The sequence below is a fragment of the Triticum aestivum genome, chromosome 5B (genome assembly GCF_018294505.1).
Source record: "Triticum aestivum cultivar Chinese Spring chromosome 5B, IWGSC CS RefSeq v2.1, whole genome shotgun sequence".
Taxonomy (NCBI): domain Eukaryota; kingdom Viridiplantae; phylum Streptophyta; class Magnoliopsida; order Poales; family Poaceae; genus Triticum; species Triticum aestivum.
In genome coordinates, this window is record NC_057807.1 from 504,890,384 (window position 1) to 504,962,472 (window position 72,089).

The 72,089-nt window shown below is 46.0% G+C and overlaps 2 protein-coding genes across 2 annotated transcripts; one reads left to right on the top strand and one right to left on the bottom strand.

The window, feature by feature from the left end:
- The first annotated feature begins 34,200 nt into the window (after nt 1-34,200).
- On the top strand, nt 34,201-38,233 carry LOC123112797 (B-box zinc finger protein 18). Its single transcript, XM_044533891.1, has 5 exons — nt 34,201-34,534; nt 37,154-37,250; nt 37,335-37,450; nt 37,536-37,775; nt 37,880-38,233. Exons 1-5 carry the CDS (start codon nt 34,442-34,444, stop codon nt 37,967-37,969), a joined length of 636 nt encoding a protein of 211 aa, XP_044389826.1. The 5' UTR covers nt 34,201-34,441; the 3' UTR covers nt 37,970-38,233.
- Nucleotides 38,234-40,675: 2,442 nt separating this feature from the next.
- Nucleotides 40,676-41,954, bottom strand: LOC123116630 (auxin-responsive protein IAA26). The gene is made up of 4 exons (XM_044537570.1): nt 41,636-41,954; nt 41,442-41,532; nt 41,251-41,350; nt 40,676-41,094 (listed from the first exon to the last, which is right to left on the bottom strand). The coding sequence occupies exons 1-3, from the start codon at nt 41,868-41,870 to the stop codon at nt 41,275-41,277; spliced, it is 402 nt and encodes a 133-aa protein (XP_044393505.1). The 5' UTR covers nt 41,871-41,954; the 3' UTR covers nt 40,676-41,094; nt 41,251-41,274.
- Between the last annotated feature and the right edge of the window lie 30,135 nt (nt 41,955-72,089).

Here is a 72,089-nt window from a genome sequence, read left to right on the forward strand (position 1 = left end):
TTGGGTTGGTCGCTGAAGCAGTTGAGGCAGAGGTGGCTGTCGAAGGTGTGGAGGAAGATCTGAGGAATCTGTAGACCGCGTCCAGGGCACTGCTCTGTTGTGATGGATCGTTCTGGTGTTAGAGCAGCTCCGGTGAGCCGTAAGACGTCAAGGCTGAAGCAGCACAAGACAGACATCGTCAATCTCAAGTGGGATTCTAATAGCATCTCCAATAGATGATGTAAAATAGATGTAAAATTTACATCACCAAAAACCACCTGACTACAACATATGAGGGAAAAATTGTTGACTCTGAACTTAACTGTCGAAACTGAAATTTACTATGGAATCTGAATGCTACTGTCGAAATTGAACGCGATGGTAGCAGAGAGGCACTTCACATGTAGTTTAGGGAGGGCCTGCCGTTCATCTTCAACCTGCACCCCCCTGAGCCGCCAGCCACCACCGACCGAACCGCCGGCCCCAGCGCCGCCTCGCCGCCCCGAAACAACTCACCACCGCCGCCCTGGCCAGCCCTCTAGGCCCCCGCCCCCACCCCCCACCCTGAACCCTAAGATAGATAGTGGGGTACCTCTCAGGCGAGCCCCCGTCCCCGCTGCAGGTGGTTCTTCCATAACTCCGGCGAGCCCCCCAATCCCTAAAAACCGACTGACCCAAAAGTCGATTCAGTTGACTGGAGTGTGGCTAAATTGGAGCAAAGTAGCAACACGAGCGAGGGGGAGAGCAGCAGCAGCTGCTGGGCAAGCGAGTGATCGAGCGAGAGCCGGAGCAGCAGCAGCAGCAGCAGCGCAAGCGAGCGAGCGAGAGCCGGAGCAGCAGCAGCAGCATATCCGGCTGGTATGGACATCGTTGCCAAAGGGGCCTCGCACTCGGGGAGAGCCACCGTGGAGATGTCGCCCGTGGCGCCGACTTCAAGGTAGCCGCTCCATGGGGGTGCGGGATGGAGCACCGTCGACGCTGGGAGGTCGAGTTAAGGAGAAGGTGCGATGCGATGAGTGTACAACCTCTTTGGTGGCACCGAGTAGGCCTCATCTTCGTTTGAGGAGTCGGTGAGGATGTTGCGGTTCCGGTGGAGCAGGTTAAGGCGGCGCTGTGGGGATGGAGCATTCGTGATAGACGAGGCGATCGTCAGATAGCTCCTTGGAGGTGGAGGATGGGGCGGCTGAACCGGCGGGACGACGAGATGGACGACGGATCCTCATCCGGGGAGGTGGACGAAGGATGTCGAGCTGTTGCGGTGGACGACGTCATCGGGGAAGAGGCTCCGGCTGGGCAGCTGTGAGGTGGCGGACGGAGGACGGTGGGGTTTCGCGGCTGGAGCGGAGAGGTTATGGCGGCCTGGGATTTCAAATGGCGAAAAGGGGGCGATGGGAGGGGGTGAAGCATGACTTAGGGACGCGCTTGTCCAAAATGTAGGGTGTGTTACAAAAGTACCCCCCACCAATTTGAACTAGCGGCCCTTTCGGCTCAGGGTTAGAAGGGGGATTTCACGTGTCGGGATTTGGCAGCTGGAGGGAGTTTTCGTGCGCATTGTAATTTCGGGATAGCAAGGCGCGGGTTGTGAAGGCGCCAGTTTTGGGAGCACGATATCTGAATTTTTGGGATATAACAAGTCGTGGATTGAATTTTAGGGACAAGCCTAACGTGTAGTAATATTGTACTTGTACGTACCAAATCAATTCGCACTTCCCTCAACCAAAAATAAAACTATTCACACCACACAAAGAGAGAGTCTTGCCCCGTTTTACTATACAAATGCTATTCAAAGCTACTCCTCCTTCCATCTATATAGGGCCTAATGCGTTTTTCGATGCTAACTTTGACCAAATATTAGAGCAATAATATATGACATGCAACTTACACAAAGCACACCATTAAATTCGTCTGTGAAAGGTTCTTTCAATGATATAATTTTCACATTGTGCATGTCATGTACTATTAATCTTGTCAATAGTCAAAGGCGGTCTTAAAAATCTCATTACGCCCTATATAGATGGAAGGAGGGAGTACAAATCCATGTTATGTCCAATTAAATTTTTTCGCTTGCTGTATAATGCATGTAACCTACTCATACCAACATTTTAGTGCATTCCAAATGTCTATACTACCGCTGCAATTCGAACCAAATTTGAATTCGTTTCTCTATTTCAATAAGAATCTACAATCATGATTGTTGCCAACTTCAACCATCATTCGTGTATTACCTTAATAACACACCACATGATTACTATAGAGATAGATATGAACTATGTGTACTACATGAACTCGAATTCTATTTTTTGAATACACTTGATGTTGATTCCAAATAAAAGTACATTTGATGTACTAACTATATATTCATAATCTAAACCATGTTCCATACGTACACCGTGTTTATCACACAAAGTATAGTGCCCCGCCCCCTACATTATGACAAGTATTTAGACCTGAGTTGCAAAAGCCACACATTAGCCCAAATTATAATCAATGTTCTACATTATGATATCTTCTTCAAGTATCCGTATCCACTTTTTTATAATGAATTATGATCTTTGTTCGTCTTTTACACCTTCAAGATCCTCTTCTATTTGTAGCTAGCTAGCGCTAACTTTCTATCGTGCATGCACACGCCCGCCCCCCTCTCACCCACCCTTAGCGTCCCCTCCATCGCGCACGTTCATTATTTCTCTTTAGGTCGTCCACCCGTGGTGTGTGTAGGCCCCCGGCTCCTTCTTTCCGGCACACACCGGTCGATATACCTCTCTAGCCAAGTGTGCCTACAACAAACACATATATACTTCCCCTCTTCTCTTCTCACCGTCCATGCCCCCCTATGTCCAATACGACTCCACGCAGGTGCACACTCCCGCCCCTCTTTTCATTGATCACATACTCGCACACTCCTCCCCCCTCGACATGGTAGGCCTCTCGCACCACCTCCTAGCCGCACCCTCTCCCCCTGTCTCTCTCTCCGGACCTTATTTGCTTCTAACACATGCAGGTGTGTATATGAACTGATCTCCCTACGTATAGCTAGGTCGACTATAATTCGTTTTCACCAAGCATCAATACACTTACCTCGCTAGTTATGTCTCTCCCTTTCTCAGACACACGACGGTTGATCTTCCTATGTAGTTACGTATGCTTACCACAACCATATCTTCTCCCCTCATCATACTTGAATACCTCCCGACCCGTCTCTCACACGCACGTGCATAGACAGGCAGAAATCCCCCGCCCTCTCTTATTTATATTGAAATCATACCCTCCGTTTGTCTAGCAGGCCTCTCCCACCATTTGTGAGACGCCACTCCACCACCAACCCTCCGATGATCTACCTTTGTCTTTTTCCCAACCTTATTCCTCTGCTACACATATCCATGGATGTCGATCGATCTCCCTCAATACATAGCTAGGTCTCTCTCCTTCCCCACACATATACTAGTCGATCGGTCTCTGCCCCTCCCCCCCCCCCCACACACACACACGCCGATAGTCGAACGTTGTAGGTAGGTATCCATGCCACGGAGAAAAGCTACACCTTGGCCCTCTCAAATTCCAGTATGTCAGCCGCCCTGTATCTTTGATGTGGGCAAACACAAATTCGATGGCACTCTTTATCGATCGCGCAGCCACATACTTCATCCCTATTTTCAATTCTATCGATATCTCACGTCCATGACTCTGTTTCACACACATTGCATATGTACGTTTTTCTGTTTGAGATATCATCAACACATTGCCTCTGTTTCGCACAAACCATCTCTCCCACCCACGTACGTACCTGCACCTAAAGAAGAAGTGCACGCAGGACGCACGTACTCACGTCTCGTTCCTGGCCACACCCGCGCGGGTACATGGTGGAGTTCGTTTATGCACGAAAAGGCAGCCCACGTGATAATTTGACGCGTGTAGCGGTTGTTTACTCGAAGGAGGGTCGGGTACCACGCCAAGACGGAACAAAGTTTGACTTGACGCGTTAGCATTAAATAAAGTTATATATTCCTCAATGGCACGTATAGAATATAAAACAATTGCCGTGGGGAAAATTGGAAAATGGGTTTGCCTCTCATCACACCATCTCACACAAGGAGGTCGTGGCCTCTCTCTCTCAGCGTTGGTCAGTGATCTGGCCGCATCCCGTCCGCCGGTGGAAAGGGAGGATGTGCATCGTCTCTCCATTCGACGGTGTTGAGGCAGCATGTCCCGATCGGCGGTACCCGTCATTCTCTTTGACCAAGCTTCGGTGCAGTAGGGCCTTCGCCACTTGCTCGTTGCTGCAGTATGGGAAGATCCTGGCCACCGGCGCCCTCCTAGTAACATCCCGACGACCCTCAGGTACAGCTTCCTCCGGCCTTGCTCCACTACCCATCTTCCCACGTTGCTGCATGTGGATCTTCTTTAGTTGTTTGCTTAAATCGTATCTCGGCCGACGTACTTTCCATCTTGCAATCTCGTCCTCAAACCATTTTTGATAAACCACCATGTGCTATCTTTCCCTTATTACATGGAAGATGCTTCTTTTTTGTCGGCGTATGTGTCTTCAACTCGTGTTATTGGGCAGTAATTGTTTCCTTTCGACCTCCTTTTGCAAACAAGGATATCCATTTTCACCTCGTTGCTATTGCGACCTTTTGGTGAACTGCACAAATCACTTTTTCTAAAGAGTGTTTTGTGCAGTTCCGCCAAAATGTCACACGGGCAACATTTTTACATTTCTGTGGGACTGCAGAAAGGGAGATTGGTTTTGCTATCCTCCTCATCCAACTCCGTGCCTAATCTTCTCCAACAAGAAGTTAGTCCTAAAGAGAGATCGTAGAGGTGATCGGCTTCTATTTATGTGTGTTATGTTTCATCATCTAGTTCCACTATTATTGTAATCACCCTGACTGGATATCTTTGCAAACAGGGATGGTCCGCTCGATTTTAGTGGAGCTGCACAAAATGATCGGATTGTGGTGTCCTTCATACACCTCTTTTTTGGCTACAGAGCTGGGTGAAACTAACTGCCAAGCAATGAACACTGTGCCAAGGAAATGGAGCCATGCCTACGAACAGCATCGATCAATTATATTTTTTTTCTTTATTTGTACACCTTCTCACAACTTTGTCTTCAGTTGTGATGTGAATATTGGCGCTGATCTGCGAACCATTGAGATGCATTAGCCATGGTAGTTTCATTTGTATTTGATGGAATGTTGTAATGAGATAATCTCGAGGCAAGACACATGAATCCTAAGTTGAAACCTTTTTTTCAGCGGGAACCAAAGTTGAAACCTTCATAGCATCACAGTACAAATTCATTAAAATTATGCATACATATAAACAAATCCTGAAGGATTGATAGCAATGCCAGAAACAATTCAACTTCGTTTCGCCGACATGTTGGACATCCTCCATCCGGCTCCACCTGCCATGCAGCAATATTGAGTGCACAACACAACTTCAGGGAAAGATTCACCCCAATCATTGCGCCGCAGTAGTAATGACTAGTGAGCAGTCAAATCATAGAGCCCCACCTTCGCCACAGTAAGTTGCTCGGACGAAGCAACCATCATTTCTCTGTTCCTTGAATCCGTTGGTACTCCCATATTCCCACAGTAATAAGTTGCTCGGGCGAATCAACCATCACTATAACCGCTCATGTGTGATGACCACAGGAGCTATCCATTCAAATTGCATGTTAAAAAAATAAAGGCCGATAACTAATGCGGCAAACTTTCAAAAAAAACTAATGCGGCACCTCAGGCCAATGCGGCCAGATCGCATTTTGCACGAGAAATTACACACCATGTTTCGTTGACATGTGGTCCCATTCCAACATATCAGTGAGACAACGGCGAGTCCTTTTCTACTAGTATTTCCGAACGGACGTGTAGGCCGGGGCGCCTCTTCATGTACCATGGCAAACTGGCAACCGTCCACCGACTCTTCACCTTTCCCTCTCGATTTGGAACTGCTATCGCACGCTCTTCCTCTCGCTCCTCCATTTTCCTTCATCCCTTCACCCTTCCTTCTGCCATTGTTCGATCATATTCTCCATGGAGGGAGCAGGCCAGAAATGACCCCATTATTCTTGCCCCGATCTGAAAGATGACGTGGTGGAGGAACTCATTGATCGGTGCGACATCATCACCTCGGCTAGCATGGCAGGTTCATTCAAGACCATTCTCGACTCAACTAATAACATCATTACAAGGAACCCAAGGGTCAAGGAGCGGTTTGATCTCCCCTATCTTCTTCGCCGTGACCCTGATGACTACTGGCGCGGGGACGACGGAGGCCTGTGCAAGTTGATGCCTCTTGATAATGATACGTTGGAGATTGGGTTGTTTATATTGGGTACAACTGCGAGTGGGAACTTGTGAATGTGTACACTCGTCATCGGGTTCCACTTCGAAAAATCTTAGCAGACTGCCCAGAGGTTGAGCACACCGGTATTCTACGCATGTTCAAATACGATCATGGTGACTGTCTTCTATGGAAGATAGAAATTTGTCAACTTCCCAACCGCTCTTGGAATTACAAGAACTATGAAGTTGTTGCTATCTTCGACAAGCTTGTTGCTGTCCTTTGTGGTTCAACTCGATGGATATTGCTCAAAAATCAGTTTCTATACACGGATGTGTACTATGATGCAATTCAATGCGAGGGTCTTGTGTTTGCTTCCACTGCTCATGGCACTGTTTTTGCATGGGATCCTCATAGTTTCGGTACATTTGTCTTCCACCGTAATTATAATTGTTTCATCCACATGCATGCGGGTTAGCAAGTTTCCCTTTACTAATTAACCTTCTTCTTGTGTTTCCAAGGTCCTATGAACATTCCACCACCTATACTTGAAAATTTTTATAACCAAGGGGGGGATGACGATGGTGATGATCACGAGCATGAGGACGAGCAGAATGTATATACTCAGTGGTGCCTGGCAACTAATTCTGATGGATCACCTCTTCTTGTCTGTATACAGCGCACTGAGTTTGTTACTACTGAGGGAGCATGTGTTGTCTCCCATGGTCGCACTCTCCGGACCTATTCCAACACCCGTTGCATGGTATTCGGGATGGATACTAGTGTGCTAGAGCCAACACCTTCTCCCTGGTACAGAATTGATAGTCTTGGAGAAAACTCGCTCTTCCTTGGACAAAACTATCCAATGATGGTGAAAGGTGATCCAACTGCTGTTGACACAATGTTACTAGTACCATTTATGAGAAGCAACTGTGTCTATACCTTGGACATTTGGGTGGTTCCCTACCCTGGTACTGATATAGTAGGCCGCTTCAGCCTGGATGATCAGTCCTGCGTTGGTTTCGAGATTGACAGTAGATGGCCCGTCCCAGAGTATCACTTGTGGTTCAAAGCAAGCGTTTCCAACGCCGAGGATTGGTTGAGTTGAAGTTCATTTCATTGCTTGTTATTTGTTGTGTGATGAAAACTTTAGTATTTATAATGTATCCTCGTTGTCGATGTGGGTTGATGACCTGTTGTATATAATAAAATAATATGCCTATGATAAACTTACTAAATTTATGAATGGCTTTCGAGTCGCTTCTTTGAGTGAGTGGTGCGACGAGGCAAAAAAATATTTTCCGAATACATAATTGTACGTGCATTGCAACAGGTTATCGGATGAGGCCAATCAACAATAGTAGTACACTATTTGTACTAGCTTCACATGCTTCGCTCGTCGGGCGGGTGTTTTTACTGTAGCCATATGTTAATGTGTTCGCTGTACGTAATCAGCACCTCGAATCCTCAATACTAGTACTATATAAGTAGTAGGAGTAGTAGGGTGGCATGGGCCAGAACAAGCATTCACGTCCAGGAGTACGGCACACGCCACCACCACGACATCCATCTGACACCATATTTCTTGGAGTCCATGCTAGAGCAATCTCTTCGGCCTCGTCGTTTCTCTAAACTTTAGCCATCGCGCGGCGGGTGAGGTGGGGGTTTGTCGATAGTCGGTTTCCTCAACCTCGGTCCCACTTGTAAGGCCAACTCCAATGCATGACCCCAAACGAACCTCCGTTTTGCATGAACTCCAACGATAATTTTGACTAGAAAAGCAAGACCAAAGAAAACAAGAACCACAAGAATACATTTTACTAGAAGATATCCAACTTCCATAACTGCTCCTATAAGTTGGATTAGTGCCTTCTAGATGCATTCGTTGTTGATCTGTGGAGGCGCGATCTTGCGTGCTTCTTTCTTCTTCGAGTGTAAATAAGTAGACGTTGCTTCCTCGCATCTAGTCTCATGTCTAGCCTCTATTCTAGTAAGAGTATCAACAAGTGCGCTAGTCTCATCTCTAGCCTCTATGCTAGCTAAAAGTGCTAGAACATCTACCAAATTGCACTCTATCAATATATCTATGTACTCTTCTTCCCAATACCAAAACTTGCATCCATTCTACTCCCTCCGTTCCACAATACATGCCTTCTATTTTTCAAAATATAGATGTATCTAGACATGTTTTAGTATATAGGTACATCCATTTTTGGACAAATGGAAGTCAAGTATTTTGGAACGAAGGGAGTACACAATAAAAATTTCAAGTTAGCACAACTAGTCTAATTCGAGAGCACAAACGAAGATTTGGTCGGGTTCTTTCTCCTTTTGCCGCAAGTGGGACATCCAGCATCCAGGTCGTGTCATGCAAGAAAATAGAGTGGTAGTTGAATCCCCGTGATGTGCATCTTGGGTTAAACTATAAATAGAATCTTACTACTCTTGAGTAACTCCAAAAGCGACCATCAAAGATCTTTATTGGATTTGTTTTTCATCACCAGCATGTCAAGGTGAAAGATGTGCAGGTTCAGTGGGTCCTCTTGCGTTTTCACTGACATGTGGGACCGCATATGAGCAAACAGACGATGGGCTCCGCGTCTGCTGGCTGGCTGAGAAGAGAGATAGAGGAGGGCTAAGCACGGACTCCAGGAAATTTGTTCTACGTAACCAGCACCTCGATATTCACATGTGGTTGTTTCTAGAATAAAAAAAGGAGGTACCCCTACTTATGTTACTCCCACTACGCCTAGCCTAAGGTTAGTAGGTGACCTTGAGCTTGGCTCTTCGCCTCTTCCAGAATCGATGGTTCTACAGTAGTACTTCTGGCAATCTGACACCAAATGAACTGCTGCACATCCACCGCTTGTAAGCAAAAGTTTCTCCTCGTGCTGCGAGCCATCGCGCATGCGTTGGCGAGGGAGAAGGCGTAATCAAGCTTCTCGTCGTTCTGCGAGTTGACGGGACACATCAAAGTTATTTAGTACGTACTCCCTCCAAAAAAGGGCTGACCATGTCATTGCTACCATCCCATGCTCCGTCATTGAGTACATGCACTATTCACGTGCCATCGAGGAGAAAAAATATTGCACAGGTGCCATCGAAGTGCACGACTCACTTACACACTGCTTATCTGATTATCTCCATTTTCTTGCATGACATGTGCACCTTGATGCTAGATGTCTCGCGTGTTGGGAAAAGGATGAACAAAGCTCACGTAAAAGAAAAGAGTTGAAGAGCATAGATTCCCGACGACCGAGAAGGAGCAAGGAACCTCGCGGTGGAGCGTCTGCAAGGAACCTTGCGCGTTTTCCCCTGTTTTTTGCCGCCTGCCCACCTATAAACAAATAAAGGAACATGAACTTTTCGCTAACCACTAGAAACGGTACATCAGGATGCTAAGTTGAAGATGTTTTATACTCCCTCCATTCCCAAATATAAGTCTTTTTAGAGATTTCAATAAGGGACTACATACGAAACAAAATGAGTGAATCTACACTCTAAAATATGTCAACATACATCTGTATGTTGTAGTCTATTTGAAATGGATAGAAAGACTTATATTTAGGAACGGAGGGAGTAGTTTATATTGAATTATTGATAACCACGCAACAAGCCATGCATGTAAAGGACGCATGCAGCCACGCATGCACACAAGACAACGCACTAACTCCATCCGATCCAACTCATGCACATACGCGCACAGCATGGAGCACACAACACATGTACACAACACGTGCATGTACACACGCTCGACCGCAGAATGCACGTGCATAACACATGCATGCGCACACACTCGGTTGCATGGAGGCGTGCGCCATCCGCGGCGACGTCCGGTTCGTTGTGCTACGGCGAAGCTCGCACGCAACAACACATACGCATCTCTTGCAGCACCTCTTTACCGTCGTTGCTCAACTCCTAGTCGGAGACGAAGAGGACCGCAGCCTCGGCCTTAGAGCTAGCACCGATGAAAAAACACGCACGTTGCACGCACACGAGCATGTACGGAGTTCCCACGACGTGGTGGTGGTGCGTCCCCAGTCGCCTCTACTCCTTCTGTGCACGTTGTCTATCAAGGTGGTTGCATGCTAATGATGATGTGGGTGAGATCTTGTAGGACTCAGATGATGACGAGGAAAATTATGAGACACAAGGTGACGTACACCGCCAAGGTCCACGGTCAAGGGGGTGCTAGTAAGTGCTTAGATGTGCTTATAGCAAGTACAATAGAGTTGAGTCAGCGGGCTATAAGGAATAAACTAGTATATTTTTGCTTAGTTGGAGGAAAGAGAAGAGGAGAGAGAAGGTAAGCGGGCTCTTCGTGAAGAGCCAGCTCTAACACGTGCTCCTATGCACTTTGTGAGAATGAAAGGTGGGCCACATAATAAAATATTAGTACACTCTTTTGATCTAGTATTGTACATGTTAACTATAAGATGGGCTGTAGATGACATCGCACTGGCTTATAGCCAGCAGCTGGCTATACTATTAACCATGCTCTTAGATGAGGTGCTAAGTGCATTAAATGGCTTAGTAACTCAAGTCTTCAATGCATAGGTACTTAGTTTATTGGTGCCACATCATATTTTATGCCTATGTGGCAGGCTTAGCAGCTATACATGGTGGAGCACTGGGAGGGGCCAAAGGCTAGTCATAGTGGGGAGTAACTTATACTGTAACATATTACCATGTTACTCTAAACATCTCTATAAACCGGAAAGGAGGGAGTAGTAACATAGACTAGTGTCATATGTAGAGTATGGGAGCACATGATATTTCCCCGTCCAGACTGATCCCAAGTTGGCTTCTCACCTTCTTGGTCCAACAAAAACCCCTCCCCCCCTCCCACGCGCGCTTCCCGCCCGGCACGAGCTGAGCCCACCGCTCCACATTGATGGCAAGTCAGGGCGCCACGACCTCTCACTACTTCCGCCGTTGAAGCGGCACGCCGACCGAGGGCACCGCCCGCTGCACGCCTGGCATTTCAGAGTACACAGTGGAGAGTAACTTTAGAGCAAGTACTACAATTAGATGACATAAGCAGGCTATAAGGATTTAAATATAGTACATGTGCTTAGTTGAAGGAGAGAGAAGAGAAGCAGATTGTAAACATGTAGCCGGTTGTACTCCAACATACTTTGTGAGACAAAAGGTGGGGCCATTATTAATGATATAGTATTTGTACTAAAGGGACTAACGGATGCCTTAATTACTCCGTTTTTTTTGAGACAAACCTTGGTGGGGCTATTATTGAATTTTTTTGAGCTATTATTGACTTGGACGTGGGGTTTGGGGGCCAAAGGCCTACTATTATACTCGCACGACCGACCTGACATGCTCCACCCTAGCCGCCGTTGTATCATATGGTTTCGCACTGTTCCAGATCTTAGCACCGCCACGCAATTCTTCTCCAGCCCTCCTTCCGGCATGCACCACGAGAAGGGACAGCAGTCCTCCGAACCCCGCCTTTCGAGATCCTGTACGGGAGAGGGCGATCAGGTTTTTGGGGAGCACACTCCTGTGACTGCTGCCAGCGACGACTTCCTCAACAACAGCCTTCTTCCCTGACCTCGGTAACCTCTTCATCAATGACATGAGTGACAACATCAACCACATCGGTTTTGCTCCCGCTGTACAGTATGTGAGTCTGTCCTCCTGGTTTAGTCCGCATCATTACTTTGATGTTTGCAATTATCATCATGATCTATTTACTGCTGATTCGGATTACATACTAAATTGCTCATATATTCAACAATCCAATCCAAAAACCTGATTACAGACAATTTACTCTGAGTGGTATTGCTGCGCTTTTGAAGGGGGTGCAATATAAAAGGTGGCGCACAAGAGCAGTATATTCGTTTCAGATCATGTACTGCTATGACGCCACTAAGGGTAAGCCTGAGGGCGATCTTAATCCTACACAGCAGGAAGCTTTTCAGAACATGGATACCCTCTTCAAGGATGCCCTGCTGAGTGTTCTTGACGATTCCATTGTGGATTCATATATGTCGTTTGACAGCGGCAAAGACATGTGGGCTGCGCTCGAGGCCACGTTTGGGCCCTCGGGCGCTGGCAACGAGTTATACGTCATGGAGCAATTCTGTGACTACAAGATGACTGATGAGTGCTCTGTTGTTCAGCAGACTCATGAGATACAGTCACTCTCTAAGGAACTTGAGTACTTTAAGTGTGTGTTGCCGGGCAAATTTGTTGCTCGGACCATCATTTCCAAGCTTCCACCTTCATGGAACGATTTTGCCACTTCTCTGAAAAACAAGAGACATGAGTTTTTACCAGCCCCAAAAGAACAAGAACAAGCCGTCACATTCCATCAACTTCAAGAAGAATTCTCATAATGGGAAGGGATACAAACCTCAATTTTGGTAGCACCGCACAAAATTTATATGGCTGCATCTACCTGTTGTCAGCTAACCTCATGGTGCTCCAGGTATTCCTACATTCGTAACTAGGTACAATGACCACCGCAAGATGAAATTAGCTTATTCGTACGTTGACTTGCTGAATGCAGTGCAGAACGATCCTGTCATGTGTGGAGGAGCAAACAAGCAGTGCAGCCGAAGGTGGAAATCAACCAAGGACTTATGAAATTATATATAATCTTCCTCAGGCAGGTCAGTATCCCCTTCGTCCACATGATCGTGTTTTGTCATGCCGAGCTATTGATATGTGCTACTGTTTTGCAACACCGTTTAAGTATAGCTACTGTTTTCCTATCTTTTCAGATTCAGGACAATGAATATGATTTCAGGGGAACTGCACAATATGGACTCATGTTGAGTCATCTCTATTGCCTCATGTGTTTGCTGCAAATGTGTCAGCATCAATTGCAAGATGAGGCAGCTAGCTAGCTATGGAGTTGCCAACATGCTCAAAGTGCTCGCAACATTGAGAAGAAACAAGCATGCCCAGGAAATTAATGCATGTGCAGGGAGACCCTTTGCTCAGAGAAGCATCGACCGATTTTCTTTATTTCCACACCTTCTCATAGCTTTGTATTGGTTATAGTATGGTGAATCATTGAGATGCATAGACATGTTGAACTTTTGTTCTTCTGAATGTTAGTATGCATACCGTATCTTCTGAAGCTTAGTTTAATGTGAGTGTCTGCATCTAGTACCGCATCCTCTAATTTGGTGGATGCACACAGATAAAATAAATCTCCTTAATTTAATCCATAACCATCCTATTAAATAGGCCTAGTAACAAACCAGGCGCATGCAGTGGCCGGCGGGCACATGCATCATGCATGCATGGCCAGTCAGCCAAGTCCATGCGCCAGCTCCAATGCAGCAACGCAAAAGAAGAGAGCAGTTCTTGGGAAAAAGCGAGTAGTTAGTGCAGCGGGCCTTATAAACACGAACAGCTTGCTCTCTCGCTTTCGTCTCTCCCCCCCCCCCAATTCCCCCCACTCCCCAATCTTCCTCACTCATCCAGAAAACCCCGCTCACCTTCTTCCTCACTCGTACAGAAAATGCCTGCTCCTCTTCTTCCACTCCTACAGAAATCCCCAGCCCTCCTTCTTCCCCACTCGCACTGCCACTAGGCTCGTCTCTGGCTACTCTGCTCAAACCCGTGAGCTCGGCGCGACGCCCATAAGGAAAATGGAGTCGGCTGGCCCCAGCACCAAGAAGATGAGGTTGCCACCAGCAGCGACGTCAGTTGTAGATCACGCACCCGGTAGCGCGGGGAGAAGCGGTGAGCCCCCCCCCCCCACCTGGATCTAAGGAACCGGTGGAATCTCTAGTGGACCGCATCAGCGATCTCCTGGATGTCATCCTTGAGGAGATCATCTCGCTTCTCCCCACCAAGGATTGATGCCGCACACAAGTCCTCTCAACTCGGTGGCGCCCTCTATGGCGCACCGCGCCCCTCAATCTCGACTGTCGTCGGATATCTGTCCTTCCTGAATTTGATCTCCTCAGAGCCATCGTCTCTTCTCACTAGCAGGGCCCCGTTCAATGCCTCTGCATCCCGACATGCTACCTGTTCTCCATACCCGGCAAGGTGGACGCTTGGCTGACATCCCCTGAATTCGAAAAACTCCAGCAGTTTGAGTTGTACCATTACCACAAAAGTTTCATACCACGAACACACCAAGAATTCGTGCCCACACCACCATTGTCCATCTCGCGGTTTTCCTCCTCTCTCCACACTGCCACCTTCGCCCGGTGCCATCTACCATACTATCTGGTACAAATGCTTCGACTCCCACTACTAAAAAAACTTTCGCTTGTGGTGGTTTATCTGTCGGAGGCCTCACTGCACAGCATCATCCACTCTAGATTCCCTGCCCTGGAGCGCTTGCTGATTGTTTTGGGAACAGAAATCGGTATCAGTTGTCTCCAAATAAAGTCGCCTCACCTTAAAAGCATTGGAATTTGTTTTAAAGGATAGCAGCTCATCATCGAAGATGCCCCTTCACTTGAAAGGTTGCTCCTTCATAATTGTTATACACCTTCACAAATAACTGTCGTCTCTGCTCCCAAACTGGAGACCTTGGGTGTAATTCGTGACCCGTTTAATAATCACAAGGAGTTGGTGTTTGGCTCCTCACTTTTTTAGGTACCGTGTATTATCATCTACACATTTGAATTCACATGCTGCATTTTTCATTTGTGCGCATAAGTTTTATATCATCTTGGAGTACACTTTGGGTACTAATATTATGTTATATGCTCAATGAAGAGTTCATCCATTGACCTATCAATGTTGTTGGATTCTGTCAAGATCATATATATCAGAATGTATAGTTTTGATCTGGACATAATTATTGGCTTGCGGTGATTCTTTCGATCTCTGGAGAATTTATACATAGAGGTGATGATTTCATGCACATTGAAAGCCCGTATATATTGTACTAGAATTAACTGTTCAGCTGGCGTTCTTTCGACATACTCTTCTTTTAGACCTTAACTGTTTTCAATCTTCATGTCTACTTAGGCAGAACCACATGGAGAAAAACATATAACCAATCGGTGGCGTAATAAGCACAAGGATTTTCTCAGTTCTCATGACATTTGAGGACAATAATGGTGGGATGATATGCATCCAACCAGGCAAATAGAAGCTTTGTCACATTCTTCTTGTTGAATGCGAGGTTACTATTGTCCATGAGGCTTAATTTTTACACCAAGAGATTTCTCACGGACGGACATGTTGAACAGCAAAAAAGAAGTTTCAGGTGGACAAATGGGCTTCTAAACGTGCTCGGCTTCTATTTACAACAAGTTGTAGTCATCCTGGAATAATTTTTTTTGCACAGGATGTTGATTTTATGGACCAGACCGATCCATTTGTTTGTGACTGCAAAAAAGAGTGGTTGGGTTAGATGTTACTGTCATGTTCAATCTGGATTTTGTCTAAACATTTGATGAACAATTAATCCTTGTGCTTTTTGTACCATTTGTATGCTTGAGTTGCATGTTGTTGCCCTCGTACTCCCCTCCACCTGCCCCTACACTACTGCATCTTCCACGGCTGCTGTTCGTTCCCGTCCGAGGCCTCGCCGTCGTTCTCCGCCTTGGTTTGCTCGCTGTGCCCACCGCCATCTGGCATTGTCAACATGGTCAACAACCAAGAGGAATAAGGAGATGACTGTACGTGGAGAGGCTGACAGTAGGGACCCACCAGGGTCATTGCATTTCACAAGCAGGTGCCTCGTTATTACAAGCCAAAAAAAATACTTCCTCCTAATTGTTTGACAACTAGGTCCCATGCCATTGTCAATGTAGTCAATAAACGAGAAAATTACACAACGAGCGGATAACACCAGGGATCCAGCAGCTCGCCCAGTTGTTTTTTAGTTTCAGAGATGGAGCTCAACTGCACGTTGTGCGGGGGCTGTGGCCCGTCTAGCCCACGCTTACGCTTTTATTAAGCACATGACGAGCCCAGTTGATATATTTTTTTCTTTCAAGACGAGGAGGGATGTAAGTTGTAAGAAATGGGCTTCCCCAGAAAATGGGCTATAAGTTCTAAGAAATGGGCTGTAAATTTTTAAACCAAAGCCAACCAGCAATTGCATTAAAATATCATTTTTTTCAAGATTTCTCTACTCTCTACTCTTATAAAAACCAAAGCCAACTGGCAATTACATTAAAATATCATATTTTCTCCCACAAGATAAACTACTCATACAAAATGCATCTTCATGTTTCGTGCAACGAACGGGCATCTTGCTAGTTAAGATTCTAAATTTCATTCATTTTTTACGGAGAATTGTTTTTTGAATTTTGTTTTGATATAATTTTTTGAAAATTATTTTTAACGTGACTCAAAATTTCGTGATTAAAAGAGTTCGGACCCCACCGAAATATGCAAAATTTCGTTCAATTTTTTAGCAGTGCCCAGAATATATGGTCTGTAATGCTAATAAAAAGAATATGGGCTTCAAATATCCTTAAGAATTAGCAAATGGGTTGTAAATTATTGAAAATAATGGCTAATGGGTTGTATGTTGTTTTCCACAGATTTGGAGGCTGACTTCTGGGCCTACTAGGTTGACAATGACGCTGTCCTAATTGTACGCAAGGCTTTGTCAACTTAGTCAACACACAGCAGTGACTGTTGGATGTCCATCCAACGGCCGTCGTGCTTCTTCAATCTCTGATCTTCCTGCTCCAGCCGCCCAAACCAGCACCGGCGGGACTGCTTGCTCCCTCCTCCCATGGCTGGTTGTGCTGCCGCCAGGCCATCCCTCTAACCACCCACACATCCTGTTATTTTCTGGCGATGTCAGCCTCACCCCGCAGCCGACCAGTCAGCGCTCGTACTCCCCTCAGCGTGGGCATCTGCTGCGGTGGGTTCGCCGGCTCCAGGCAGTGCTCTTCCTGGGCCTCGCCCTCGTCCACCACGTTTGTGCTCTCGGCGCGGCGAGGTCAACATGGTCAACAAACAATAACCATCGGAAGAGGCTGACAGTAGGGTCCCACACAGGGAAATGCCTCCTTATTACGCGCAAAATAATGATTCCTCCACCTGATAGCTGGGACCCACCGGAAGGGCCTCTGTATTTCGCGAAAAAACGTTCCCCCTGCTGTCAGCTCGGACCCACCGGAAATGCCTCCTTATTACGCACAAAAAAATGAATACTCCCCCTACTAGCTGGGACTCACCTTGGTGGGAGGCTGACTTGTGGGCCTACTAAGTTGAAGGGGACGGAGGGCTTTGTCAACTTAGTCAATATGAACGATTCTAGCTCCAGTGACCGTACGATGTCCATCCAATGGTCGTAGTGCTTCTTCAACTCTGGTCTTCGTGTTCCAGCCGCCCAAAGCAGCGCCGGTCGTGCCGCATGCTCCTGCCTCCCGTGGTTGGCTGTGATGCCGCGGAGGCCTCACTGCCCCCTACTACTCCCACCGCTGGCCAGGCCATCCCTTTACTCACACCCACCCCCTGTTATTCTACGGTGATGTGACGCCCAGATAATTAAGCTACAGTGATCCCATGCTAATGGTGCCACGTCACCATGGTTACTGCTGCTAATCTATTGTTAGATCAAAACCGGTCCAAAATTCAAATTCAAAGTTTGGTAAATAATAAAAGTTTTCAAACATTAAAATAAAAATGTTCGGGTTGTACTAAATATTACATAGATAAATATGGTGTAGTAAACACATTTTTAGAAAATGTCTAAATAATTTAAACTGATTTAAAACAGAAAAGTAAATAAAAAAAAGGAAGTCCCCCCCTACTGGACCGCGGCCCAGCTGGCCATCGGGCCAACCAGGCCGGCCCAGGTCGGCCCCCACTCCTCTCCCTTATCACTCCTCCCCCCACTCCCCACCGACAGCCCCCCCACTCCCCCCGAAATATCCCCCCTCTCCCCGATCTGGATCGGGAGGAGACCACCGTCGCCGCCAGCCCCGTCGCCGCCGAACGCCTCCTCGTCCTCCTCCTCGCCGGTCTTCCCGACCGCCCCGAGCCCGCTGCCTGTTGCCCTACTCCCCGCCGTGAGCGCCCCCCTTCCTTCCCCTTTCCTCGCGGTCACCACCCGCGCTCCGGCGCCACCGCCGCCCGCGCCTTGCCGCGCCGGGCCGTCCCGCCCCCGGCCCATCCCCGCTTCCCCGTGCGGCTCCCCTGCCGTGGCCGCCGCGCCCTTCCCCCCTGGTCGCCTCGGCCACGTGCACCGGCCCCGCACGGCCGCGCCTCCCCCCTCACGCACGGGCCTCGTCCCGCCTCCCGAGCCCGTGCGCTGTCCCCTGCACGTCGTCGCCGGCCCTCCACCGAATCGCCTCCCCCCCGGCCTCTTCTTCCTCCGGCGACGCCGGCCCCTGAACCCTCCCCACCTCTCTGTCCCTGGCCGCCGGTGCCCGCGCCCAGCTCTCCCTCGCCGCCTGGGCGGGCTACACCCGCACCCACCGTCGCGCCCTGGCACCCTGTTGCTTCCTCCTCGGCGTTTCCCCTCCGATGGCCGCCCGGCCATGCCCCGGTCCTCCTCGCCCGCCGATTTGGGTGAACGCCCAGTCGGGCACCGCAGCGCCCGACCCGCTATGGCCCTCTGTGCCACTGACTACAGGGGCCCGCCCCTAGAACGGTTTAAAAAAAAGAGAATTAAATATAAAATTATTAAATAAAAATAAAAATGATTAATAAAATTAATTATTAATTAATTAATTAACTAATGAATTAATTAAGTTAATTAATCCGGTTTAATTAATTTAATTAACTAGTTAAGTTTAATTAAACTGTAATTAGATTAACCTAAACCCTAATTAACCTAATTAGAGGATGACAGGTGGGTCCCCCCTGGACCCACATGTCAGGTTGACCAAGTCAACTCTGTTGACTGCTGACGTCAGCATGACATCATGCTGACGTCATAAATCCATTTTTTCGAATTAATTAATTAATTAATTAAATTCCAGAAATTAATAAAATCTTTAGAAAATCATATCTTTTAATCCGTAACTCGGATTAAAATATTTTCAACATGAAAGTTGCTCAGAACGACGAGACGAATCCGGATACGCAGTCCGTTCGTCCGCCACACACCCCTAACCTATCGAACCCGCAACTTTCCCCCTCCGGCTCCTCTGCCCGAAAACACGAAACACCGGGGATATTTTCCCGGATGTTTCCCCCCTTAACCGGTACCACCTCATACCACGCTAGGGCACGCCTAGCATCGTTACTTGTCTTGTCATGCATCGATATGCATCTGTTTACATGGTATTCATTGTTTCTTCCCCCTCTTCTCTCCGGTAGACTACGAGACCGACGCTGCTGCTGCCCAGTTCGACTACGGAGTTGACGACCCCTCTCTCTTGCCAGAGCAACCAGGCAAGCCCCCCCCCTTGATCACCAGATATCGCCTATTCTACTCTATACTGCTTGCATTAGAGTAGTGTAGCATGTTACTGCTTTCTGTTATACCTATTCTGATGCATAGCCTGGCCTTGTTACTACTGTTGTTACCTTTACCTGTAATCCTATATGCTTAGTATAGGATGCTAGTATATTCATCTGTGGCCCTACATTCTTGTCCGTCTGCCGTGCTATACTATCGGGCCGTGATCACTCGGGAGGTGATCACGGGTATATACTATATACTTTATACATGATACATGTGGAGACTAAAGTCGGGTCGGCTGGTGGAGCACCCGCGAGTGGATCTTTGTGGCGGAGCGACAGGGCAGGTTGAGACCGCCTAGGAGAGAGGTGGGCCTGGCCCTGTTCGGCGTTCGCGGATACTTAACACGCTTAACGAGATCTTGGTATTTGATCTGAGTTGGCTACGAGCCTATACGCACTAACCAACTACGTGGGAAAGATATGGGCACTCCGGCGTCGTGGTATCAGCCGAAGCACTTCGTGACGTCAGCGACTGAGCGGCACGCGCCGAATTGGACTGGAACGCCACTAGTCTAGGTCTGCTTTCGGCCGCCCACGCAACGTGCAGGTGTGCTCAGGGCGATGGGCCCAGACCCCTGCGCGCTTAGGTTTAGACCGGCGTGCTGGCCTCTCTGTTGTGCCTAGGTGGGGCTGCGACGTGTTGATCTTCCGCGGCCGGGCATGACCCAGGAAAGTGTGTCCGGCCAAATGGGATCAAGCGTGTTGGGTAAGTTGGTGCACCCCTGCAGGGAAGTTTAATCTATTCGAATAGCCGTGATCTTCGGTAACAGGACGACTTGGAGTTGTACCTTGACCTTATGACAACTAGAACCGGATACTTAATAAAACACACCCTTCCAAGTTCCACAGACAACCCGGTGATCGCTTTTCCACAGGGCGACGAGGGGAGGATCGCCGGGTAGGATTATGCTATGCGATGCTACTGGAGATGCTACTTGGAGATGCTACTTGGAGGACTTCAATCTACTCTCTTCTACATGCTGCAAGACGGAGGCTGCCAGAAGCGTAGTCTTCGACAGGATTAGCTATCCCCCCTCTTATTCTGGCATTCTGCAGTTCAGTCCACTGATATGGCCCTTTACACATATACCCATGCATATGTAGTGTAGCTCCTTGCTTGCGAGTACTTTGGATGAGTACTCACGGTTGCTTTTCTCCCTCTTTTCCCCTTTCCCTTCTACCTGGTTGTCGCAACCAGATGCTGGAGCCCTGGAGCCAGACGCCACCGTCGACGACGACTACTACACTGGAGGTGCCTACTACTACGTGCAGGCCGCTGACGACGACCAAGAGTAGTTAGGAGGATCCCAGGCAGGAGGCCTGCGCCTCTTTCGATCTGTATCCCAGTTTGTGCTAGCCATCTTATGGCAACTTGTTTAACTTATGTCTGTACTCAGATATTGTTGCTTCCGCTGACTCGTCTATGATCGAGCACTTGTATTCGAGCCCTCGAGGCCCCTGGCTTGTATTATGATGCTTGTATGACTTATTTACGTTTTAGAGTTGTGTTGTGATATCTTCCCGTGAGTCCCTGATCTTGATCGTACACATTTGCGTGCATGATTAGTGTACGATTGAATCGGGGGCGTCACAAGTTGGTATCAGAGCCGACTGCCTGTAGGAATCCCCCTTCCAACTCCTTGGCCGAAGTCGAGTCTAGACTTTACAAAACTTTTACTGGCATGGCTGTGCAGCCCATGGGCCCACGTCGCCATTGGGTGGTATTAGGATCTTTTACTCCTTGTCTATACTCTGGGACTCTGATCTCTCTTCTATTCGGGTTAAATGGATTTTGCTAAATCTAACATTAGGATCTCGTTATCACTTTCACCCGGAGAGCCCCTTATTATTGATGATCGTCTGCTGCACGTGAAGACCCTGAAGATACTCTTCGCTGTAACCCGAGAATTTGTGTCCGTTGCTTTTGCAATTCCCTACCACCAAAATATCCCTATGGATAAATACATACATCTGTCGTTCTTACTTTTGTTCCCAGTTGATCTTGTCATTGGAAGATACCCTGAAATTCTCTCTATTGATCCGAGAATACTTTGTGCCTACTGCCTTGCAGTTCCTTTCCACCTGAATACCCCTACGGATAATTTCTCGCCCTTATCGAGTATCCACTCATCCCCAGTTGTTCATGTGTTTCACAATGGTCTTTGAAATACTATTCGATCCTCCAAAATTCCTCAGTAGCTTATTGCTCTGCAATACTTGTCTGCTTGCATTATGGATGCTTTCCATATGTCTGGCAATATTCGTTAGTATCCTTAGACACCGTCATTTTAATCCTATTGATTCAACATGTGTGCGAATGCACACAATCATCAATCGACCCTTCTAAATTATCTTTCCGGCTCAGACGTCATTCTGAACATGAGCTGGTTCTGGACCAAACTATTTGTCGTCAATTGTGCCTCTGGTCTATCCAACTTATCCATCCTTGATCAGAGTGTCTGCTTCTGATCCCTTGTTTTGGAAATCATAATTCCTTTGTTATCTAAGCATCGAATTATTCAGATGTTCTATAATCTGATGCCCGTGCAATCTTTCTTCCTCTGATTGAGTACAGATACTCACATCAGCTCCATTGTGGATCGCCCGATCCATTGTTGGATTTCATCCGACATCGTCCTTCATATTCAATAACCTTGTGAGCCTTTCCACGGGTGTATATTGCCTTTGGTAAATTGTATCCTCTGCTTGGCCAACCATGCTCTGCTTTCGAGCTTGTGTATTTACTTTTGAAACTTGTGGTATATGTTCTAAGATGCCCCGATGGGTTGAACCTATGCCTTCCTTAATATGTGTGAACTCGAAAGTTTTCACGAGTCATACTCTTCTGGTATTTTGCCAGATAAAATTTCAACACTACAGCTTCATCGAACGTGAGAAGTGAATGAAAGATTATACATTGAAGAAGTGGGAGTCGACCTTGAACCTTGTGTTCATGCCCATGGACACGATGTAGATCTTATCATTAAAAGCTTCTCTTAAATTAATTATTCCCTTGGTATAAGTTCAACTTATATCTGGGATCTGGCCTTTTGCAATCGTGGTTCCGGCCATGTTCTCCTTTTAAATACCATTTCTTGGACAAGTTGAAGTACTTGTCTTCTGCAGATCATTGCACCTGTCCAACCTTTACTTTGCTCTACCGTTGAGTATTAAACTCTGGTATCTCAAGAATATCATGGAACTGCATAACTTATTATGAGTTCTTCAAGTATTATATCTCACTGATTCCAATTTTCCCCGGGTTCTGAGTTGTTAGACACTCAAGGACATTGATAAGTGAATCAATTCCGCACTCCGATTCAATAAAGTAATCTCCGTTGATTATGAGTTTAATAATCCTTCAAGTCATTCCTAGCCTGATCGGCTATATCATTACCATGTTAAATTTTAACTGTGCTACCCGGTCCTTCTTCCCGTAGCACAATTATTTGGCGATGAGCTAAGCTTACGTTGATCTTCCTCCTCATATAACTTCGCCTTAAAAACAATGAGCTTGATTTCGAGTTTGTGTCGTATCTGTGGCTCCAATAATCTTTTGTTGCATCAGTCCTTTTGCTTGATGCAGTCGTTGTTCAATTGCTTCTTCGTGGATTCTCTCGACAACAAATTGTCGTGATCATCATCAACATTTTGACTCCTTCCAGGATATCAATGGAATTCTTGATGATAAGTGCCATCCTCGTTCCTTGGTAATTTCAGTTACCATCAACAACATCCTTACCTTCCTTTCATCACAAACTTGTTCATGTTATGGATGCAACTTACTATCCAGCCCGTATTATGATCTACCTTGAAGTATTACTGCCTTTTGTCAAGGATGTTGTGAGAATTTCACCACCTCTTAAGAATTCTTGTTATTGTGATGCTTCTCGCCATCACCATTCTTTTCTTGGTCCCCGTGTTGAGTGAACTCTGTTGTGCGAATTCAAAACTTCTAGCAACCATATTGCTTTGAAGATTATGGTCGACATTTCATTCTTAGACCATTGGATATCGGATCACCATTCTAAACATTGATCATGTACCTATGCCCATATTTCGGGTGCACCTTTCAAACAATGTTTACTCGTGGATGTTCTCCTCGAGCATACATCATTATATCATTTGATCTGACAAGTGTTATCTCCTTGCTCAGATAATTATGGAAATCCATCTTTTGGGAATCTCAATGACTTGTCGCTGAGTCCCTCAGCCACCTCCTAACCCTCTCCTTGATTTAATGATGAACTCTTGTTTCGGAACTTGCTTCCTTGGTTCATTTCCCGAGAATCTTACAATGACAAACCGTCAATTTGTGTCGCACCCTCTCTTCTCAGGCATCATGAGTCAGAGGTATCCTAACACCGACCAGATCTTAATCTCAGTCAGATATGGTGGTTGGGACAACTCTCCATGAGCTATGATGTTGGTCCTTTGATGACCCGGTAATATGATGTCATGCCTAACACCCCTGGCTGGAGGACCTATCATTATAATTTCTTCTGCAAGGATAACCATTCTTCCTGGAGGAAATTGTAAGACTTATTTTATAAGTTGTTCCTGATGGATCTTTTGTGTATCCAAAGTCCGGCCTTTGCTTGAAGACCCTGCCAATGCTATCTCGAAGCATGTCTGTGGTACTCCGATTTTCAATAACAACATTTGAAGCACAATGCAAAACTCTCTTTATCAATTATCCAAACACTGTTGTATGGGTAATGTCATTAAATTTCTTCCCCCCTTTCCTAAAGGGTTTTCTATGTTATATCCTGTCATGGATATCATGCTCTGGTTGTCCTTGGGAAGGATATACCCTTGAAATATGTGTTTAAACACATTTTCCTTTCCATCGTTCTGTTTAATCTGATAATCATATTTTCCTTTCCGTTGGTCGGTTTAACGTTGCTTGTGATCTATATGAGCTAAGCCGTAATATTCTCTTGCTTATGTAAACACCCCCAGTGTACAATTCTGTCAGCAAGACCCTGTTGCATTTGTCGATAACATTCCGGTAGCCACCGATGGACGAGAACTTTGCCTATTGGTCCGCCTCGTTTCGACGAGCAGGAAAATGGTTCTCTTCGTCCCTCGCCCTTGGTACCGATGTTGTTGCCGACATAAATGACAGGCTATCCTCTAACATGCCTTGCTTACATGATCACGCAAGATGTCACCACTCCTTCTACTTTTAACCCACATGGTGGGCCCATAACCCACAGTTCCACAGGATCGAAACCTGATTCTTCTACACACCCCCATTTCCAAAGTTATTCCACCCGCTTGGCTTCATAGGTAATTCACGGGCCACCTTCATAGTGACCTATTCTGGTACCAGACGCAATACTTTCCCATTGCTCTGAACCCCTGTCACATTTTGTTTCAGGCCACAAACGGTTGCCTATCCACTTGAAACTCCTTATTTCACCTTCTTAATTTACTCTCGATGACTTTCTTGAATTTCAACTCGAGAGGTGACTCTATACCTCGTTCACTAAGATAGCCCCTAGGTACTTAACATGTATTGAACTTCGTACTTCACGAGTTTTCCCCCTTATCTTTTTTGTAAGTACGACGGAGACCCCGAAGGAAGAATGACGACTTCATCATGATGCTCGTATGCATTTAATGGAAGACATCAATGCTATGGATCAACCTCTTTGAGCAGAGCAACCAGGGCCGAGAAGATCCGTTAGAATTTCGTAAGCAATTCCCTTCCCCCTTACTCCCGCTCCTAAATCTCGGGACGAGATTTCTTGTAGTGGAGGAGAATTGTGACGCACAGATAATTAAGCTACAGTGATCCCACGCTAATGGTGCCACGTCACCATGGTTAGTGCTGCTAATCTATTGTTAGATCAAAACCGGTCCAAAATTCAAATTCAAAGTTTGGTAAATAATAAAAGTTTTCAAACATTAAAATAAAAATGTTCGGGTTGTACTAAATATTACATAGATAAATATGGTGTAGTAAACACATTTTTAGAAAATGTCTAAATAATTTAAACTGATTTAAAACAGAAAAGTAAATAAATAAAAAAAGAAAGAAAGGAAGTCCCCCCCCCTGCTGGACCGCGGCCCAGCTGGCCATCGGGCCAACCAGGCCGGCCCAGGTCGGCCCCCACTCCTCTCCCTTATCCACTCCTCCCCCCACTCCCCACCGACAGCCCCCACTCCCCCCGAAATATCCCCCCTCTCCCCCGATCTGGATCGGGAGGAGACCACCGCCGCCGCCAGGCCCCGTCGCCGCCGAACGCCTCCTTGTCCTCTTCCTCGCCGGTCTTCCCCGACCGCCCCCGAGCCCGCTACCTGTTGCCCTACTCCCCGCCGTGAGCGCCCCCCTTCCTTCCCCTTTCCCCGCGGTCACCGCCCGCGCTCCGGCGCCACCGTCGCCCGCGCCCTGCCGCGCCGGGCCGTCCCGCCCCCGGCCCCTCCCCGCTTCCCCGTGCGGCTCCCCTGCCGTGGCCGCCGCGCCCTTCCCCCCTGGTCGCCTCGGCCACGTGCATCGGCCCCGCACGGCCGCGCCTCCCCCCTCACGCACGGGCCTCGTCCCGCCTCCCGAGCCCGTGCGCCGTCCCCTGCACGTCGTTGCCGGCCCTCCACCGAATCGCCTTCCCCCCGGCCTCTTCTTCCTCCAGCGACGCCGGCCCCTGAACCCTCCCCTCCTCTCTGTCCCTGGCCGCCGGCGCCCGCGCCCAGCTCTCGCTCGCCGCCTGGGCAGGCTACACCCGCACCCACCGTCGCGCCCTGGCGCCCTGCTGCTTCCCCCTCGGCGTTTCCCCTCCGGTGGCCGCCCGGCCATGCCCCGGTCCTCCTCGCCCGCCGATTTGGGCGAACGCCCAGTCGGGTGCCGCAGCGCCCGACCCGCTATGGCCCTCTGTGCCACTGACTACAGGGGCCCGCCCCCAGAACGATTTAAAAAAAAGAGAATTAAAAATAAAATTATTAAATAAAAATAAAAATGATTAATAAAATTAATTATTAATTAATTAACTAACTAATGAATTAATTAAGTTAATTAATCTGGTTTAATTAATTTAATTAACTAGTTAAGTTTAATTAAACTGTAATTAGATTAACCTAAACCCTAATTAACCTAATTAGAGGATGACAGGTGGGTCCCCCCTGGACCCACATGTCAGGTTGACCAAGTCAACTCTGTTGACTGCTGACGTCAGCATGACATCATGCTGACGTCATAAATCCATTTTTTGAATTAATTAATTAATTAATTAATTCCAGAAATTAATAAAATCTTTAGAAAATCATATCTTTTAATCCGTAACTCGGATTAAAATATTTTCAACATGAAAGTTGCTCAGAACGATGAGACGAATCCGGATACGCAGTCCGTTCGTCCGCCACACACACCTAACCTATCGAATCCGCAACTTTCCCCCTCCGGCTCCTCTGCCCGAAAACACGAAACCTCAGGGATATTTTCCCGGATGTTTCCCCCCTTAACCGGCATCACCTCATACCACATTAGGGCACGCCTAGCATCGTTACTTGTCATGTCATGCATCAATATGCATCTGTTTACATGGTATTCATTGTTTCTTCCCCCTCTTCTCTCCGGTAGACTACGAGACCGACGCTGCTGCTGCCCAGTTCGACTACGGAGTTGACGACCCCTCTCTCTTGCCAGAGCAACCAGGCAAGCCCCCCCCCTTGATCACCAGATATCGCCTATTCTACTCTATACTGCTTGCATTAGAGTAGTGTAGCATGTTACTGCTTTCTGTTATACCTGTTTTGATGCATAGCATGGCCTTGTTACTACTGTTGTTACCTTTACCTGTAATCCTATATGCTTAGTATACGATGCTAGTATATTCATCTGTGGCCCTACATTCTTGTCCGTCTGCCGTGCTATACTATCGGGCCGTGATCACTCGGGAGGTGATCACGGGTATATACTATATACTTTATACATGATACATGTGGAGACTAAAGTCGGGTCGGCTGGTGGAGCACCCGCGAGTGGATCTTTGTGGCGGAGCGACAGGGCAGGTTGAGACCGCCTAGGAGAGAGGTGGGCCTGGCCCTGTTCGGCGTTCGCGGATACTTAACACGCTTAACGAGATCTTGGTATTTGATCTGAGTTGGATACGAGCCTATACGCACTAACCATCTATGTGGGAGTAGTTATGGGTATCCCGGCGTCGTGGTATCAGCCGAAGCACTTCGTGACGTCAGCGACTGAGCGGCGCGCGCCGAATTGGACTGGAACGCCACTAGGCTAGGTCTGCTTTTGGCCGCCCACGCAACATGCAGGTGTGCTCAGGGCGATGGGCCCAGACCCCTGCGTGCTTAGGTTTAGACCGGCGTGTTGGCCTCTCTATTGTGCCTAGGTGGGGCTGCGACGTGTTGATCTTCCGCGGCCGGGCATGACCCAGGAAAGTGTGTCCGGCCAAATGGGATCAAGCGTGTTGGGTAAGTTGGTGCACCCCTGCAAGGAAGTTTAATCTATTCGAATAGCCATGATCTTCGGCAACAGGACGACTTGGAGTTGTACCTTGACCTTATGACAACTAGAACCGGATACTTAATAAAACACACCCTTCCAAGTTCCACAGACAACCCGGTGATCGCTTTTCCACAGGGCGACGAGGGGAGGATCGCCGGGTAGGATTATGCTATGCGATGCTACTGGAGATGCTACTTGGAGATGCTACTTGGAGATGCTACTTGGAGGACTTCAATCTACTCTCTTCTACATGCTGCAAGACGGAGGCTGCCAGAAGCGTAGTCTTCGACAGGATTAGCTATCCCCCTCTTATTCTGGCATTCTGCAGTTCAGTCCACTGATATGGCCCTTTACACATATACCCATGCATATGTAGTGTAGCTCCTTGCTTGCGAGTACTTTGGATGAGTACTCACGGTTGCTTTTCTCCCTCTTTTCCCCCTTTCCCTTCTACCTGGTTGTCGCAACCAGATGCTGGAGCCCTGGAGCCAGACGCCACCGTCGACGATGACTACTACACTGGAGGTGCCTACTACTACGTGCAGGCCGCTGACGACGACCAAGAGTAGTTAGGAGGATCCCAGGCAGGAGGCCTGCGCCTCTTTCGATCTGTATCCCAGTTTGTGCTAGCCATCTTATGGCAACTTGTTTAACTTATGTCTGTACTCAGATATTGTTGCTTCCGCTGACTCGTCTATGATCGAGCACTTGTATTCGAGCCCTCGAGGCCCCTAGCTTGTATTATGATGCTTGTATGACTTATTTATGTTTTAGAGTTGTGTTGTGATATCTTCCCGTGAGTCCCTGATCTTGATCGTACACATTTGCGTGCATGATTAGTGTACGATTGAATCGGGGGCGTCACAGGTGACGGCAGCCTCACACCGCAGCCGAACCAGTGAACCCTCGTACTCCTCTTCGCGTGGGCATCCACTGCTGCGTCTTCCCCGGCTCCACGTCGTCCTCTTCCTAGGCCTCGCCGTCATCCACTGCCGTGGTGCTCTCAGTGCGGCATGGTCAATGTGGTCAACGACCGACTTCCATCGAAAGAGTATTGTACGTGGAAAGGCTGACAGTTGGGTCCACGGCAGCCGCAAGGAAGTGCCTCCTTATTATGCACAAAATAATTATTCCTCCACCTGACAGCGGGGACCCACCAGACGGGCCACCATATTTCGCGAAAAAAATGATTCGCCCCCTGACTGCTGGGACCCACCAGCTACATCTTCGCACGCAAGGAAGTGCGTCCGAGAAAAAAAAACGATTTGCCCCCCTTACTGCTGGGACCCACCATCTACATCTTCGCACGCAAGGAAGTACCTGACAGTCGGGACCCACCTGGTTGAAGCATATGTAGCATTGTCATTCTGGTCATGAACGTGTACGTACATACTGGTGGATGTAGAGGCGTGCACGTGTCGTAGTAGAGGTGCGCACGTAGCATGTACACGTACGTACAGCGGCCAGTGTGCAAGAAAGAAAATACGGTCACATATGTGTACATACGGGCGGGGTCTCGAACGCCTAGTCGCGCATACGTACGACCAGGGCTCGTGTACATGGCTGGGTCAGAACGAAGAAACAGCGTCGTCGTCGTGTTCATGGGGAGCCAACTGGCTGGGTCGGAACGGAATGCGTCGTCGTGTTCATCGGGAGGGCTTGGATGAAACAGGCGATTAAAACAAGGCCTGGCGTACCGCGGAATGGAGGAAACGGCCTTGTGTTCGACCGGCCACGTTCGAAACGGGATCCTGTTCATCGGAAGGGGTCTGGCGTACCGTAAAACGGAGGAAACGGACCTCCTACGGTCAAAACAGGGGTCCTGTTGATCGGGAGGGGTGTGGCGTACCGCAAAACGGACGAAACGGACTTGTGTTGGAGCGCTACGGTCGAAACGTGGGTCGTGTTCATTAGGAGGAGTGTGGCGTACCACAAAACGGGACTCCACGGGATATTGTTCATCTCCACCGTCGACCTTCTCCAGCCTCACGGGCTATTGTTCATCCACCGTCGACCTCCTCCAGCCTCTACCTGCACTATTCATCCACGGGCTCATGTTCATCCACCCTCCACCGCGCACTACTCCACCGGCTACTATTCAACCACCCCTCTCCACGGGCTCCTGTTCAACCACCCCTCCACGGGCTACTGTTCATCCACCCCTCCATCGTCTACTGTTCATCCAGCCCTCCATGGGGTCGTCCTGTTCATCCAGACCTCCACGGGGTCCTGTTCATCCAGCCCCAACCGGCTCGATCGATCGGGGTCCTATTCATCTAGAGGCAATGCCACGGGGTCCTGTTCATCCACCCCCACCGCTCACTGTTCATCCAACCCCCCTCCCTCCGCAACGCTCACTGTTCATCCAGAGGCAGCATCGATCGGCTTCAGTTAGCAGCAGTAACAAAGGAATCGCTCGATCGGGTTCAGTTAACAACCATCAATCGATCGCTCGGGTTCAGTAACGCGTAGCCTGCAGTGCAATCGCTCGGGTTCAGTTAGAGCCCAACGCCTCGCTCGGGTTTAGTTAGAGCCAACGCCTCGCCCACGCGTGTGTACGTGTACGAGAGAAACACACATCGCTCGGCCCCCGACCACCCACCGTAACCGGGAACTCGCCGAAATTTTCCTCGCCCTCGCTTCTACCATGGTTTTTTCTATCATGGACGGTCCAAAGAATGTCATGCAGCTGCGTCTCCGGCCCGCCCAGGACGAAAAGCCCATTTTCTGCCATGATTTTTTGTCATAAAAGTAGGAGCCCATGACATCTATTATGATACTGGGTTTTGTCACAATTATCGTCATAGAAGTGTCATAAGTACGACCGAAAAAAAATTCATTCGGCCCAAAATGTCACGGATGTGTCTTTTTTGTAGTGTTTGGTTTAATCGCCATTGGAGGAAGATGGATGAGTCTACGTTGGGAAGTCTTAGACATAGAGTGCCTATACTTGATGGAGAGTACTTTCATGAGTGAAAAATGAGATGCTTGAGATTTTCAATGAATATCATTTGAGCAAGTACATTACCAACCCTTGTGCGCCCATTGTTGATCCCTTGCATCCCACTCCCGATGAGGATCTTGACATGATTCGCAATCTTAGAACTATCAATCTTATCATTAGAGGATTGCCTAGAAATTTGATTAGTCACTTGCCTACTCTTGATTGTGCTTATACTTTATGGAGATTTCTTGAGGAAAGATTCCCAAACTATTCCTTGCAAAATCTAGATGAGATTCTTCATAAGTCAATTGCCTTGAACAAAATGAGTACCAGTGATCCTAAGTTTGATGTTTGTCTATTTGAGCTTCGTGACCTTATGCGCGCCAAAGGAGATGTTGGAACCATTAGCAATATTATCTCCGAAGCCATTAGATTTCATAAAGATGATTATTGTCATGATCATTTATCTAATGAATCACCCTCTCTAGGAATTGATCCATCACATGACGATGTTGAACATGGATACTATGATGAGGATGATGATAGTGACTATGATCTTGATGATGTAATGAGACACTTTGGTCTTATGGCTAATCTTCGCGGCTACATGGCAGGAGGAAAGGAATGGGTTCTTGATAGTGGATGTACCGATCACATGACCGGAGACAAGGATATGTTTCGTGAGCTTGCTGAAAATGACGGCCCTCGGAAGTATGTCACTTTTGGTGATAACTCAAAGGGTAAGGTGGTTGGCCTCGGTAAGGTGGCCATCTCACATGATAGCTCCATACAAAATGTCATGCTCGTTGAATCTCTTGGCTATAATTTGCTTTCTGTATCTAGACTTGCTGATTTCGGTTTCAATGTCCTATTTACTAAAGTAGATTGCCAAGTGTTTCGTAGAGATAATCATAAAATGGTCTTTACCGATATACGTACAGGTGATCTATACATTGTTGATTTCACTAAAAAGGCTCAACCTAGAACTTGCTTAATTGCTAAATCTTCTAAAGGCTGGTTGTGGCATAGACGGTTAGGTCATGTGGGCATGCGAAACCTTGACAAGCTTATTAAAGGTGATCATATCCTTGGTGTTAAAGATGTCATATTTGATAAGGATAGACTTTGCAGCGCTTGCCAAGCAGGAAAACAGGTTGGAGGAAGCCACCCCGTGAAGAACATCATGACCACGAGAAGACCGCTCGAGCTACTTCACATGGATCTCTTTGGTCCCAATGCCTACAAAAGTCTCGGTGGAAACTCATTTGGTCTAGTTATAGTCGATGATTTTTCAAGATTTACATGGGTGTTCTTTCTCGATGATAAATCGCAGGTCCAAAAGATTTTCAAGAACTTCGCTAGGAAAGCCCAAAATCAATTTGAAGTGAAGATCAAGAAGGTTTGCAACGACAACGGAACGGAGTTCAAGAATGCCAATGTGGACACCTTTCTTGACGAAGAAGGAATCTCACATGATTTCTCGGCTACGTACACACCTCAACAAAATGGAGTTGTTGAGAGGAAGAACCAGACGCTCATCGAAATGGCAAGGACGATGCTTGATGAATACAAGACACCAAACCATTTTTGGCGGGAAGCGGTTGAGACAGCTTGTCATGCAAGAAATCGCTTGTTCTTCACAAGCTACTCAGCAATACGGCATACGAGCTCCTCACCGGTAACAAACCCCAAGTTGGATACTTTCGAGTATTCGGCTCAAAGTGCTACATTCTTGATAAGCATCGTCGTTCTAAATTTGCTCCCAAATCTCATGAAGGTTTCCTACTTGGTTATGGCTTAAACTCTCACACTTACCGTGTCTACAACAATTTCACCCAAAAGGTTGAAGAGACGGTAGATGTGAAGTTTGATGAATCTAACGGCTCGCAAGTAGAGCAATTGTCAATTGATATAGGAGATAAAGACCCTTCGAAAGCAATCCAAGGCTTGTTTGTTGACAAGATTCGTCCAACGAAGGTGAAGGAGAGTACCTCGTCCGTCCAAGTGAAAGCTTCTACCTCACGACAAGGTGAACCAAGAGTTGACATGGAAGCATCCACAAGTGGGACACACCAAGATGATGAAAACGAGGAAGTACACCAAGATGAACCTCATCAACCTCCTTCTCCACCACGACAAGAGAACAACAATGTCAACAACGAAGAAGGCCAAGAAGAAGAACGAGATGATGAAGAAGATGTTCCACCCCGACCAAAACAAAAGCTCTCACGAGTTCGAGCAAGAGTCGCCAAAGACCACCCCGTCAAGCAAATCTACAATGATATCCAAACCGAGAGAATCACTCGCTCTAAATCTTGTTTGGCTAATTTTTGTGAACATTATTCATTCCAATTTTGGGCAGTATTCACTATGCCAAAACATATGATAAGCATTTCGAAGGCATGGGCAACAGTATACACTATGCAGTCCTAGAAAACTTGTTAGCATTTCGAAGTATGATAAGCGTGTCACCGCTGGAAAATATGGTAAGTGTGTTGTCAGTGCAGGCCGCACCTTCCACATCTGTACGCAAAAAGTATATATTGTTTTCATCAGGTAGTAATCCAAAATCAGGCATGAGGCAGCATACCAAATATGTCACTCTTTTTTAAAAAGACAGCGACGCACCTACCGGACATTTGGTGGGAGAAGAGAACCACCGAGCGACGGATTCACAGCCACACACACGGCCCTTTTCTAGTTCGTGGCGCACGTCTCCCTTGGGCCCACCTCCCCCCTAAAAATCCAATCCCAAATCCAGAAAACCCACCCACCCACCACCACCAGGCCCGAGAGCCCATCCCAGAAGCCTCTACGTGTCAGATCCAGCCAGCCCAGGATACCCCTGGCCCACCGTCAGCCGGACGGGTCCGACCATTATCCGGTACCCGAAGCCGCCCCAAAGCTCGGCATCTCCCTCTCACTTTTACAGCGGGATTAGCCGGGTCCATGCGCCGGAGGTCGGCACGCCACAGAGACGCCGGTGGCGCCCACCCGCTGTACGGCTCGCGGCCGCGTGGGCCGGGTCCACGGGAGCGTGCGCCCGGGGGTCGCCGGGCCCCACCGCCGATCCCGCGGCTGCTTCCGCACCACCAGTCTCCCGGGGAGTCCTCCGCCTCCAGCTCGCAAGTCGCTGCCACATCACATCTGGCCTCCGCCTCCTCCCTCCCTCCCTCCCTCCCCACAAACACCCCCGGCTCCTGCCGCTGCCGCGTCTTCTATCCGTCCAGTAGCCCTCTCCGCTGCCGACTTGTCGCCGCAGCCGAAGCACAGCACATCGCAGCGCCGAGAGAGGTCGATCCGAGCGAGGGTGGAGAACGTAGCGCGCGGAGGGGAGGAGGGGGGCGGGATGGAGGGCGGACGATGACTGCGCGCGCGGCGGCGGGATGAGGACGATCTGCGATGTGTGCGAGAGCGCGGTGGCGGTGCTCTTCTGCGCGGCCGACGAGGCCGCCCTCTGCCGTCCCTGCGACGAGAAGGTGCGCGCTCCTCTCTCACTCACCTGGTCACCCCCGCTGCCTAGTCCCGCCACTATCCGTCGAGTCACGCGGATCGGGCCACGCGTTGGCGTTGCTGCTTCGGTATGTTGTGTTGGCCCGCCACGAGTCGCTGGCTGTTGCTCCGATGGCTGGGTAGATCTGGAGCTGCGATCGTGGGAATCGGTCGACTACGTGCGTGTTCGCATGGTGGATCTGGGAGAGCTGTCCTGACAGCTCTGACGTTTTTTGGAAAACAACTTTGAAAAGCTATCCGCTTTATCTGAAATTTTTCCTTCAGTACGGCGTTTGGCTTGAGTACCAGACTACCAATATTCCTACTAGATGTGTCCAACGCAGACCGACGGAAAATCATGGCAGAGTGCTTGTGCTTAAACTCAAAGAGAGTTGGGAATACGATAGTTCGCATGTTAGCTCAAGTAGCCAGGAGGAATGATGTTAGCGCGGAGTGGAATGCTCGTGTTCCATCTTCTCCATTTCTCGTTGAGTGATTCCAAATAAAAATAAGTTGATTTGTGTGAGTGGTGCTTGAGAAGAGGGAGTATATTTACGTGCTTCGAGTCTGGTGATTACCATGGGCTTGCACCCGAATCCCACATATAGTTGGTGGCTCTGTTGAGATTATGGTTTAGCTGACCTTGCGAGACTACAAATTTCTCAATATGTGATTGGTTTACACAACTTTGTTGCTCATGTGTCAAATGTTGTTCTTATCCTCAAAAACTTATGCTTATGGATCGCTTGAAGTTCAGTTCCGAAATGGCCAATCTGTAAAAATGAGAATATTCTTTTCTCATTCTTTTAGTGGTCAAACTAGTTATGCGAAATGCAAATGATATTCCCTACACAGTATACCTTATGATGTAGGCTGTGACCTTGGTTTATTTGTTTTCTGAGAAGCTACAGAAACGATATCATGCTATTCGAAATCAGCAGTGCATGCAAAGTACATATTGTTTTTTAGGTGAACATTCCAACTTGGCATGAAATGCTTTTTTAACCAGTTTAAATGTACCGAGGTGGATGCTGCTGTCTGATAAAGCTACAGCTGATGTTGATGGTACTATATGTGGGTTATTGTGCATGTGGGTGGGCTGATGTCCGGGTGGTCTCATGCGCCCAATCATTTATTGATTTTGATCATTTTTGTTCTACACATTATGAAACACAATTCATAAACAATAGTTCTTTTAACAGTTTTTTTCCTGTTGCTCTTATATTTGTATTATATCTTGATTTACCCATTAATTACTTTATCTGTCCGTTCTGTGCTATTGCTGTGCTTTGTTGGAGATGTCAAATGCTCTTATAAAAATGTTCAAATGATAATCTTTTACGGTGCCTATGATCATCTTATAACCACTGTATGCTTGTTTTTCTTTCCTTTGATGTTTTGTAATACATGTTTAATGAACAATACTTGTCAGCATTAGATCTGCTACAGAACTCATGTAGGCTGATTGCCCAACATAAGAACCCAGATATTCTCATGAACTTAAAAGAGGGCGTCACACTAGCTAGTGTTTGTCATAGTATATCAGTATGTTAGGACTATGTTTCTGTTTCCAGTTGATAATAAATTGTGTAGTTGTATACGTAACTGTTGTCTTGTCAAAGCATGTTTACATCATTAGAAGACAAACTGTTTTGCTACTCAGCAAGTATACTACTGGGACAAGAAGTGATCCCTCCACCTACCAATTTTCTGCAACCTACTGGAAGTTCCCAAACTGCTAGGATGCCGCTGTCATGTTGCGTGCTGGAGCAGACGTTTTCAGAGCGATTTGCTACATTACCAAAAGAGTGTCTACTTGACCTTTTGCAGAATTACAAATGAGCCCAAATAGTGATTAATGGCCCCCTCCAAATAGTTGTTCTGATATTGCTAGTGTAGTGACATTGTCGGGAGCATTTGTGTTGCACAACATATGAAAGTTGTTTAAAGATGATCACACCATTTTTATCAGCAAAATTTTATAAACAGTATAAATGGTAGTCCCAGTTTCATATAAAAAAATGGGGAAGGCTATATCCTGTTATGTTTTCATACGAAGAATGATGCTACTTATGATGGTTCACAATTCATCACAAGCACTGGCGTTCAAAAGTTTATTCAGTATCTTATTTGGTCAAGCTGGAGCAAAATGTTGTGCTCTTGATTTGTAAATTCAAATGATAAGTTATGGCTCTATTATGCTTTTAGATAATACTCCCTCCCTCCGGAATTACTTGTCGCTCAAATGGATGTATCTAGATTTATTTTAGTGCTAGATACATCCGTTTGAGCGACAAGTAATTCCAGACGGAGGAAGGATATAGTCATCCTGTTTTCCAAAGTAGTACTCCCTCCGTCCCATAATATAAGAGCGTTTTTGACACTACAGTAGTGTCAAAAACGCTCTTATATTATGGGACGGAGGGAGAGTACATGTCTGATGTCTGATGCATGTGCAAATCCTTTCTGCAGTACCATTATTAAGAATAGAAAAGATGCACATTCCAGTTTTCAATGCTTCAGATCATTATAACTTGAATACTTGATTGTCAAGACACAATCTTCATGTTCCGGTTTCTGATATTTCTTTGAATGTTGTACTCCAGGTACATATGTGTAACAAGCTTGCTAGTCGGCATGTAAGGGTTGGGCTTGCGGACCCTAATAAATTAGTACGCTGTGATATATGTGAAAGTTCTCCTGGTATGCATTTTCGACCTAAAAATAATTTTTATGTCACTTATCTATTAAAGTTTGATTTCATCAGCTTTCGACCTGTCTATGCAGCTTTCTTCTACTGTGACATAGATGGTACATCACTTTGCCTGAGTTGTGATATGGCTGTTCATGTTGGTGGGAAACGAACCCATGGAAGATATTTGCTGCTTAGACAACGAGTCGAAGTATGATTTTATTTGTTAATCAACTAAAGGTTGAAATCTCATGTACTATTTTATATTGTCACTTGAGGTTTGAAATTTTGATTAGTTTCCAGGAGATAAACCAGGGCATATGGACGATGTAGCCATGCAACAGATGGAGTCTGAAAACCCAAGGGACCAAAATAATGCTCATTCGGTAGCAAAGGAGCAGATGGTGAACCACCACCACAATGCCTATGATCCGGCCTCAGATGGCAATTGCAACGGCCAGGGTGCCATTGACTCAAAAATGTTTGATCTTAATATGAGGCCAGCTCGTAATAATGGGCAAGGTTCAAGTTCCCAGGTCTGTCCTATTTTTGCCATAACAGAAGTAACTTATCTCGTGTGTTCTTTCCCAAGTACTTACAGTTTCCCCTCTTGTCTCCGTTACTCTTGGTGACAATCCAGACTCATGGAGTGGATCATAGCCACAACAATAACCATGACTCTTCAGGAGTGGTGCCAACATGCAATTACGATGGAGCCACCGACAAATAAATGTCAGAAACTCGGAATGTAAATTGCTTCGGTTGCTGTTATAAACATTTCTTCTGCACCGGGAGCTCAAATTAGCTTTAGCCTTAGTGGCCAGGCTAAATGTATCGTTGCAGGGACCTTAGAATGTGTGTTGTTTTCGAATAGAGACGAAGCTAACGACTGTATCTGGATTCAGCACGGCATGCACTAGACGCTGTGTTGCGGATTTCTGTTGTACGCTATCAGGAACTGTACAAAGAAATAATAGATCTCTCATTCTGTGTACTGGAACTGCTGTATATGCCAACTGTTGTGAATGTCAGAACTAAGATGTTGCAAGGAGTATCTCTCTCTAAAAAAAAAAGAGGTGCTGCTAGGAGTATGTGTTGGTTATGAGCATTTGCGCCCTTTCAACATAATTAAGCCGGAGTGCGAAAGCACGCTGTTGTGCAAGCTGTGATCTTGTTTACTTTGCTGCCAAAACATAAAGGTAAAGTTTGGCAATGCCTGTTTCGTTACAAAAAAGTGGCAATGCCAATGAAACTTTCTCAAGGTTTGGTTGGGCACCAAATTTTTTGGTCACGGGTTCAAGTCCTGGAAACAGCCTCTTACAGAAATGTAGGAAACGGCTGCGTATTATAGACCCAAAGTGGTCGGACCCTTCCCCGGACCCTGCGCAAGCGGGAGCTGCATGCACCGGGCTGCCCTTTCTGGGCAGTAAACCAAACCCTGGCCTGTCCATATCTTGGTTTGCCAGTTGTTGCAAAACAAACGTGTCTAGTTTCTTCCCAGCTTCTGCGATGCCATGGTTTCGGTATCACCAGATCAATCATCTCGCAGCAAACCGGCCAAAGTTGCAAACCAAAAATTATGCGTCCTCCTGATTCTCTGAAGAAGTTTCCAGACTCTGAAGTTCATCTCAACCAATCCAATGCATCTCTCTGGCACGATCCTCTTCACCTGGCCTGCTACTGGGTGCGTAGCTACATGGCCACTTGCTCCGTTGCTCGGCTGTTACATTTGCATCTCTACCAAGATATGCAGGCATCTTCGACCGAGATTTATTCCAATCTCCGGAAGCGCTGGCTGCTCTGCCTCGCTACCGTGCAAACCTCCGAACGAGATATTTGTCACACATCGTTCCGACAGGTGAACTGGTTTACGCAGTTGATCCCGCCAGCCAGCCAGCCACAATACGAAATATGCCATAAGGGCACCCCAAACTGGATACCGTATCCATCCGCAGACGTAGTCCACGGACACGGACAAACCGGCCATCCAAATGAAATTTAACGAAAATAAACGTATTTAACCTGAGCGGTATCTACCTTTCATTTAAAAAAAGGAATCTAACGGAAATAAACAAATTTATAAATATTTAATTAAACCGGACGATTTCCATTCATACTACATAAAACCATATGTTTTTTCATCTAAAACGAAGCAAATTCATTACATTTTGACATATTTCAACTAACCCGTACTCTAAACCTAGTCTAAATGACCGTCGGCGCCCATTCCCCATGCCCGGACAGCCACGAGCGCCAGGAAATGAAGCTCCACCTCCGCAGCCTGCAAGCGGCTAATCAGCCGACGATGATGAGCCCGCCAAGCTTAGCTTCAATAGGAGGGGAGGAGTAGTTGCCTTCTTGGGACCCGAGCACTGGCGGCCTCCCATGCTCTACTCTTCCTCGCTGCCAGCAGCGCCCGCCGACGTGTCGGCTTCGTTGTCCTAGCGGGAGGGGGGGCATAGCCGAGGCGAAGCTGGCGATGTCTTCCTCGTCCTTGTCGTAAACTTCATCGGTCACCTCGTCGATCTCCTTGAAGGTGGCTTCTACATCTGCCTCATGGAAGCGGTACCGCCAGCGGTCGCTGCAGATGTTGCGGGCGGAGCGGTAGGATTGGAGCAGCATCTCCTGCTCGCCCACGTCCACGCCCATCGCGATGCATGTGCTGGCCGCGAGTTGCTCCTTTGCACGCAGTGCTCGAGGAGGTGGAAGTTGTAGGCCTCTTCGGCCTGCGCCTGCCAACCCATGTCAGTGTACTAAGCACGAGGCTCACCCATGGTGATGCCGGCATGGGCCAACGATAGCGTTGGCACCGGCTCGTCATCGACCGCCTTCCATTGGGGCATCCTCAGCGCTGGCCTCCGGTGAGCTCATCCATTTGCAGGCTTGCCAGCCCGGTTGCAATGGCGGTGACCTTCTTCTTCTGCTCGGACGAGAGGTTTTCCTAGAGGACTTTGGAGCTCGAGGAGGGCCATGGCCCAATGAATACACGCGCATATACTCACCCCTATGAATACACGCGCACACGCTCCCTATGTTATGAGCAATGTGATTAGGTTTCCTCCTCCTCCCGCTGACGCCGCCGCCAGTCCGCCTCGCCTCCGATGGCCTTTGGGCCTTGGAGGTCAGCTCCCCGCCGGCGGGAGAGATCCTGATCTCGTTCTTTAGTTTCAATATCTTGGTCGGGGTTGTGGTGATGAAGAATAATGTCTCCCACGTTTTTATTCCCATCCCAATGATGTGTTTAGCGTTGTCGGAGAGCGTTGGGAGATGTGTCTCCGCCAGATATTGTGGGGTTCAATCGATGTTGGTCTTCTTGTTAGTTTCGGTGGATTGTTGCTGGTCAACAATGAATACAACAAACAAAGTTGCCCCGCTCTTCAAGATTCCTCCAAGTTGGAGGTCCGAAGAGAAATAGATGTTCCAAATTCAAGGCGAATTAAGCACATTTCATCAAAAATTGGGAGGTACACAAACTCTTGATCCATGTACATGTGACAAACAGCCGAAGAAATTAACTAGCTAGATGGAACCGAAGGATTGATGAGGCATTGAACTACACTAGCAGTACTAGAATACTGGGATCTCGCCAAGTCAACCCGTATCGTCGGCCTCATGCCAGAAGCAACAAGATGAGATGAGGCTCATATCGGCGAAACTATATTTTTATCCTAGTCAACCAACATTTTATTCCCAACTGATGGCACGCCGGTCGATCTTGGCGTAGAGGTACGGGATCGTATCTGCATGGCCTCGTCGGAATCGCGTCATCGTCTTGCTTCCTTGGGTCCTCATCGCTGTCACACCCACTGGAGCGACATGCAAGAGGTTCAGATCATATCTACACGTACCCAAGATCTGAAACGGGATAAACATTCCTTTAGTAAGCTGTCAGTTTAGTATCAGGTCAAACTTCAACCACATTTCGTTCATTTTTTTTTAAATATGTAATTCTTTTTTTTAATGAAGACCCTGCAGTTCTGTTAGCCTGTGAGACTTTTGGCGAATCCTCACCTGCGGCACCAAATTGGTCTGTCATCACGCGTTGGCGCTCAGCCCTCTCGCCTCGCACGCTCGCATCACTCTCATCCGCCTGCACGAACACACGAACATCCTGCAGATTCACACAACAGTTCGAGATCAGAACATTTGCATTATTGCATAGTGCGACGGCGCGATCGAACAATTGGTGCGGTGGTGCTTACTCCCAGGGCACGTCGCCGACGAGCATCCAGTCGCCGTCGCCGTCCTCGTACACCACGGCGTGCTCCCACTGGCCGTACCCGTCCATCAGGCCTGCATATACATACATGCACGAGCATTGAATTGATCAGTGCACAAGATCTTACTGTACTTAACATGGCTGTCCATTTGAGATGCTGAAGCTTTGGTTGCTTACCGATGGAGCAGCAGTAGAACATGGCGTTGAGCTCCTGGAGGAGCTCGAGGTAGTCGCCGTAGGCCGCCACGTCCACCTTGCGCAGGTACGGCGTCCCGTCCATGCTCACCTTCACGAACGCCGCCGCCTCGACGCTCTTCCTCGCCCGCCTCGCCCTCCGCGCCCTCTCGCCCGGCGGCGCCAGCGTCAGCTCGGTCAGCTCCACGCCGCCATCGTCTCCGCCGTAGCTCCCCATCACTCTCAAATGAATGTACTGTACGATTGGTCGGTGGGTTCAGAAGCTGGAAGTTTGGGAGGCTGGGAGCAGAAGGCGCCCGTCGTCGTCGTGATGGCAAGCTTTGGCTGGCCGGTGCTCCCGTATATATACACCGCGCCGGCCGTTGGTACGAACGTGCGCTACCCGATCCTCTGAGGCGGGGAGGGGGAGGGGGAGCAGGGTGGTGCCCGCCAGCGAGGAGGCGGCGTGGTATGGGTCATCCGGCGGTTGCGCGCAGGCGCAGAGAGGATCCCGGGCGGGGACAGGGGCTGCGGACGGCGGTCGGGTTGGGTGCGGGCCGGCAACGAACCCTGGCACCGCTGTTCTCGTAGGACCCGACCGGCGGGCCGCCACGTCGACTCCCCGGTCTCCTGCGTGGCTGCCTCCGTGGTCACCACTAAACAAAGAAAATCAGCTCAGCCGTGACCGTCTTCGATAGTTCGTGCAGCAACCATTGTCTGGTTTCTCAACGAAATTTAACGAGGCAATGCCAAGTCGAACATTTGCAGCTTACCACATGCACTGATAAACTAACTAAGAGCATAATTGGTTTGCCAACTTTTGGTAACTGCCAAATATTGGCTAGACATTGATTGCTTGCCAATTCTCGTTGCCAGTCTCTCAAAAAGTTGCCAAATTTTGGCAACTTCTGATTTTGCCAAATGTTGGCTTGCTAAATATTGGCAATGCCAAATGTTGGTAGCAAACCAATTATGCTCTAAGACGACGACGTACCGCGCGCGGCCACAACTTGCGCGCACCGATCATTATACTCAGACTGACTGTCCACAGGCATCTTTATACACTATTCAACACGTTAACCGTACGTATCGGCATCATTTAAACTTTTCTATCAGAAGTACAATCTAGTTAAGTTCACACCAGGGAAGGGCTGCTGAAACGGGAAGTCGCCCATGGAATATCAAGCCTGGCCAACACGTTAACGGTAGCCGGCGATGGAGCCGGTCAAGCCGCCACCGGCATGCATGCACAGGAGATCCGGCGACGGGGCAGGGGACAGGTATCCCGCAAGTGGGCACGTGCATGCATGAATGTCCCGCTAAAACTCCCTCCCCTGCCCAGCCGTAAAGAATAAGATGCAAAGCCCCTGCCCTGTATCGATCCCCAGCTAGTGAGACGAGTAGCTTAAATTAGCTAGCTAGCCTGTGGTCTGTACATGTGCACTGCACGCAACAGTAAAAACATTCGTCCGGCCGTGCATGTGCCGGCGCGCCTATGTTTCACAAACCCGCAGCGGCTGCCACAGATCGCCCGGTGCCGGGCCCTGCCCGGACACCGCCATCGCCCGTGTCCGGTAAAGACGATCTACCCATCACGGAGCACGAGCTTCGTGCTACGCGCGCCATGCGGGCCATTAAAGTTCAAGCACGGTGCATGCACAAGAGTGGCTAGCTAGCCTGCCTCTGTGGCCGGCTGGCCGGACGGAGAGGCCGGGGCGTGATTGTGCCTCCTGTCGCGGCCCCCGGCCCGGGGCGCGCGCGCGTGCGGCGGCTGCCCGGTCATCATTCCAGTTGCATTGCTTCTGTGTGTGTGTGTGACAGCTGACGGGTCGGCGGGCATGGTTTTCCCCGAGATCGGTCGAGAGGAGAGGACGACACCGTGCAGGGAATTGTGGGCGGATTAATCTGGGGGGCGGCGAAAGCGCATGCACGGCATGGTTTTAAGAGCGGAGCCAGAGCTCTAGACGACATCGAAGAGCTTTTTGATGCGACGACGGCGTTTGACCCCTCCTTTCTCGGGCGTTTGACCGTCCAGCTCGCTCCTCCTTCACGTCCTCGATCGGAGGCATCGTAATGGTGAAACGTGCCGACTAGAGATCCAGCTGCAAACAAGCTTAGGCTGGTCACAGTGGGGAGGAACTTAGAAGTAACATCACACACTCCAATACAACTTTGCTTATGTGGCACGTATTTAATGAAGAGAGAGGTGTTTGTGGTAACTAGCTAAGTTACCGGAACATCACACACTCCAAGAAACAATGAGTCTATAACCTAATAAATACATCATTGCATGACACTACATAGATGTTCCTACCCACTATGAAGGTAGTAACATAGTCTAGGAAAGTGTGAAGTTACTAGCTTATGTTCTTGCCCATTGTGACCAGCCTTAGTGCTACTCCGGATTTTATTCAAAACACGGCCAATTCGATTTTTATTTTACTTTAGCAACGATCTTTATTGTCGTGTTTACCCTAATCCATTTAGTTCAAAATAGAGTTCTGAGATATAATTAAGTCTCAGTCAAGTGACATACTCCCTCCGTCTTAAAATAAATATAAAATTGAGACACTTATTTTGAGACGGAAGGAATGTATATAAGAAGAAATGGAAAAAATAGAAAGAAAAAAAATTATAGGAATCTCGATGGAAGATCAGAAGAATATATCATCGACTGAGACGTGAGCAAAACTGTTATTTGTTTTGCTTTGTTAGTGAAGGTGAAGCCTTACCCATTCAACCGATAAAAAATAAATAGAATGTTTGCCGGAGAATCATTTGGCTGATTCTTTTTACACTTTTAGGGTATGCTGGTTCAAGCAAGACGGCAAGGGTGCATAAAGAAATTTCGCAAGAAAAAGAAGGGCACACAGACAATACAAGTGAAAACGTTGGAGCTCGGGCTACATGGTAACCTAGTTTTTTAGAATTATATTAATTTTCAAAACATTCAGACAAATTATCACATGTATGTATACAAGTATTCTGCCAATGTATAAAATTTTATTGGGAGATATTGTAACATGGACACCCGCAAAAAAATTTGGTGTAACATGGGAGCTACACAAAACAGACAAAATTTTATTCTGTTACTTTTTTTTTCATAAATGGCTCCATGGAGCTTGGGCTTCAAGACACATTTTCGACATTTGTACGGTCACAACCTTCACAAGCGATTTTATGACCTCCAAACAGTCAAACACTGCCACAATAGGGTAGAAACTCCGGTCAAAGGCCAGGTTACTATGGGAGTGTTCGGTTCCTCTCCGCTCTCTTAACTCTGCTCCCGGAGCGGACCTCACTTTAACGGAGCTGCGAACACCGAGCTCCACCAACTCCGCGGAGTGGAGGAGCAGAGAGAATACGAACGGGGCCTATGTATCTTAGTTTGAGGTTTTTTTTGGTATAGTTCAATCTTTACAGGCACTTGTTGAGAATGTGGAGTTGGCGTATTCGTATAAGTTCTCACACTAAAAAAATATTTCGGTCCTTTCCCCCACGAGTGTATGGTCCTTAAACTTGGTAGCAATGTCCACAATGATCCTTAAACTTAGAAATTGTTTCAACACGGTCCTAGAACTTGAGAATACTGCTTCAATAAGGTCCTTAAACTTGACAAACCAGTCCTGCAGTATGTCTCACATACGTTTCGTATACGCTCTGAAGTATTTTGTTTTTTGCAGGAAACCGCCTTGAATTTTATTTAATTACATAAAAAAGTTAGAAAATCTACATGTCGCTGGTAGCTTAGCCCACACAAGCTAAACACACAGACATACGCTGCTTGTGGATAATAATGAATGAGCTAGACTGTATATATTGCATTACAATATACCTCTTCAAGCAATTTCTATAATTTTTATATATGGCGCTCCTATGGGCCCGCACACCTTTCGTTTTATTCCTTTTCAAGTTCATGTTTTTTATATTATTTTTCCCATTTGAAAAAAGAAAAAAAATAAGTTGCCATATAAAACTTAAAGAAAGTGCTACTACGTTTAAAATAAATGTTTAACGTGTTTTTGGGAAATGTTTCACATGTATTAAAAATTGTAAACATGAAAGGAAAATGTTACACATGTATTAGAACACTAGTAGAAAATGGGCCATTTGTCCCGGTTTCAGAGGGCCTTTAGTCCCGGTTCTGGAACCGGGACTAAAGGGTCGAGACTAAAGCCCAAACCTTTAGTCCCGGTTTGCTTACAGACCGGGACTAAAGGAGTTCCATGTGGCCGCTGTCTGGAGCTCCACCTTTAGTCACGGTCACCAACCGGGACTAAAGGATCTTTTTAAAAAAAAATTGTTTTTCTGAATTTTTTTGATTTTTTCTTTCTTATTTTCAAATTTCTGAATTATTTGACAATTTAATCTCTAATCATCCATCATCACTGCTCAATTATGAACCACTCATTCCAAATTGTCTAACTTTCCGGCAGGTCAACCATCCTCTCACTACTCCAGCCTGAGCATGCTTAACTTTCGAGTTCTATTCCCCCTAGTTTCCAAGTCTGCACTTGTTGTTTTCCTAACAATACTAAGCTGTCAATCCTATTAACTCTTAGAAGTTGAACTTGAGCATGTCCCACCGTTTGAGTTTGAAACTATTATTTTAAAAAACAATAATTATTTAGTAACACTAATATTTCTTGAATAAGTAGTTTGACCGTAGTTTGACCAAAAGTAAAAAAATTAAAAATAATTATTTATTAACACTAATATTTCTTGAATAAGTAGTTTGACCATAGTTTGACCAAAATTCAAAAAAACTAAAAATAATTATTTATTAACACTAATATTTCTTGAATAAGTAGTTTGACCAGATTTAATGAAAAGTAAAAAAAAACTAAAATTTGAGCATATCCTTTTTCCTTTCAGAATTTGAGGATTCTAAACATTTGCAAACAGGCCTACGGCGGTCAAAATTGGATGCAGATTTTCGTGCAGATTTTTTTGATATATTATGCTTTTTTTCGTCATCATATGCAAAAGATATGACCGTTTTACTTTTTCATAACACTTTTTTGCAAAACATGTCCAAATTTAAGTTTTTTAATTTTCCTAACAAGTAGATGTAGTAACATAACTACATCTCGAAGGATTTTAATTTTTAAAGTTTTTCTCATTTTCTTTCTTTTTTACAAAACTGAAAAGGCGATAAGGGGGGTAGAGTTTGAACCTTTAGTCCCGGTTTGAGACACGAACCGGGACTAAAGGGTGCAATAGACCTTTAGTCTCGGTTTGTGTCTCAAACCTAGACTAAAGGTCTATCACACCCTTTAGTCCCGGTTCGTGTCTGAAACCGGGACTAAATGTCCCATTTGAACCGGACTAATGCCTTCCCGACGCCTTAGCCACTCGAAATGGGACTAATGTGTACATTGAGCTGTGACCAAAGCCCTGTTTCTACTAGTGGAACAATTGCAAACGTGTTTTTGAAAAATGTTGTCATGCATGAAAAAATTGACAACGTGTATTACAAAAAGTGTTCAACTTGCATTAAGAAATATTGTGTAAATTTGTGTATCTTCCTTCAGGACAACAAGTACGCAAAATTATTGTGTATTTTCATTGTATTCTTAAAATATTATTAAAAATGACAATGTTGTATTTTGAAAATTGTTCAACGTGATTAAAAAATATTGTCTCATAATAATAAATTCTATATATGTAATAAAACATGTTAAATGTGCTTGTAGAAATGTCCGAATCATTTTTACACAATACTTTTTAATACACATGAATTTGTTTTAAATACATGTTGAGAATTTTTTGAATGCACGACGAACATTTTTCAGAAACACCTTAGCCATTTTCTAATACACGTGAAACATTTTCCAAAAATATGTTTACAATTTTTTAATACACATCAAACTTTTTCTTAAAACATGTTGAACTTTTTTTTTGAATGCACAAACACTTTCTTTAAGTTTTATGGCATCCTTTTTTTCTTCTTTCATTTCTTTTTCCAAATGGGAAAAAACTAATACAAAGAAAAAGTTCAACTTGAAAAACTATAAAATGAAACTTTTGCGGGCCTATAGGAGTTCCATATATAAAAAAAATTGCTTGTAGAGGTACATAGTGGCGGAATATATACAGTCTAGCTCTCTAATTTATGTCTTGCGGTGTATGTCCTGGTTGTTTTTTTTTGGCAGTACAACCAACACCGAAAATAATAAAAATTACATCCAGATATGTAGACCACCTAGCGACGACTACAAACACTGAAGCGAGCCGAAGGCGCGCCGCCGTCATCGCCCCTCCCTCGTCGGAATCGGGCACAACTTGTTTTAGTACACAGTCGGGAAGTCGTGGTACTAAAACCCCATAGGACCAGCGCACCAGAACAACAACTGCGCCGATGAAGAATAACATAGATTGAAAGGATCCAATCCAAAGACACACGAATATAAACGAACAACAACCAGATCCGAGCAAATCCACCGAGAATAGATCCGCCAGAGACACACCTCCACATGCCCACCAATGATGCTAGACGCACCACCGGTATGGGGGCTAGGAGGGGAGGCCTCTATTTCATCTTCGGGGAGCCGACGACGTTCATAACCCACAAGTATATGGGATCACAACAGTTTTGAGGGTAGAGTATTCAACCCAAATTTATAGATACGACACAAGGGGAGCCAAAGAATATTTGCAAGTATTAGCAGCTGAGTTGTCAATTCAACCACACCCGGAGATTAATTATCTACATTAAAGTGAACAGTAGCAAACTAGTATGATAGTTTTGATAGTAATGGTAGCAGCAACAGTAATGATAACAAGATAGCGGTAGTTTTTAGCAAGTGCAATAGTGACAGTAGCGATAGTAACTTAGCAAGATCAATATGTAGGAAAATCGTAGGCATTGGATCGGCGATTCGTTGTATGATATTCATCACGAGACAGTCATAACCTAGGATGATACAACACTAGCTCCAATTCATAAATATAATATAGGCGTGTATTCCATAAATAGTCATACGTGCTTATGGAAAGAACTTGCATGTCATCTTTTGTCCTACCCTCCCATGGCAGCGAGGTCCTATTGGAAACTAAGGGATATTAAGGTATCCTTTTAATAGAGAACCAAAACAAAGCATTAACACACGATGAGTACATGAACTCCTCAAACTACGGTCATCACCGGGAGTGCTCCCGACTATTGTCACTCCAGGGTTGTCGGATCATAACACGTAGTAGGTGACTATAGCTTACAAGAAAGGATCTAGAACATGGATATAATGCTGATAACATAAACGGTTCAAATATGAGATCATGGCACTCGGGCCCAAAGTGACAAGCATTAAGCATGGCAAAGTCATAGGAACATCAATCTCAGAACATAATGGATACTAGGGATCACGCCCTAATAAAATTAACTCGATTACATGATGAATCTTATCCAACTCCTCACCGACCAACGAGCCTACGAAGGAATTACTCACTCCCAGTGTGGAGCATCATTGAATAGGCGATGGAGAAGGGTTGGTGATGACGAAGATCAAAGATCCCCCTCTCCGGAGCCCCAAACGGACTCCAGATCCGGCCTCCCGATGAAGAACAGGAGACGGCGGTGGCTCCGTCTTGTGAAACGCGATAATTCTTTCTCTCCTATTTTCTGGAAAAATAGGATTTTATAACGTCGGTTTCAGGGTCTGCGGGACCACCAGGTGGGGACAACCCACCTGGGTGCGCTTGGAGGGGGTGGCGCGCCCTAGTGGGTTGTGCCCACCCAGGTGCCCCCTTCGGTGGTTCTTGGCTCTAGAAATTCTCTTTTATTGTAAATTCCTCACAAAGTTTCATTCCATTTTGAGAACTTTTATTTCTGCACAAAAACAACACCATGGTAGTTCTGCTGAAAACAGCGTCAGTCCGTGTTAGTTTATCCAAATCATGCAAATTAGAGTCCAAAACAAGAGGAAAAACATTAGGAAAAGTAGATACGACGGAGATGTATCAACTCCCCCAAGCTTAAACCTTTACTTGTCCTCAAGCAATTCAGTTGATAAACTGAAAGTGAAAAAGAAAAACTTTTACAAGCTCTTTTGCTCTTGTTTCCATAAATAAGCTTAAACAACACCCAAGTTTTCAGCAAAGATTATAACTAACCATGTCGACAATAACTCTTAAAAGTTATATTAACTCATTTCAGCAAAGATTATAACTAACCATCGCTAGCCCTTTCTGAGACCGCAAAACATAAATGCAGATCACCCCCAAAGTTCAAGCAGCGACTAAACATTGTAATTCATGGTAGAAAAGATCCCGTCATGATGCACCCAACATTAGCTACACACAATGCATCAGCATGACAACAGTAGGTTCTGGCGCTTATTTAAGAAGGTGATGACACAACACAAAAGTAAATAGATAGTCCCTTCATGGAGGGAAGCAGTGATTTGCAGAAGTGCCAGAGCTCAAGTTTTTAAAACAGAGGTAAATAAATTTTTGAGACATGCACCCTTCTTATTTACTTTGCGATCACCAGTTATCAATATCTTCCATGCTAAACACATTAGTAGCGGTTCCCAAGCGATAAAGTAAAGGTTATTGCTCCATATAAGTTTTTGTTTGATTATTCATAAGTTCCTTTTACAATTTGGGACCGGGAATCCCTATTACCGCCCCTTTTCTTGTGCAATGGTGAGTGAATAAACACCCATCCTGAGAATAACCCGCTTAGCATGGAAGATACCAACTACCTCCTGTCGCTCTATGAACAATCCAGGCACACAAAAAGGATATTTATTTGAAGTTTTTAGAGGTGGCACATGCAAATTTACTTAGGACGACAGGGTAATACCGCATATAGGTAGGTATGATGGACTCATCTGGAATAACTTGGGTTTCAAGTTTTTGATGTACAAGCATAATTCCCACTTAGTACAAGCGAGGGCTAGCAAATAAGTTGAGAAGCGGCCAGCTAGAGAGCAACAATGGTCATGAACATGTAGTATGCATAAGTAATATTGGATACTAGCATGAGTAGGATATGAACACCATGAACATAAATATCATAGAGGCTATGTTGGTTTTGACTCAACTACATGCATGAACATGTGCCTGAAGGAAATATGCCCTAGAGGCAATAATAAAGTTATTATTTATTTCCTTATTTCATGATAAATGTTTATTATTCATGCTAGAATTGTATTAACCGGAAACTTAGTACATGTGTGAATACATAGACAAACAGAGTGTCACTAGTATGCCTCTACTTGACTAGCTCGTTGAATCAAAGATGGTTAAGTTTCCTAACCATAGACATGAGTTGTCATTTGATTAACGGGATCACGTCATTAGAGAATGATGTGATTTACTTGACCCATTTCGTTAGCTTAGCACTTGATCATTTAGTATATTGCTATTGCTTTCTTCATGACTTATACATGTTCCTATGACTATGAGATTATGCAACTCCCAAATACCGGAGGAACACTTTGTGTGCTACCAAACGTCACAACGTAACTGAGTGATTATAAAGGTGCTCTACAGGTGTCTCTCATGGTACTTGTTGAGTTGGCATATATCAAGATTAGGATTTGTCACTCTGATTGTCGGAGAGGTATCTCTGGGCCCTCTCGGTAATGCACATCACTATAAGCCTTGCAAGCAATGTGACTAATGAGTTAGTTGCGGGATGATGCATTACGGAACGAGTAAAGAGACTTGCCGGTAACGAGATTGAACTAGGTATTGTGATACTGACGATCGAATCTCGGGCAAGTAACATACCAATGACAAAGGGAACAACGTATCTTGTTATGTGGTTTGACCGATAAAGATCTTCGTAGAATATGTGGGAGCCAATATGATCATCCAGGTTTGGCTATTGGTTATTGGCAGGAGACGTGTCTCGGTCATGTCTACATAGTTCTCGAACCCGTAGGGTCCGCACGCTTAACATTCGGTGACGATCGGTATTATGAGTTTATGTGTTTTGATGTACCTAAGGTTGTTTGGAGTCCCGGATGAGATCAGGGACATGACGAGGAGTCTCGAAATGTTCGAGACATAAAGATCGATATATTGAAAGGCTATATTTGGACATTGGAAAGGTTCTGAGTGGTTCGGGTATTTTTCAGAGTAGCAAAGAGTTACAGGAATTCTTATTGGGCCTTAATGGGCCATACGGGAAAGGAGAGAAAGGCCTCAAGGGTGGCCTCGCCCCTTCCCCATGGACTGGTCCGAATTGGACTAGGGAAAGGGGGCGCCCCCTTCCTTCCTTCTCCTTTGTGGGAGGTGGAATCCTACTAGGACTAGGGAGTCCTAGTAGGACTCCACACTTGGGCGCGCCCTATGAGGGCCGGCCTCCTCCTCCCTCCCTCCTTTATATACGTGGACAGGGGGCACCCCATAGACACACAAGTTGATCATTGATCTCTCTTAGCTGTGTGCGATGCCCCCCTCCACCATAATCCACCTCGGTTATATCATTGCGATGCTTAGGCAAAGCCCTGCGTCGGTAGCATCAACATCACCGTCATCACGCCGTCGTGCTGACGAAACTCTCCCTCGACACTTTGCTGGATCGGAGTTCGTGGGACGTCACCGAGTTGAACGTGTGCAGATCGCAGAGGTGCCGTATGTTCGGTACTAGGATCGGTCGACCGTGAAGACGTACGACTACATCAACCGCGTTGTCATAATGCTTCCACTTTCGGTCTACGAGGGTACGTGGACAACACTCTCCCCTCTCGTTGCTATGCATCACCATGATCTTGCGTGTGCGTACGAATATTTTCGAAATTACTACGTTCCCCAATAGTTGCATCCGAGCCAGGTTTATGCGTAGATATTATATGCACGAGTAGAACACAAGTGAGTTGTGGGCGATAATAGTCATACTGCTTACCAGCATGTCATACTTTGATTCAGCGGTATTGTTGGATGAAGCGGCCCGGACCGACATTACGCGTACGCTTACGCGAGACTGGTTCTACCGACGTGCTTCGCACACAGGTGGCTGGCGAGTGTCAGTTTCTCCAACTTTAGTTGAATCGAGTGTGGCTACGCCCGATCCTTGTTGAAGGTTAAAACATCACATACTTGACGAAAAATCGTTGTGGTTTTGATGCGTAGGTAAGAACGGTTCTTGCTCAGCCCGTAGCAGCCACGTAAAACTTGCAACAACAAAGTAGAGGACATCTAACTTGTTTTTGTAGGGCATGTTGTGATGTGATATGGTCAAGACATGATGCTAAATTTTATTGTATGAGATGATCATGTTTTGTAACAGAGTTATCGGCAATTGGCAGGAGCCATATGATTGTCGCTTTATTGTATGCAATGCAATCACCCTGTAATTGTTTTTACTTTATCACTAAGCGGTAGCGATAGTCGTAGAAATAATAGTTGGCGAGACGACAACGATGCTACGATGGAGATCAAGGTGTCGCGCCGGTGACGATGGTGATCATGATGGTGCTTTGGAGATGGAGATCAAAGGCACAAGATGATGATGGTCATATCATATCACTTATATTGATTGCATGTGATGTTTATCTTTTATGCATCTTATTTTGCTTAGTTCGACAATAGCAATATAAGATGATCTCTCACTAAATTTCAAGGTATAAGTGTTCTCCCTGAGTATGCACCATTTCTACAGTTCTTCGTGCTGAGACACCACGTGATGATCGGGTGTGATAGGCTCTACGTTCACATACAACGGGTGCAAGCCAGTTTTGCACACGCATAATACTCGGTTTAAACTTGACGAGCCTAGCATATGCACATATGGCCTCAGAACACTGAGACCGAAAAGTCGAGCGTGAATCATATAGTAGATATGATCAACATAGTGATGTTCACCATTGAAAACTACTCCATCTCACGTGATGATCAGACATGGTTTAGTTGATTTGGATCACGTGATCACTTAGATGATTAGAGGGATGTCTATCTAAGTGGGAGTTCTTAAGTAATATGATTAATTGAACTTTAATTTATCATGAACTTAGTCCTGGTAGTATTAGCATATGTATGTTGTAGATCAATAGCTCGCGTTTAGCTCCCCTGTTTTATTTTTGATATGTTCCTAGAGAAAACTAAGTTGAAAGATGATAGTAGCAATGATGTGGACTAGGTCCGTGATCTGAGGTTTATCCTCACTGCTGCACAGAATAATTATGCCCTTGATGCACCGTTAGGTGACAGACCTATTGCAGGAGCAGATGCAGACGTTATGAACGTTTGGCTAGCTCAATATGATGGCTACTTGATAGTTTAGTGCACCATGCTTAACGGCTTAGAATTTGGACTTCAAAGACGTTTTGAACGTCATGGACCATATGAGATGTTCCAGGAGTTGAAGTTAATATTTCAAGCAAATACCCGAGTTGAGAGATATGAAGTCTCCAACAAGTTCTATAGCTAAAAAGATGGAGGAGAATTGCTCAACTTGTGAGAATGTGCTCAGAATGTCTGGGTACTACAATCACTTGAGTCAAGTGGGAGTTAATCTTCCAGATAAGATAGTGATTGACAGAGTTCTCTAGTCACCATCACCAAGTTACTGGAACTTCGTGATGAACTATAGTATGCAAGGGATGAAGAAAACGATTCCCGAGCTCTTCGTGATGCTGAAATCGACGAAGGTAGAAATCAAGAAAAGAGCATCAAGTGTTGATGATTGATAAGACAACTAGTTTCAAGAAAAGGGCAAAGAAAACGAAAGGGAACTTCAAGTAGAATGGCAAGCAAGTTGTCACTCCAGTGAAGAAGCCCAAAGCTGGACCAAAGCCTGAAACTAAGTGCTTCTACTGCAAAGGAAATGGTCACTGGAAGCGGAAATGCCCTGAATATTTGGTGGCTAAGAAGGATGGCAAAGTGAACAAGGGTATTTGATATACATGTTATTGATGTGTACCTTACTAGTGTTTATAGTTACCCCTGGGTATTTGATACTTGTTCGGTTGCTAAGATTAGTAACTCAAAACAGGAGTTACAGAATAAACAGAGACTAGTTGCGGGTGAAGTGACGATGTGTGTTGGAAGTGGTTCCAAGATTGATATGATGATCATTGCACACTCCCTATATTTTCGAGATTAGTGTTGAACCTAAATAAATGTTATTTGGTGTTTGCGTTGAGCATAAATATGATTAGATCATGTTTATTGTGATACAATTATTCATCTAAGATAGAGAATAAATTTTTATTCTGTTTACATGAATAAAACCTTCTATGGTCATACACCCAATGTTGATGGTTTATTGAATCTTGATCATAGTGATACACATATTCATAATATTGATGCCAAAAGATGCAAAGTTAATAATAATAGTGCAACATATTTGTGGCACTGCCATTTGGGTCATATATGTTGGGGAACGTAGTAATTTCAAAAAATTTCCTACGCACACGCAAGATCATGGTGATGCATAGCAACGAGAGGGGAGAGTGTGTCCATGTACCCTCGTAGACCGAAAGCGGAAGCATTATGATAACGCGGTTGATGTAGTTGTACGTCTTCACGATCCGACCGATCCAAGCACCGAACGTACGGCACCTCCGAGTTCAGCACACGTTCAGCTCGATGACGACCCCGGACTCCGATCCAGCAGGTGTCGGGGATGAGTTCCGTCAGCACGACGGCGTGGTGATGATGATGATGTTCTACCGACGTAGGGCTTCGCCTAAGCACCGCAACGATATGGCCGAGGTGGAATATGGTGGAGGGGGGCACCGCACACGGCTAAGGAACGATCACGATGATCAACTTGTGTGTCTAGAGGTGTCCCCTGCCCCCGTATATAAAGGAGCAAGGGGGAGGTCGGCCGGCCCTAGGGGGCGCGCCAAGGAGGGGGGAGTCCTCCTCCTAGTGGGAGTAGGACTCCCCTTTCCTAGTCCAACTAGGAAGGAGGAAGGGGGAAGGAAAGAGAGGGAGAGGGAGAGGGAGAGGGAAAGAGGGGCCGCGCCCCCTCCCCTTGTCCAATTCGGACTTCCCATGGGAGGGGGCGCGCCACCTCCTGGGCTGCTGCCCTCTCTCTCCCCTCAGGCCCACTAAGGCCCAATACTTCCCTGGGGGGTTCCGGTAACCCCTCCGGCACTCCGGTTTTCTCCGAAATCACCCGGAACACTTCCGATGTCCGAATATAGTCGTCCAATATATCAATCTTTATGCCTCAACCATTTCGAGACTCCTTGTCATGTCTGTGATCACATCCGGGACTCCGAACAACCTTCGGTACATCAAAACTTATAAACTCATAATAAAATTGTCATCGTAACATTAAGCATGCAGACCCTACGGGTTCGAGAACTATGTAAACATGACCTAGAACTGTTTCCGGTCAATAACCAATAGCGGAACCTGGATGCTCATATTGGCTCCTACATATTCTACGAAGATCTTTATCGGTCAAACCGCATAACAACATACGTTGTTCCCTTTGTCATCAGTATGTTACTTGCCCGAGATTCGATCGTCGGTATCCAATACCTAGTTCAATCTTGTTACCGGCAAGTCTCTTTACTCATTACGTAATGCATCATTCCATAACCAACTCATTGGCCACATTGCTTGCAAGGCTTATTGTGATGTGCATTACCGAGAGGGCCCAAAGATACCTCTCTGACAATCGGAGTGACAAAACCTAATCTCGAAATACGCCAACTCAACATCTATCTTTGGAGACACCTGTAGAGCTCCTTTATAATCACCCAGTTACGTTGTGACGTTTGGTAGCACACAAAGTGTTCCTCCAGCAAACGGGAGTTGCATAATCTCATAGCTGTAGGAACTTTGTATAAGTCATGAAGAAAGCAATAGCAACATACTAAACGATCAAGTGCTAGGCTAACGGAATGGGTCAAGTCAATCACATCATTCTCCTAATGATGTGATCTCTTTAATCAAATGACAACACATGTCTATGGTTAGGAAACATAACCATCTTTGATTAATGAGCTAGTCAAGTAGAGGCATACTAGCGACATTAAGTTTGTCTATGTATTCACACATGTATCACGTTTCCGGTTAATACAATTCTAGCATGAATAATAAACATTTATCATGATATGAGGAAATAAATAATAACTTTGTTATTGCCTCTAGGGCATATTTCCTTCAGTCTCCCACTTGCACTAGAGTCAATAATCTAGATTACACAGTAATGATTCTAACACCCATGGAGTCTTGGTGTTGATCATGTTTTGCTCGTGGAAGAGGCTTAGTCAACGGGTCTGCTACATTCAGATCCGTATGTATCTTGCAAATCTCTATGTCTCCCACCTGGACTTGGTCCCGGATGGAATTGAAGCGTCTCTTGATGTGCTTGGTCCTCTTGTGAAATCTGGATTCCTTTGCCAAGGCAATTGCACCAGTATTGTCATAGAAGATCTTCATTGGTCCCGATGCACTAGGTATGACACCTAGATCGGAAATGAACTCCTTCATCCAGACTCCTTCATTTGCTGCTTCAGAAGCAGCTATGTACTCCGCTTCACATGTAGATCATGCCACGACGCTTTGCTTAGAACTGCACCAACTTACAGCTCCACCATTTAATAAAAACACGTATCCAGTTTGCGATTTAGAATCGTCTAAATCAGTGTCAAAGCTTGCATCGACGTAACCATTTACGACTAGCTCTTTGTCACCTCCATAAATGAGAAACATATCCTTAGTCCTTTTCAGGTATTTCAGGATGTTCTTGACCGCTGTCCAGTGATCCACTCCTAGATTACTTTGGTACCTCCCTGTTAAACTTATTGCTAAGCATACATCAGGTCTGGTACACAGCATTGCATACATGATAGAGCCTATGGCTGAAGCATAGGGAACATCTTTCATTTTCTCTCTATCTTCTGTTGTGTTCGGGCATTTAGTCTGACTCAACTTCACACCTTGCAATACAGGCAAGAACCCTTTCTTTGCCTGATCCATTTTGAACTTTTTCAAAACTTTATCAAGGTATGTGCTTTGTGAAAGTCCAATTAAACGTCTTGATCTATCTCTATAGATCTTGATGCCCAATATGTAAGCAGCTTCACCGAGGTCTTTCATTGAAAAACTTTTATTCAAGTATCCCTTTATGCTATCCAGAAATTCTATATCATTTACAATTAACAATATGTCATCTACATATAATATCAGAAATGCTATAGAGCTCCCGCTCACTTTCTTGTAAATACAGGCTTCTCCAAAAGTATGTATAAATCCATATGCTTTGATCACACTATCAAAGCGTTTATTCCAACTCCGAGATGCTTGCACCAGTCCATAAATGGATCGCTGGAGCTTGCACACTTTGTTAACACTTTTTGGATCGACAAAACCTTCCGGTTGCATCATATACAACTCTTCTTCCAGAAATCCATTCAGGAATGCAGTTTTTACATCCATTTGCCAAATTTCATAATCATAAAATGCGGCAATTACTAACATGATTCAGACAGACTTAAGCATCACTACGGGTGAGAAAGTCTCATCGTAGTCAACCCCTTGAACTTGTCGAAAACCTTTTGCAACAAGTCGAGCTTTGTAGACAGTTACATTACCATCAGCGTCAGTCTTCTTCTTGAAAATCCATTTATTCTCAATGGCTTGCCGATCATCGGGCAAGTCAACCAAAGTCCATACTTTGTTCTCATACATGGATCCTATCTCAGATTTCATGGCTTCAAGCCATTTTGCGAAATGTGGGCTCATCATCGCTTCCTTATAGTTCGTAGGTTCGCCATGGTCAAGTAACATGACTTCCAGAATAGGATTACCGTACCACTCTGGTGCGGATCTCACTCTGGTAGACCTACGAGGTTCAGTAGAAACTTGATCTGAAGTTTCATGATCAATATCATTAGCTTCCTCACTAATTGGTGTAGTTGTCACAGGAACCGGTTCTTGTGATGAACTACTTTCCAATAAGGGAGCAGGTACAGTTACCTCATCAAGTTCTACTTTCCTTCCACTCACTTCTTTCAAGAGAAACTCCTTCTCTAGAAAGGATCCGAATTTAGCAACGACAATCTTGCCCTCAGATCCGTGATAGAAGGTGTACCCAATAGTCTCTTTTGGGTATCCTATGAAGACACATTTCTCCGACTTGGGTTCGAGCTTATCTAGTTGAAGTTTATTCACATAAGCATCGCAGCCCCAAACTTTAAGAAACGACAACTTTGGTTTCTTGCCAAACCATAGTTCATAAGGCGTCGTCTCAACGGATTTTGATGGTGCCCTATTTAATGTGAATGCGGCCGTCTCTAAAGCATAACCACAAAACAGTAGCAGTAAATCAGTAAGAGACATCATAGATCGCACCATATCCAGTAAAGTACGATTACGACGTTCGGACACACCATTTCGTTGTGGTGTTCCGGGTGGCGTGAGTTGTGAAACTATTCCACATTGTTTCAAATGTAAACCAAACTCGTAACTCAAATATTCTCCTCCACGATCAGATCGTAGAAATTTTATTTTCTTGTTATGATGATTTTCTACTTCACTCTGAAATTCTTTGAACTTTTCAAATGTTTCAGACTTGTGTTTCACCAAGTAGATATATCCATATCTGCTCAAATCATCTGTGAAGGTGAGAAAATAACGATACCCGCCGCGAGCTTCAACATTCATTGGACCACATACATTGGTATGTATGATTTCTAACAAATTAGTTGCTCGCTCCATAGTTCCGGAGAACGGCATTTTAGTCATCTTGCCCATGAGGCATGGTTCGCAAGTACCAAGTGATTCATAATCAAGTGATTCCAAAAGTCCATCAGTATGGAGTTTCTTCATGCGTTTTACACTGATATGACCTAAACGGCAGTGCCACAAAAAAAGTTGCACTATCATTATCAACTCTGCATCTTTTGGTTTCAACATTATGAATATGTGTATCACTACTATCGAGATTTAATAAAAATAGACCACTCTTCAAGGGTGCATGACCATAAAAGATATTACTCATATAAATAGAACAACCATTATTCTCTGATTTAAATGAATAACCGTCTCGCATCAAACAAGATCCAGATATAATGTTCATGCTTTAACGCTGGCACCAAATAACAATTATTTAGGTCTAAAACTAATCCCGATGGTAGATGTAGAGGTAGCGTGCCGACCGCGATCATATCGACTTTGGAACCATTTCCCACGCGTATCGTCACCTCGTCCTTAGCCAATCTTCGCTTAATCCATAGTCCCTGTTTCGAGTTGCAAATATTAGCAACAGAACCAGTATCAAATACCCAGGTGCTACTGCGAGCATTAGTAAGGTACACATCAATAACATGTATATCACATATACCTTTGTTCACTTTGCCATCCTTCTTATCCGCCAAATACTTGGGGCAGTTCCGATTCCAGTGTCCAGTCTGCTTGCAGTAGAAGCACTCAGTCTCAGGCTTAGGTCCAGACTTGGGTTTCTTCTCTTGACCAGCAACTTGTTTGATGTTCTTCTTGAAGTTCCCCTTCTTCTTCCCTTTGCCCTTTTTCTTGAAACTAGTGGTCTTATTAACCATCAACACTTGATGCTCCTTCTTGATTTTTACCTCCGCAGCCTTTAGCATTGCGAAGAGCTCGGGAATAGTCTTGTGCATCCCTTGCATATTATAGTTCATCACGAAGCTCTTGTAGCTTGGTGGCAGTGATTGAAGAATTCTGTCAATGACACTATCATCAGGAAGATTAACTCCCAGTTGAATCAAGTGATTATTATACCCAGACATTTTGAGTATGTGTTCACTGACAGAACTATTCTCCTCCATCTTACAGCTATAGAACTTATTGGAGACTTCATATCTCTCAATCCAGGCATTTGCTTGAAATATTAACTTCAACTCCTGGAACATCTCATATGCTCCATGACATTCAAACCATCACTGAAGACCCGGTTCCAAGCCGTAAAGCATGGCACACTGAACTATCGAGTAGTCATCAGCTTTGCTCTGCCAGACATTCTTAACGTCGTCAGTTGCATCAACAGCTGGCCTGGCACCCAGCGGTGCTTCCAGGACATAATTCTTCTGTGCAGCAATGAGGATAATCCTCAGGTTACGGACCCAGCCCGTGTAACTGCTACCATCATCTTTCAACTTAGCTTTCTCAAGGAACGCATTAAAATTCAACGGAACAACAGCACGAGCCATCTATCTACATCAAACATAGACAAGCAAAATACTATCAGGTACTAAGTTCATGATAAATTTAAGTTCAATTAATCATATTACTTAAGAACTCCCACTTAGACAGACATCTCTCTAGTCATATAAGCGATCATGTGATCCAAATCAACTAAACCATGTCCGATCATCACGTGAGATGGAGTAGTTTCAATGGTGAACATCACTATGTTGATCATATATACTATATGATTCACATTCGACCTTTCGGTCTCTGTGTTCCGAGGCCATATCTGTATATGCAAGGCTCGTCAAGTTTAACCTGAGTATTCCGCGTGTGCAACTGTTTTGCACCCGTTGTATTTGAACGTAGAGCCTATCACACCCGATCATCACATGGTGTCTCAGCATGAAGAACTTTCGCAACGGTGCATACTCAGGGAGAACACTTCTTGATAATTTAGTGAGAGATCATCTTAAAATGCTACCGTCAATCAAAGCAAGATAAGATGCATAAAGGATAAACATCACATGCAATCAATATAAGTGATATGATATGGCCATCATCATCTTGTGCTTGTGATCTCCATCTCCGAAGCACCGTCGTGATCACCATCGTCACCGGCGCGACACCTTGATCTCCATCGTAGCATCGTTGTCATTACGCCATCTATTGCTTCTACGACTATCGCTACCTCTTAGTGATAAAATAAAGCAATTACAGGGCATTTGCATTTCATACAATAAAGCGACAACCATATGGCTCCTGCCAGTTGCCGATAACTTCAGTTACAAAACATGATCATCTCATACAATAAAATATAGCATCACGTCTTGACCATATCACATCACAACATGCCCTGCAAAAACAAGTTAGACGTCCTCTACTTTGTTGTTGCAAATTTTACGTGGCTGCTACGGGCTGAGCAAGAACCGTTCTTACCTTAGCATCAAAACCACAACGATAGTTCGTCAAGTTAGTGCTGTTTTAACCTTCGCAAGGACCGGGCGTAGCCACACTCGGTTCAACTAAAGTTGGAGAAACAGACACCCGCTAGTCACCTGTGTGCAAAGCACGTCGGTAAAACCAGTCTCGCGTAAGCGTACGCGTAATGTCGGCCCGGGCCGCTTCATCCAACAATACCGCTGAAGCAAAGTATGACATGCTGGTAAGCAGTATGACTTGTATCACCCACAACTCACTTGTGTTCTACTCATGCATATAACATCAACGCATAAAACCTAGGCTCGGATGCCACTATTGGGGAACATAGTAATTTCAAAAAATTCCTACGCACACGCAAGATCATGGTGATGCATAGCAATGAGAGGGGAGAGTGTGTCCACGTACCCTCATAGACCGAAAGCGGAAGCGTTATGACAACGCAGTTGATGTAGTCGTACGTCTTCATGATCCGACCGATCCAAGCACCGAACGTACGGCACCTCCGAGTTCAGCACACGTTCAGCTAGATGACGATCCCCGGACTCCGATCCAGCAGGGTGTCAAGGATGAGTTCCGTCAGCACGACGACATGGTGACGAAGATGATGTTCTACCGACGCAGGGCTTCGCCTAAGCACCGCAACAATATGACCGAGGTGGAATATGGTGGAGGGGGGCACCACACACGGCTAAGGAACGATCACGATGATCAACTTGTGTGTCTAGAGGTGCCCCTGTCCCCGTATATAAAGGAGCAAGGGGGAGGCCGGACGGCCCTAGGGGGCGCGCCAAGGAGGGGGGAGTCCTCCTCCTAGTGGGAGTAGGACTCCCCTTTCCTAGTCCAACTAGGAAGGAGGAAGGGGAAGGAAAGAGAGGGAGATGGAGAGGGAAAGAGGGGCCGCGTCCCCCTCCCCTTGTCCAATTCGGACTTCCCATGGGAGTGGGGCGCGCCACCTCCTGGGCTGCTGCCCTCTCTCTCCCCTCAGGCCCACTAAGGCCCAATACTTGTTGGAAATATGCCCTAGAGGCAATAATAAATTAGTTATTATTATATTTCCTTGTTCATGATAATCGTTTATTATCCATGCTATAATTGTATTGAAAGGAAGCTCAGATATTTGTGTGGATACATAGACAACACCATGTCCCTAGTAAGCCTCTGTTGACTAGCTCGTTGATCAATAGATGGTTACGGTTTCCTAACCATGGACATTGGATGTCATTGATAACGGGATCACATCATTAGGAGAATGATGTGATGGACAAGACCCAATCCTAAGCCTAACACAAAGATCGTAGTTCGTATGCTAAAGCTTTTCTAATGTCAAGTATCATTTCCTTAGACCATGAGATTGTGCAACTCCCGGATACTGTAGGAATGCTTTGGGTGTACCAAACGTCACAACGTAACTGGGTGGCTATAAAGGTGCACTACAGGTATCTCCGAAAGTGTCTGTTGGGTTGGCACGAATCGAGACTGGGATTTGTCACTCCGTGTAAACGGAGAGGTATCTCTGGGCCCACTCGGTAGGACATCATCATAATGTGCACAATGTGACCAAGGGGTTGATCACGGGATGATGTGTTACGGAACGAGTAAAGAGACTTGCCGGTAACGAGATTGAACAAGGTATCGGCATACCGACGATCGAATCTCGGGCAAGTACAATACCGCTAGACAAAGGGAATTGTATACGGGATCGATTGAGTCCTTGACATCGTGGTTCATCCGATGAGATCATCGTGGAACATGTGGGAGCCAACATGGGTATCCAGATCCCGCTGTTGGTTATTGACCGGAGAACGTCTCGGTCATGTCTGCATGGTTCCCGAACCCGTAGGGTCTACACACTTAAGGTTCGATGACGCTAGGGTTATAAAGGAAGTTTGTATGTGGTTACCGAATGTTGTTCGGAGTCCCGGATGAGATCCCGGACGTCACGAGGAGTTCCGGAATGGTCCGGAGGTAAAGATTTATATATGGGAAGTCCTGTTTTGGTCACCGGAAAAGTTTCGGGTTTTTCCGGTAACGTATCGGGACCACCGGGAGGGTCCCGGGGGTCCACCAAGTGGGGCCACCAACCCCGGAGGGCTGCATGGGCCATGTGTGGGAGGGAACCAGCCCCAGGTGGGCTGGTGCGCTCCCCACAAGGGGCCCAAGGCGCAAGGGAGAGTGGGAGGGGGCAAACCCTAGGGCAGATGGGCCCTAAGGCCCACCCCAGGCGCGCCTCCCCTCTCTCCCCCTCTGGCCGCCACCCAGATGGCATCTGGGGGCTGCCGCCACCCTTGGGGAGGGAACCCTAGAGGGGGCGCAGCCCCCTCCTCTCCCCCTATAAATACTTGAGGCATGGGGGCTGACCAACACATGAGTTTCTCCCTCTATTGGCGCAGCCCTACCTCTCTTACTCCTCCTCTCCCGCGGTGCTTGGCGAAGCCCTGCAGGATTGCCACGCTTCTCCATCACCACCACGCCATTGTGCTGCTGCTGGATGGAGTCTTCCTCAACCTCTCCCTCTCTCCTTGCTGGATCAAGGCATGGGAGACGTCACCGGGCTGTACGTGTGTTGAACGCGGAGGTGCCGTCCGTTCGGCACTAGGATCTCCGGTGATTTGGATCACGACGAGTACGACTCCTTCAACCCCGTTCTCTTGAACGCTTCCGCTTAGCGATCTACAAGGGTATGTAGATGCACTCTCCTTCCCCTCGTTGTTGGTTTCTCCATAGATAGATCTTGGTGACACATAGGAAAATTTTTGAATTTCTGCTACGTTCCCCAACAGTGGCATCATGAGCTAGGTCTATTGCGTAGATTCTTTGCACGAGTAGAACACAAAGTAGTTGTGGGCGTTGATTTTGTTCAATATGCTTACCGTTACTAGTCCAATCTTGTTTCGACGGTATTGTGGGATGAAGCGGCCCGGACCGACCTTACACGTACTCTTACGTGAGACAGGTTCCACCGACTGACATGCACTTGGTGCATAAGGTGGCTAGCGGGTGCCAGTCTCTCCCACTTTAGTCGGAACGGATTCGATGAAAAGGGTCCTTATGAAGGGTAAATAGCAATTGACATATCACGTTGTGGTTTTGCGTAGGTAAGAAACGTTCTTGCTAGAAACCCATAGCAGCCACGTAAAACATGCAAACAACAATTAGAGGACGTCTAACTTGTTTTTGCAGGGTATGCTATGTGATGTGATATGGCCAAGAAGAATGTGATGAATGATATGTGATGTATGAGATTGATCATGTTCTTGTAATAGGAATCACGACTTGCATGTCGATGAGTATGACAACCGGCAGGAGCCATAGGAGTTGTCTTTATTTATTGTATGACCTGCGTGTCATTGAACAACGCCATGTAATTACTTTACTTTATTGCTAACCGGTAGCCATAGTAGTAGAAGTAATAGTTGGCGAGACAACTTCATGAAGACACGATGATGGAGATCATGATGATGGAGATCATGGTGTCATGCCGGTGACGATGATGATCATGGAGCCCCGAAGATGGAGATCAAAAGGAGCAAAAATGATATTGGCCATATCATGTCACTATTTGATTGCATGTGATGTTTATCATGTTTATGCATCTTGTTTACTTAGAACGACGGTAGTAAATAAGATGATCCCTTACAACAATTTCAAGAAGTGTTCTCCCCTAACTGTGCACCGTTGCTAAAGTTCGTCGTTTCTAAGCACCACGTGATGATCGGGTGTGATGGATTCTTACGTTCACATACAACGGGTGTAAGACAGATTTACACACGCGAAACACTTAGGGTTAACTTGACGAGCCTAGCATGTACAGACATGGCCTCGGAACACAGAGACCGAAAGGTCGAGCATGAGTCGTATAGTAGATACGATCAACATGAAGATGTTCACCGATGATGACTAGTCCGTCTCACGTGATGATCGGACACGGCCTAGTTGACTCGGATCATGTAATCACTTAGATGACTAGAGGGATGTCTATCTGAGTGGGAGTTCATAAGATGAACTTAATTATCCTGAACATAGTCAAAAGATCTTTGCAAATTATGTCGTAAGCTCGCGCTTTAGTTCCACTGTTTAGATATGTTCCTAGAGAAAATATAGTTGAAAGTTGACAGTAGCGATTATGCGGACAGTAGAAAGCTTATGTCCTTAATGCACCGCTCAGTGTGCTGAACCCCAAACGTCGTTTGTGGATGTTGCGAACATCGGACATACACGTTTTGATAACTACGTGATAGTTCAGTTAAACGGTTTAGAGTTGAGGCACCAAAGACGTTTTTCGAAACGTCGCGGAACATATGAGATGTTTCGAGGGCTGAAATTGGGATTTCAGGCTCGTGCCCACGTCAAGAGGTATAAGACCTCCGACGATTTTCTTAGCCTGCAAACTAAGGGAGAAAAGCTCAATCGTTGAGCTTGTGCTCAGATTGTCTGAGTGCAACAATCACTTGAATCGAGTGGGAGTTGATCTTCCAGATGAGATAGTGATGTTTCTCCAAAGTCATTGCCACCAAGCTGCTAGAGCTTCGTGATGAACTATAACATATCAGGGATAGATATGATGATCCTTGAGGTATTCGCGATGTTTGACACCGCGAAAGTAGAAATCAAGAAGGAGCATCAATTGTTGATGGTTGGTGAAACCACTAGTTTCAAGAAGGGCAAGGGCAAGAAGGGATACTTCATGAAACGGCAAATCAGCTGCTGCTCTAGTGAAGAAACCCAAGGTTGAACCCAAACCCGAGACTAAGTGCTTCTGTAATAAGGGGAACAGTCACTAGAGCGGAATTACCCTAGATACTTGGTAGATGAGAAGGCTGGCAAGGTCGATAGAAGTATATTGGATATACATTATGTTAATGTGTACTCTACTAGTACTCCTAGTAGCACCAGGGTATTAGATACCGGTTCGGTTGCTAAGTGTTAGTAACTCGAAATAAAAGGCTACGGAATAAACAGAGACTAGCTAAAGGTGAGCTGACGATATGTGTTGGAAGTGTTTCCAAGTTTGATGTGATCAAACATCGCACGCTCCCTCTACCATCAAGATTAGTATTAAACCTGAATAATTGTCATTTGGTGTTTGCGTTGAGCATAGACATGATTGGATTATGTCTATCGCAATACGGTTATTCATTTAAGGAGAATAATGGTTACTCTATTTATTTGAATAATACCTTCAATGGTCTTGCACCTAAAGGAATGGTTTATTGAATCTCGATCGTAGTGATACACATTTTCATGCCAAAAGATATAAGATAGTAATGATAGTACCACTTACTTGTGGCACTGCCATGTAAGTCATATTGGTATAAAACGCATGAAGAAGCTCCATGTTGATGGATCTTTGGACTCACTCGTTTTTGAAAAGTTTGAGACATGTGAACCATGTCTATTGGTGTATACGCATGAAGAAACTCCATGCAGATGGATCGTTTGGACTCACTTGATTTTGAATCACTTGAGATATGCAAATCATACCACATGGGCAAGATGACTGAAAAGCCTCGTTTTCAGTAAGATGGAACAAGATAGCAACTTGTTGAAAGTAACACATTTTGATGTGTGCAGTCCAATGAGTGCTGAGGCATGCAGTGAATATCGTTATGTTCTTACTTCACAGATGATTCAAGTAGATGTTGTATATTTACTTGATGAAACACAAGTCTGAATTATTGAATGGTTCAAGTAATTTCAGAGTGAAGTTTAAGATCTTCGTGACAAGAGGATAAAATGTCTATGATATGATCATAGAGATGAATATCTGAGTTACGAGCTTTGGCACGCAATTAAGACATTGTGGATATTGTTTCACAATTAATACCGCCTGGAACACCATAGTGTGATGGTGTGTCCGAACATCATAGTTGCACCCTATTGGATATGGTGCGTACCATGATGTCTCTTATCGAATTACCACTATCGTTCATGGGTTAGGCATTAGAGACAACCGCACTCACTTTAAATAGGGCACCACGTAATTTCGTTGAGACGACACCGTTTGAACTGTGGTTTGGAGAAACCTAAGTTGTCATTTCTTAAAGGTTTGGGGCTGCGACGCTTATGTGAAAAAGTTTCAGGTTGATAAGCTCGAACCCAAAGCGGATAAAATGCATCTTCATAGGACACCCAAAACAGTTGGGTATACCTCCTAATTCAGATCCGAAAGCAATAGGGATTGTTTCTTGAATCGGGTCCTTTCTCGAGGAAAGGTTTGTCTCGAGAATTGAGTGGGAGGATAGTGGAGACTTGATGAGGTTATTGAACCGTCACTTCAACAAGTGTGTAGCAGGGCACAGGAAGTTGTTCCTGTGGCACCTACACCAATTGAAGTGGAAGCTTATGATAGTGATCATGAAGCTTCAGATCAAGTCACTACCGAACCTCGTAGGGCGACAAGGACGCGTACTGCTTCAGAGTGGTACGGTGATCCTGTCTTGAAGGTCATGTTGCTAGACAACAATGAACCTACGAGCTATGGAGAAGCGATGGTGGGCCCATATTCCGACAAATGGTTAGAAGCCATGAAATCCGAGATAGGATCCATGTATCATAACAAAGCATGGACTTTGGTGGACTTGCCCGATGATCGGCAAGCCATTGAGATAAATGGATCTTTAAGAAGAAGACGGACGTGGACGGTAATGTCACCGTCTATGAAGCTCGACTTGTGGCGAAGAGTTTTTCACAAGTTCAAGGAGTTGACTACGATGAGATTTTCTCATCCGTAGCGATGCTTAAGTCCGTCGGAATCATGTTAGCATAAGCTGCATTTATGAAATCTGGCAGATGGATGTCAAAACAAGTTTCCTTACCAGTTTTCGTAAGGAAAGGTTGTATGTCATACAATCAGAAAGGTTTTGTCGATCCTAAGGGTGCTAAAAGGTATGCTAGCTCCAGCGATCCTTCTAAGGACTGGAGTAAGCATCTCGGAGTTGGAATATGTACTTTGATAAGATGATCAAAGATTTTGGGTTTATACAAAGTTTATGAGAAACTTGTATTTCCAAAGAAGTGAGTGGGAGCACTATAGAATTTCTGATGAGTATATGTTGTAAACATATTGTTGATCAGAAATGATGTAGAATTTCTAGAAAGCATATAGGGTTATTTGAAAAGTGTTTTTCAAGTGAAAACCTAGATTAAGCCACTTGAACATTGAGCATCAAGATCTATGAGGATAGATCAAAACGCTTAATGATACTTTCAAATGAGCACGTACCTTGACATGATCTTGAAAGTGTTCAAGATGGATCAGTCAAAGAAAGGAGTTCTTGCCTGAGTCGTAAGGTACGAAGTTAAGACTTAAAGCTCGACCACGACAGAAAAGAGAAAAAGGACAAAGGCCGTCCCCTATGTTTCAGACGTAGGCTCTATAGTATATTATGCTGTGTACCACACCAGAAGTGTGCCTTGCCATGAGTCAGTCAAGGGGTACAAGAATGATCCAGGAATGGATCATTGGACAGTGGTCAAAATTGTCCTTGGAGTAAACAAGGACATGTTTCTCGATTATGGAGGTGATAAAGAGTTCGGCGTAAAGGGTTACATCGATGGAAGCTTTAACACCTATCCGAATGACTCTGAGTAGCAAACCGGATACGTATAGTGGATCAACCATTTGGAATAGCTCCAAGTGGAGCGTGGAAGCAGCATTTACAATATGACATAGAGAATTGTGAAGTACATACAGATCTGAATGTTGCAGACCCGTTGACTAAAACCTCTCTCACAAGCAAAACATGATCAAACCCCAGAACTCATTGAGTCTTAATCACATGATGATGTGAACTAGTTTAGCGACACTAGTAAACTCTTTGGATGTTGGTCACATCACGATGTGACCTGTGAGTGTTAATCACATGGCGATGTGAACTAGATTATTGACTCTAGTGCAAGTGGGAGACTGTTGGAAATATGCCCTAGAGGCAATAATAAATTAGTTATTATTATATTTCCTTGTTCATGATAATCATTTATTATCCATGCTATAATTGTATTGAAAGGAAACTCAGATACATGTGTGGATACATAGACAACACCATGTCCCTAGTAAGCCTCTAGTTGACTAGCTCGTTGATGAATAGATGGTTACGGTTTCCTAACCATGGACATTGGATGTCGTTGATAACGGGATCACATCATTAGGAGAATGATGTGATGGACAAGACCCAATCCTAAGCCTAGCACAAAGATCGTAGTTCGTATGCTAAAGCTTTTCTAATGTCAAGTATCATTTCCTTAGACCATGAGATTGTGCAACTCCTGGATACTGTAGGAATGGTTTGGGTGTACCAAACGTCACAACGTAACTGGGTGGCTATAAAGGTGCACTACAGGTATCTCCGAAAGTGTCTGTTGGGTTGGCACGAATCGAGACTGGGATTTGTCACTCCGTGTAAACGGAGAGGTATCTCTGGGCCCACTCGGTAGGACATCATCATAATGTGCACAATGTGATCAAGGGTTGATCACGGGATGATGTGTTACGGAACGAGTAAAGAGACTTGCCGGTAACGAGATTGAACTAGGTATCGGCATACCGACGTTCGAATCTCGGGCATGTACTATACCGCTAGACAAAGGGAATTGTATACGGGATTGTTTGAGTCCTTGACATCGTGGTTCATCCGATGAGATCATCGTGGAACATGTGGGAACCAACATGGGTATCCAGATCCCGCTGTTGGTTATTGACCGGAGAACGTCTCGGTCATGTCTGCATGGTTCCCGAACCCGTAGGGTCTACACACTTAAGGTTCGATGACGCTAGGGTTATAAAGGAAGTTTGTATGTGGTTACCGAATGTTGTTCGGAGTCCCGGATGAGATCCCGGACGTCACGAGGAGTTCCGGAATGGTCCGGAGGTAAAGATTTATATATGGGAAGTCCTGTTTTGGTCACCGGAAAAGTTTCGGGTTTTTCCGGTAACGTACCGGGACCACCGGGAGGGTCCCGGGGGTCCACCAAGTGGGGCCACCAACCCCGGAGGGCTGCATGGGCCAAGTGTGGGAGGGAACCAGCCCCAGGTGGGCTGGTGCGCCCCCCACAAGGGGCCCAAGGCGCAAGGGAGAGTGGGAGGGGGCAAACCCTAGGGCAGATGGGCCCTAAGGCCCACCCCAGGCGCGCCTCCCCTCTCTCCCCCTCTGGCCGCCACCCAGATGGCATCTGGGGGCTGCCGCCACCCTTGGGGAGGGAACCCTAGAGGGGGCGCAGCCCCCTCCCCTCCCCCTATAAATACTTGAGGCCTGGGGGCTGCCCAACACATGAGTTTCTCCCTCTATTGGCGCAGCCCTACCTCTCTTACTCCTCCTCTCCCGCGGTGCTTGGCGAAGCCCTGCAGGATTCCACGCTCCTCCATCACCACCACGCCGTTGTGCTGCTGCTGGATGGAGTCTTCCTCAACCTCTCCCTCTCTCCTTGTTGGATCAAGGCATGGGAGACGTCACCGGGCTGTACGTGTGTTGAACGCGGAGGTGCCGTCCGTTCGGCACTAGGATCTCCGGTGATTTGGATCACGACGAGTACGACTCCTTCAACCCCGTTCTCTTGAACGCCTCCGCTTAGCGATCTACAAGGGTATGTAGATGCACTCTCCTTCCCCTCGTTGCTGGTTTCTCCATAGATAGATCTTGGTGACACGTAGGAAATTTTTTGAATTTCTGCTACGTTCCCCAACAATACTTCCCCGGGGGGTTCCGGTAACCCCTCCAGCACTCCGGTTTTCTCCGAAATCACCCGGAACACTTCCGGTGTCCGAATATAGTCGTCCAATATATCAATCTTTATGTCTCGACCATTTCGAGACTCCTCGTCATGTCCGTGATCACATCCGGGACTCCGAACAACCTTCGGTACATCAAAACTTATAAACTCATAATAAAACTGTCATCGTAACGTTAAGTGTGCGTACCCTACGGGTCCGAGAACTATGTAAACATGTCCTAGAGCTGTTTCCGGTCAATAACCAATAGCGGAACCTGGATGCTCATATTGGCTCCTACATATTCTACGAAGATCTTTATCGGTCAAACCGCATAACAACATACGTTGTTCCCTTTGTCATCGGTATGTTACTTGCCCGAGATTCGATCGTCGGTATCTAATACCTAGTTCAATCTTGTTACCGGCAAGTCTCTTTACTCGTTACGTAATGCATCATTCTATAACCAACTCATTGGCCACATTGCTTGCAAGGCTTATTGTGATGTGCATTACCGAGAGGGCCCAGAGATACCTCTCCGACAATCGGAGTGACAAAACCTAATCTTGAAATACGCCAACTCAACATCTATCTTTGGAGACACCTGTAGAGCTCCTTTATAATCACCCAGTTACGTTGTGACATTTGGTAGCACACAAAGTGTTCCTCCGGTAAACGGGAGTTGCATAATCTCATAGTTGTAGGAACTTTGTATAAGTCATGAAGAAAGCAATA

Excerpts from the sequence above, each read along its gene's own strand:
- LOC123116630 (XM_044537570.1), bottom strand. The coding sequence starts at position 41,870 with ATGGGGAGCTACGGCGGAGACGATGGCGGCGTGGAGCTGACCGAGCTG. Across the intron at positions 41,533-41,635 it reads GTTCTACTGCTGCTCCATCG|GCCTGATGGACGGGTACGGC; the intron begins GTAAGCAACCAA and ends ATGTATATGCAG. Across the intron at positions 41,351-41,441 it reads GTCGGCGACGTGCCCTGGGA|GATGTTCGTGTGTTCGTGCA; the intron begins GTAAGCACCACC and ends GTGAATCTGCAG.
- LOC123112797 (XM_044533891.1), top strand. The coding sequence starts at position 34,442 with ATGAGGACGATCTGCGATGTGTGCGAGAGCGCGGTGGCGGTGCTCTTC. Across the intron at positions 34,535-37,153 it reads GCCGTCCCTGCGACGAGAAG|GTACATATGTGTAACAAGCT; the intron begins GTGCGCGCTCCT and ends GTTGTACTCCAG. Across the intron at positions 37,451-37,535 it reads TGCTTAGACAACGAGTCGAA|TTTCCAGGAGATAAACCAGG; the intron begins GTATGATTTTAT and ends AATTTTGATTAG.